A 72,089-nucleotide genomic window follows, 5' to 3' on the forward strand; every position below is an offset into this window, starting at 1 on the left:
GGAGCAGTGAGAAAGGGACTCATGTGTCAGTATACCCTGCCACACCTATAGTGGCCAAAATCGATTTACAAAAGGGGGTGGTGATGAACAGAGTGTCTGAATTGAGCAGACCACTCTTACCCAGTCCAAAGATCAGGGCTTGATCCATCACCGTTATTTATCTCACTGCCCCATCCCAGCTCAGAACCTGGCTATATGCAAATCAGTCTGTCCCTGGCCCAGTGCATCATGGGAACAGGGCAGACTAAACTACCAAGCCAATTCTTTACCAGAAAGGAGACAAGCTACCGGGGACCGGTTTCTGGCATTTCAGCCTCTTCGGCCCGGCTTGCTTGAATCCTGATGGAGCAGTGAGAAAGGGACTCATGTCTGAGTATACCCTGCCACACCTATAGTGGCCAAAATCGATTTACAAAAGGGGGTGGTGATGAACAGAGTGTCTGAATTGAGCAGACCACTCTTACCCAGTCCAAAGATCAGGGCTTGATCCATCACCGTTATTTATCTCACTGCCCCATCCCAGCTCAGAACCTGGCTATATGCAAATCAGTCTGTCCCTGGCCCAGTGCATCATGGGAACAGGGCAGACTAAACTACCAAGCCAATTCTTTACCAGAAAGGAGACAAGCTACCGGGGACCGGTTTCTGGCATTTCAGCCTCTTCGGCCCGGCTTGCTTGAATCCTGATGGAGCAGTGAGAAAGGGACTCATGTCTGAGTATACCCTGCCACACCTATAGTGGCCAAAATCGATTTACAAAAGGGGGTGGTGATGAACAGAGTGTCTGAATTGAGCAGACCACTCTTACCCAGTCCAAAGATCAGGGCTTGATCCATCACCGTTATTTATCTCACTGCCCCATCCCAGCTCAGAACCTGGCTATATGCAAATCAGTCTGTCCCTGGCCCAGTGCATCATGGGAACAGGGCAGACTAAACTACCAAGCCAATTCTTTACCAGAAAGGAGACAAGCTACCGGGGACCGGTTTCTGGCATTTCAGCCTCTTCGGCCCGGCTTGCTTGAATCCTGATGGAGCAGTGAGAAAGGGACTCATGTCTGAGTATACCCTGCCACACCTATAGTGGCCAAAATCGATTTACAAAAGGGGGTGGTGATGAACAGAGTGTCTGAATTGAGCAGACCACTCTTACCCAGTCCAAAGATCAGGGCTTGATCCATCACCGTTATTTATCTCACTGCCCCATCCCAGCTCAGAACCTGGCTATATGCAAATCAGTCTGTCCCTGGCCCAGTGCATCATGGGAACAGGGCAGACTAAACTACCAAGCCAATTCTTTACCAGAAAGGAGACAAGCTACCGGGGACCGGTTTCTGGCATTTCAGCCTCTTCGGCCCGGCTTGCTTGAATCCTGATGGAGCAGTGAGAAAGGGACTCATGTCTGAGTATACCCTGCCACACCTATAGTGGCCAAAATCGATTTACAAAAGGGGGTGGTGATGAACAGAGTGTCTGAATTGAGCAGACCACTCTTACCCAGTCCAAAGATCAGGGCTTGATCCATCACCGTTATTTATCTCACTGCCCCATCCCAGCTCAGAACCTGGCTATATGCAAATCAGTCTGTCCCTGGCCCAGTGCATCATGGGAACAGGGCAGACTAAACTACCAAGCCAATTCTTTACCAGAAAGGAGACAAGCTATCGGGGACCGGTTTCTGGCATTTCAGCCTCTTCGGCCCGGCTTGCTTGAATCCTGATGGAGCAGTGAGAAAGGGACTCATGTCTGAGTATACCCTGCCACACCTATAGTGGCCAAAATCGATTTACAAAAGGGGGTGGTGATGAACAGAGTGTCTGAATTGAGCAGACCACTCTTACCCAGTCCAAAGATCAGGGCTTGATCCATCACCGTTATTTATCTCACTGCCCCATCCCAGCTCAGAACCTGGCTATATGCAAATCAGTCTGTCCCTGGCCCAGTGCATCATGGGAACAGGGCAGACTAAACTACCAAGCCAATTCTTTACCAGAAAGGAGACAAGCTACCGGGGACCGGTTTCTGGCATTTCAGCCTCTTCGGCCCGGCTTGCTTGAATCCTGATGGAGCAGTGAGAAAGGGACTCATGTCTGAGTATACCCTGCCACACCTATAGTGGCCAAAATCGATTTACAAAAGGGGGTGGTGATGAACAGAGTGTCTGAATTGAGCAGACCACTCATACCCAGTCCAAAGATCAGGGCTTGATCCATCACCGTTATGGGACAGGAACAGACTAATTTGCATACAGTCAGGTTCTGAAACTGGGATGGTGCAGTGAGCTAAAAAACGGTGTTGGATCTAGCCCTGATCTCTTGACTGGGTGAGAGTATTCTGTTTAATTCAGAGACTCTGTCCCTCACCACCCCTTGTTGTAAATATTTTTGTCCACCCTAAGCGTGGAAGGGTATACTCAGATGTGAGTCCCTTGCTCATTGCACCATCAGGATTCAAGCAAGCCGGGCCGAAGAGGCTGAAATGCCAGAAACCGGTCCCCGGTAGCTTGTTTCCTTCCCAGTGTAAGAATTGGCTTTTGTAGTTTGGTTTGCCCTGTTCCCATCATGCACTGGGACAGGAACAGACTAATTTGCATACAGTCAGGTTCTGAAACTGGGATGGTGCAGTGAGCTAAAAAACGGTGTTGGATCTAGCCCTGATCTCTTGACTGGGTGAGAGTATTCTGTTTAATTCAGAGACTCTGTCCCTCACCACCCCTTGTTGTAAATATTTTTGTCCACCCTAAGCGTGGAAGGGTATACTCAGATGTGAGTCCCTTGCTCATTGCACCATCAGGATTCAAGCAAGCCGGGCCGAAGAGGCTGAAATGCCAGAAACCGGTCCCCGGTAGCTTGTTTCCTTCCCAGTGTAAGAATTGGCTTTTGTAGTTTGGTTTGCCCTGTTCCCATCATGCACTGGGACAGGAACAGACTAATTTGCATACAGTCAGGTTCTGAAACTGGGATGGTGCAGTGAGCTAAAAAACGGTGTTGGATCTAGCCCTGATCTCTTGACTGGGTGAGAGTATTCTGTTTAATTCAGAGACTCTGTCCCTCACCACCCCTTGTTGTAAATATTTTTGTCCACCCTAAGCGTGGAAGGGTATACTCAGATGTGAGTCCCTTGCTCATTGCACCATCAGGATTCAAGCAAGCCGGGCCGAAGAGTCTGAAATGCCAGAAACCGGTCCCCGGTAGCTTGTTTCCTTCCCAGTGTAAGAATTGGCTTTTGTAGTTTGGTTTGCCCTGTTCCCATCATGCACTGGGACAGGAACAGACTAATTTGCATACAGTCAGGTTCTGAAACTGGGATGGTGCAGTGAGCTAAAAAACGGTGTTGGATCTAGCCCTGATCTCTTGACTGGGTGAGAGTATTCTGTTTAATTCAGAGACTCTGTCCCTCACCACCCCTTGTTGTAAATATTTTTGTCCACCCTAAGCGTGGAAGGGTATACTCAGATGTGAGTCCCTTGCTCATTGCACCATCAGGATTCAAGCAAGCCGGGCCGAAGAGGCTGAAATGCCAGAAACCGGTCCCCGGTAGCTTGTTTCCTTCCCAGTGTAAGAATTGGCTTTTGTAGTTTGGTTTGCCCTGTTCCCATCATGCACTGGGACAGGAACAGACTAATTTGCATACAGTCAGGTTCTGAAACTGGGATGGTGCAGTGAGCTAAAAAACGGTGTTGGATCTAGCCCTGATCTCTTGACTGGGTGAGAGTATTCTGTTTAATTCAGAGACTCTGTCCCTCACCACCCCTTGTTGTAAATATTTTTGTCCACCCTAAGCGTGGAAGGGTATACTCAGATGTGAGTCCCTTGCTCATTGCACCATCAGGATTCAAGCAAGCCGGGCCGAAGAGGCTGAAATGCCAGAAACCGGTCCCCGGTAGCTTGTTTCCTTCCCAGTGTAAGAATTGGCTTTTGTAGTTTGGTTTGCCCTGTTCCCATCATGCACTGGGACAGGAACAGACTAATTTGCATACAGTCAGGTTCTGAAACTGGGATGGTGCAGTGAGCTAAAAAACGGTGTTGGATCTAGCCCTGATCTCTTGACTGGGTGAGAGTATTCTGTTTAATTCAGAGACTCTGTCCCTCACCACCCCTTGTTGTAAATATCAGCCTTCATCAGCCTGGATAGCTTGACTCCAGTGACAGTGCTGAGGAATCTCTTCATATGCATGTCCTTTTGGTTTGTACCTGCATGTTTCCACAAGAATGAAACATAATAACATTTAGTAGGTAATTACAAAATCAATAATAAACCCTCTCCAAGCATGTGTATGCCAACTGCAAACATCCAAAACTGACATTAAGTCTGGCATCAAATGTCAAGCAACTCATGACCACTCTCAGAACTAGAAATACATGTAAAAGGGCAGTGGGTGTCCAACAAGTGTGCTGAGAGGTTCCAGTAGCCATCTCCTTTGTCATTGCTGTATTGTCTGCCATATCCCTCAGTTGCCTCACAGCTGCCATGTGTAATTGTATGCAGCTGCAGTGTTCTTGATTTAATCATGATCATGTGCCAGGGTAGTAACCCCACATTATTCCAACACTCTAGTTTTAGGGCTGTTTGTATTGTGACTGGGTCTGAAGAAAGTAAACATATCTGTCCTGCTGTCTTTGGTATATGTTCTGAGCCGGATCACAGTCAGAATGTTTATCTTCCATTTTTTCAGCTGGCTCTGTCATTGAGTCTGCTGATTCTGATGCTGTTAGCGATTTGTATTGAGACTTACTCCACCGCACTATAACTGACACCATCCTCATTTGCTATCAGCTGTTCTGCCGAGACTTTATGACTGTTCTTTAGTTTCTTCCTATTGCACATTCTTCCCCATGTTGGGTGGTAATCTATGATGTGAGGGAATTATTGCACTTGATCACCCATCTTTCCTCCCCCTTTCTGGCGGTTTCTAGATCCGTGAAATATTGGGATTGTTCATCAACCTCCCCCCCCACTGTTAATTTTTTCCTGAAATTGTAGCATGTATTTTAGACCCAGATCCCTCAGGATGCATTTGACCTCTCTGAAAATGTCCCCCTGTTGTTGAAATGAAGTGGTGAAGTTGGGGAAAAGCAGGACCTGGTAGTTTCACACAATGTGAAGGCATTGGTTCCATGTTAATTGTAATAGATAGTCTCTATCTCTGTAGTTCAGCAGGTGGGCAAGGATAGGACGAGGTGGTACAGGTGAGGCCTTATGTGCTCTTTCAACTGTGAAGAACCTGTAGAGGACCGTCTGTGACATCTGTTTAAGCAGCTAGTCTACCAGGGAACATTTCACATTGGGCCTCTCATTCGTTATTGATAGCCAACCATCTAGATGTTATTGCACTGGAAACCTCTTCTGAGTTTTTATGCCCCATGTTGCAAATATCATATTCGTTCCTTCAGTTCTGTTGCATTTTCTTGGAGTTCCTTCACTGTGGGCCTTACCGTGGCTAGTTTTATCTCAGCTTCTGTCACTCTTTCTCTCAGTTAGATTTGATCAGCTCTCAACAGACCCATATCTAGTGCAGCAATATCTATCTTTTCTTCTAGTGCTTCTCAGGTCTACCCAATTACAGCCAGAATTGTTCCATCATGTTTTGATCACCTCCTTCAGACATTTGTTGTGAGTTTAGGGTACCTGCAGCCTGCCCCCCAGACTTTGATGCCATGTGTTGTGTTACCTTGAGTGTTTCCCATCAAAGGCACCTCTTGTATTGAGACACCATGCCAGTTTAAATAATAACTAGTGGTGAGGAGCACTGAGTCTGAAGACCGGCCTCATGCAGGTTCTCATTCTTCTTCTTGTGCTCCCTGTTACTTAATGCAGAGTAAGGGCCAGAGGTTCCAGATTGTGCAGGAGAGTCTGTTGGCCCTCAGTGAGCAAATATTTGCACTGTATGTATCAGTCTCGACCCTGCAGTCTAATTGGCTTGTGTCTGTTCCTGTTGCCTGATGTCAATGCTCCGCCTTTCGCGTGTATAGATTTGATGCGTCTTTCTTTGTTATCTGCCCAGTCCCTCTGCTATCACCTCTCTGTCTTCTTTTAATGGGTCACAGGGCCTCGCTTCCTCAATGGATGTGAGTTGCAACATAGCCCTTTCCTCATTTTGGGGTCTGCTACAGTCTCCATGTGTTCTGTTCGTGGTATTAGCACACTCTTGGCTTCTTTCCAGCGTGATCTGGATTTACCCGGATAGTGGAGTTGGTGAGGGCGGTAGTTTACCAGTTAGGGCAAGTAAACACTGCCGGAATGACAGGCCACACAATAATGCTGCTCTGGGTGTACCATGCCTCACCAGGCCATGCCCCTTCAGTCTCTTAGCTGTTCTGATTTTGAGTATCTCATTGGCCAGAGCAGGCTGATGTCCTTGTCTGCCTTGCCGAAGCCCTCATGGAGGCATCAGAAGGGTCTTGAAGTTGTTCCTCTACTGTAGGACATTTAAGGATCACATCTAGGCAGCATTAGTCCTGGTTTGACACATGCAATATGCCATTCTGTACAGCTGCCCCACCGAAGCATCTTTAAACTGAAAAAGTCCATTCATGACTTCCATTAAAATGAAGCACTGCACTGAGTGGCACTGGGCTGTGGGGATGCTTTCCAAAGAAGGGCAAGCAGTTCTCGTTTCCTCTGAGTTTCAAGTGCGTGGACCTCAATTCACTGGTAATCATTTATAACTGTGTTCATGGTGTCACTATGCTATCTGCTTCAACATATTGAACTTGATTATGCTAGATTGGACAGATATTTGTTAGGTCTGTGTCCTTTGCTGTTGGCTTAGGATACCGGCCAGGCGTGCCAGGATCCACTCTTTTCAGCCTGAGCATTGACCAACACCATATCTTACTCCATCCTGCCCTTCAAGCTTCTCCTGCAGTCTGGTGCTTCTCGCCATGTAACCCACTTTTGATCACGCAACCACTTCCACTACTTAACTCCTCCTTGCCACTTAGGTAATAAGTAAGTAGGTTAAGGGGACCTTCCTGTGGAATTATCCCTGTTAGGATGTGGAAGGGCTGTTAGCTTGAGTGCCTGTCTCTTCACTCATCCTCCATGGAAGCCGATCTCCCAGGGTTCATACCCCTAACCCCTCACTGCAGTAAACTTCATAGAATATTAATAAACTGATTCTAGTTAAACATGTCTTCCAGTAAATTGCCTCCTGCACCAATGAGGCCCGTTGACCTTGCACTAACTTGGCCTCTGGGCAGGAACAAGTTCAGTAACTTGCACCTCGCTTTTCCTGGGTGGATTCCATATAGTCTTAACTGGTTACTTTGAGAAGTTCTGTCTTTTAGTGGGCTGCACTTTGGCTGCTCCTCAGTAGACACCATAGACTCCTAAATTCATAGTGGTTTTGAGAAGAGGCATCTTTCTAGGAGCTGCCCACATATACAACTGGGTGGAACCTACTGACTATTTACTAAATAGTGGTTTATCAAGCGGTGTCTTTCAGGGAGCCACACCTAGGGACAACTCTATAAACTAACACATCTAGATATTAGCCTTGGAAGACAGGAGTTAGGGATGCAAAATCATTTTCACTCAAGGAATCAATTTTATCCCACCTTTCTTGCTCTACGGAAAAGGTATACAAAGAGCATGTAAAAGTACTAATCAGGCTATTGAGGAATATGTGCCTGTCAACAGCAGGCTTCCTTGTGCTGTCACATATCAAATAAAATGATGTGGTTGTATTTTATTTTATTTTATCAAGAGCTATCCTCACTCCTAACACACAATGCCATTACATTAAAAATCAAATCACGCTGCAAATTTTATTTAATCAACAATGCCTTTACTTTGGGCCCAAATAGCCAGGGAAGGAGTGGGTTTCAACTCTAACATTTTGGATATGCATAGCATAGGAATCCTGGGACCACATTATTAATACACCCAACAAGATGCCTATGTACTCTCCCATAGCACTTGACTCTCACAGAATAGCAAAGTTGAGTGGCTTAGGGCCTGATTTAGATTTTGGCGGAATCGGTCCTGCATCGCTTTCTTTGCGGTCTTCCCGCCCACTGACTGGGCCCTTCATAAATTAGATGTTGGCGATTGCATAGATGAAAGACCGCCGCAGTCATGCCATCACCGCCAGAAAATCTAGATGACGTTGACAGTTGGATAGGCAAAAGCAGCTGTTGGAGGGAGGACCGCCAGTTTCTCCGCCGGACCAATTACAATGTACCTTGGCGCCGACGCAACTGTGGCAGGGAAACCTCCAGACCTGAGCTAATGGAATGGAAGGCATTTAAAGCTCAAACGCACCTTGACTCACCTTCCCACTTCCTGTTCTGCCATGGACCCGTTCCTATATGTCCTGCCTCTGCTGCTGGCTCATCACAATGAAATCAACACTGTTGTTGCCGGAACCTAAGGTAACGTTCTCCATTACCTGTTTTTACTTGGCTGTTCACATAGGCTCAGGACTAGTGCATTATGAAATTACTCACACAAGCTATAGCATACTGATGTGGAATGCATATGTCTCTAATGTTAACAGTTAAGAATGTTAAAGTTACACCCCTATATAACCACATTGTGTTCATAAATCAGGTGGCAGCTGCCTTACAAAGAAAGGACACTTGCAAAAAAAAAGGATAGCACATAAAAAATCCGAAAATCACCATACAGGTGTGTGGAACTAAAGTACTGAAATTGTCCCAAGAAAAACATATGCATCACACATCATTGTGATAAATGTAATGTTTCCTCATTTAGAAATTGTACTAAACAAGCTGTAACCCTCACCTCATGGATTACCTGGAAAATCAATGGCAGATACAAATCCGAAGCACTTTTCATTTTGCACACCATATGACATGGTGAAATGTAAATGTGTACAAACTTATCAGTAATCAAGGTGAAACTAACACACCTGTAGTAAAAATATCCTTAAATAATGCCCCAGCAACTATTTGTAGGTGCAAGTGTCCACTACTATGTTGAATAGCTGCACCTAATTTCAAATCACCATCACATTCCATGTGAACCAGTGTATTCACTTTACAAAGCAGACATTAAAAACGTGCAGTAATAGTTGCTGCTATCATGCTAAAGAAAAATGGGTTCTACACATTTTACACTGAAACATTACTAGGAATCTAACATTTGAAAAAATAATGAAAGGGCACATTTGGTGATAAGAAAAATTGTGATTTAATCACAATGAGATTGGACTCTCAAGTAGTTTGAAACAAGGCAAATACCAGTCCAAATGTGTCCTGTGCACAGGTGTGCCTCAACTTGCCTCCAATTGAACTGCAAGAGAAACTTCCCTGGGAAGGGGCATCTAGTGGGCAGAACAAGCACCTCAAAAATGTTACTTGGGAGGGGGGTTGGTTTAGGGAGGGGAGGTCTTGGGTTTGGGAGGGGGTTAATTTTGGCAGGGGTCCATTTGCTTTTGGGATTGGGACCTTTCCCTTTTTTAGGGGTACTTTGGGGAGTAGTAGGGGTGGGTACGGTCTTTTGAGGCGTGGTTTGGGATGTAGAAGGGATGGGTTTGGGAGGTGGAAGAGGTGGGTGTGGATTTAGGAGGAGTGGGTGTAGCAGGGCTCAGGGCAATGGCAAACAGACAATGGATAGGATGGTCGGGAGGGAGCTGGATTGGGAGGCAGAGGGAGTGGAAATGTTTTTTTGAGCATGTGTCTGTTGAGGATGCAGATTTCTGTGGGTCTGGTGTATGTCGTGAAATTTTAGGTGTGTCTTGCTTTGATGGAGTGTGTTGTATTGGTGAGTGTGGGTGTTTCTGCTTTTATGGGTGAGTGCGCTGTGGAGTTGCTAGGTGTTGAGGATTATTAAGCCATTTTTACTGTTTTAATGAATTTTTATAATGTATTGTGAATCATGTATGACATTTGCTAATTTTCTTATGTATTATGTTTGATTATTTTGTCATTCACCTTGTGTACATATAATTTTATGCTAATTTTTGACTATATGTATAAATAAATACCAGAACTTGCATTTATTAGTAGCTTCTTTTTTCCTACAATTCCCCTTTTTCTAAATCCTATGTTATTGTGAACTTTAATTATGATTGCCTAGGTTGTTGATTATTGAGGAGTTGCTAGGTGTGGTCATGGTGAATACAGCCGTGGTGGTGGGTGTGGTGTATGTGAGTGTGATGGTGGTGGTGGATGTGGATGTGTCTGTGGTGGTGGGTGTGGTGGTGGGTTCAGTGTATGTGAGTTTGCTGGGGTGGTGGATGTGAATGCTTTCCAGGGAGGCTACCATTTGTCATATTTGGCTGCCAAACCCCTGGATGGCATTCAGAAGTGCAGTCTGGCCTACAGAGATATTCCTGAGAAAGGCAATAGCCTCCTTACTCAACACAGCCTGTGGGGACTAAGGGAGGGGTGAGGTGGCTGGAGCGAAGGAGATCTCATGCCTTTTAGCGTGCCTAGTTAGGCCAACTGGGGGGGAGCAAAAGGGATGGTGAAAATGGTACTCTGGGTGGCAGACAAGGATGCAGGTGGAACTGAAGTAGTAGGGCCCACCACCACTAAGGTGTGCTCGCTAAAGGAGGGCTCTGGAGAAGATGAAGAGTCACTGGCAGTGGCTGCACTCCTCTCAACCTCCTGGCCCTGTTTCCCTCATTGTCAGTAACTGAACCACTGTGGCCAGGTGCTTCCCCGCCTACATTGGCAGCTTCTCCTTCGCCTTCCCCTAATGATGTTGAAATGAGATATATAATAGTTTTATTGTATCTGTGTAAACATAAGAGATCATGAACTTTGACCTCAAAACTTTTACCAAGTTGTCAGTTTTCACCTGCTTCACACCTCTCAAACTTACATTCTACATTAGCATAAGCGCACACATGTAGTCAACATTTTCAGAAGACACAGAAGTCACAGTTATGTAATTCCCCACAATAGCTGCTATAAATTATATAATGGTTTTCCTTATCCATTATGATGCCTCTTCTGGAACTGATACACACCTCAGAATGGTTGGCCTTGGTTGTGCATGCAGAATAGTGAACTGATGTCAGCAAAAAGGATATACACCAACAATACCTTTGTACTGTCTGTTTACTAGGCCCTAAAATCTGCATACTCAATAAATGAATCAATCAATGAATCAATCACAACCTTTGTATAGCGCACTACTCACCCGGAGGGTCTCAAGGCGCTTGGGGGAAGGGGTCCGCTATTGCTCGAACAGCCAGGTCTTGAGTTGTCTCCTGAAGGCGTGATGGTCCTGGGTCAGCCGAAGGTGGGTGGGGAGGGAGTTCCATGTCTTGGCCGCCAGGTAGGAGAAGGATCTTCCTCCGGCGGTGGCTCTTCGGATGCGTGGAACGGCGGCGAGGGCGAGGCTTGTGGAACGTAGCTGGTAGGTGGTCGTGTAGAAGGTCAGGCGGTCGTTGAGGTACTTGGGGCCCAGGTCGTGGAGAGATTTGTGTGCGTGGGTGAGGAGTCTGAACGTGATTCTCTTGCTGACGGGGAGCCAGTGCAGGTCCCTCAGGTGGCCGGAGACGTGGCTGCATTGGGGGATGTCCAGGATGAGTCGGGCGGAGGCGTTCTGGATGCGTTGGAGTCTTTTCTGTAGCTTGGCTGTGGTTCCGGCGTAGAGGGTGTTCCCGTAGTCCAGTCGGCTTGTGACGAGTGCCTGGGTGACCATCTTCCTGGTTTCGGTCGGGATCCATCGGAAGATCTTGCGGAACATGCGTAGGGTGTTGAAGCATGATGAGGAGACGGCGTTGACTTGTCTGGTCATTGAGAGGGAGCAGTCCAGGATGAAGCCCAGGTTGCGTGCGTGGTTTGTTGGTTTGGGAGTGGTGCCCAGGGCGGGGGGCCACCAGGAGTCATCCCAGGCGGAGGGCGATGGTCCCAGGATGAGGACTTCCGTCTTGTCTGAGTTCAGTTTCAGGCGGCTGTTCTTCATCCACTCGGCGACGTCTTTCATCCCTTCGTGTAGGCTAGTTCTGGCGGTGGCGGGGTCTCTGGTGAGGGAGAGGATCAGTTGGGTGTCGTCGGCGTCGGAGATGATGTTGAGGTTGTGTTGGCGTGCGATGGCTGCAAGAGGTCTCATGTAGACGTTGAAGAGGGAAGTAAAATTGGAATCAAAGTCTGTCAACAGATACTGTAATGTTGTACCAATATTAGCATACACTGAAAGCAGGATATCTTTGTTTGGACATTTCACGATGGTAACACTTACTTCAAGTCACTAAAGTGTATGTCAAGTGTCAAAAATGATACATGAATTCTGTACAGAAGTAGCTTAGCGATGTCTGACATACTATCTACATAAAATTTAAATGCAGTGGCTCGAAAAAACATAATGTTCATGCGTCTCCTAGGGCTGCGTTCAATCGCCTTTAACCGATGGGCTACAACACGTGAGGAGGGGGCATGCATGTGTAATTATCAGACTGAATCATGGCTGCATCTCCTATGCTGCTGTCCTGTCCAGGACGCTCCCAGAAGGCTTCTCTTAAAACCTTTATATTTGAAACGGGGCATCAGGTCCTGTTGGGAAGCATCGGCCCTGTGCTTTACTTCCTCAGACACCCAAGTGCTTGCAAGGATTGGAAAATTTTTGAGACTTTTGGGCAACCTATTTTTACCCTCCATGGTCCCTGTGCTTCCAGCTCTCCCCCCCCAAAAAAAACTCATCACAGACTTTTTCTGTCCCCTTATTTAGTACTCCCGCATCAATCTATTTTACTTTAGGTCCTGCACTGTTTTGTGATTATACTGGCACCTATAAGATTGTTTTTAACATGTACAGGATTTTAAATTTGGACTGTCTTTTTCAGCTTTTGCTTTCTAAACATGATAACTGTGCTAATGTTGATATTTTATAGCTATGGTTTTAATTAACTGCGCTAATTCAATAAAACCTTCAAACCTATCTACATACCAATGCTGATGAAGACAGTCTAAAACCAATATTTGTGGGAATTGACAAAAGACGGCTACAATAGAATGAAATACAAAGCCCTTGAAACATTTCTAACACATGTGCAGATCAAATGCATCTTCTCATTTGACTCCTAAATGTCTATAGTTATTTGAACTTTGTTGTATCCTATCATATTCTGGCTTTCACTGTACTCCAAACGTTGTAGAACATTACAATAAACATTACATAAAAGGATTTATAAGTTGGATGTACTGCAATGTTTGAAATGTGAATCACAATATGCAAAATATTATACCTTTATGCATTTTAATATTTGTCTAAGGAGGCATGAGTTTGGACTGGATCTGAGTTTTCCTGATGGGTTACTCATACATATATGTGATGGAACATTCAATCTTCCAAAATACATTCAAGTTTCCCATTTTACTCCATCATTTGGACATGACAAAGGACATTGAGGAATGGTTTGGTGTATTTGGTGTTCTGTCATCATTGTGTATAATTGTGGGTCATCAAAAATGTATTCCTAGATCAATTATTTGGCCAAAGCAGACAGCCTTATACATACATTTGTGAAGCAGTAAAACATCATGGAAATCTGTCACTGTATGTATGAACAGTATTTCTGATGCTGAACTCACTTTGGATGTGTCTTGATGCCAATATCTAGCCATCTTTCTGCATTCACTAGTCACTTTGGATCACATGCTCATTCTGGTCTGTGTAGAAATCCAACTTACCAATTTGACGGTTGCCACACCCACTGCATTATACGTGCCTAGTATGCTATGTCACCTGTAATAGAGCTAACATGATATCATCCCCATCAGTGAAGGAGACACACTAAAGACCAGTTGCCTGGTTGTTACAACTGTCCCTCATTACATCCATACAACATGATGTGATTGTGGAGTTTAGGCAGTCATGTCTTTGCTCAGAACAGTCCATTGGTAATGGACAGGAATCAGGTGGGATCATTATCCAAAAACAATGGACAAAGAACATCATGATACACTTTGTACAAAACTTACACTTTCTAGAACTCTTCTTGAGGGTTGGACACAGGTAACCCTGAATGTTGTTGACAAAAATACTGGCTGTAACAAAAAATGTAACTGATGATAACTTACCCCTTTGTTGTTGCTGTTGGGACCTCAACTGCAATCAAGCTCTGGATAGGCCACTGCAAAAATGCAGGCCATTAGGGGGGTCAGGGTAAGGCATTCTCCCCTTACATGTTGGGAGGACTTCCTGAGTTGGACTTCTTCGATCTTACAGGTCAAGTGTTTTAGGTCCTACCACCTCTTGCGGCAATGGATGCTGCGTCACGTGAAGACCCCCGGGTCCACACCTTCCTGGCAATGGCCTTCCATATGTTGTGCTTCTGATGGGTGCTGACCTGTAAAGATACATGAAAGGAAAGAACAAAAAATGGTATTGTTACTTTTTGTTTGACTGTATTGCTGTCACACAAATTGTCTACATCTGTCAGTAGCATAACTTATAAGTTTCCATACAACATGTGTATTGTCACATGCTGACCTAAACCAATATCATCATACACACTTTCATAGTGATCTGTTGCCAATCCTCATCCCATGCATGGTCTAGAACACAAATCCAGCCTTGTGACATCATCTAGCCCAGGTGCCTCTACATAATCTGTGGTGTGACCTACTTCTGATCAGTGCTAAAGATTGTGAACCACTGTGAATGAGGGGGCATAAGTTTGGACATGACATTCTTTGAAATGTGAGTCAGTTGAACTCTCCCTTTCAACTGTTGTCCATTTAAAAGCATTCAAGGGCATATTTTAAGCACACCTCAAATTTTGACCTGCAAAAGATATAAGTTCTTTACAGCTGTACCTCAATGCTTCAGTTGTTTGACTCCATGACTCAGTCCCAGCCAGGCCCATGATTGTGAATGAGTACTGCTCAATAACAGGGCTCGCTAACTTCAGCCTGATGATCATTATATCACATGAACAGCGCCTTTCCTCAACTTTTACATTACAATGGCCAACTTGTGCCCATCCAGTAAGTGACCTCAAGGCTGTGTGCTACTCTGAAGAAGTCTGGGAGATACTGTTAGCTCCAAACTACATTTTGGAGAGCCTCTGTCTATACATATAGCTAACATCATTTTCAATAATTGTTTTACACAGTACAGGCATATCTCCAGGTGTAAAGAGTATGTGATGTGTTATCCATTTACTATGCTGTTATTTGGCAACATCAAAGATATACATATAACTCTCTACATAAACAACAATTTGTGTCTAGAGCTTTAAACACGCAACAAATATTGATGGGGGAACATCCATTACGACGCGGTGTTTACACCGCACTACCATTACAACGCTGGTTTTACAACGAAAGTCATTACCACGACTTGCGCTGGAGGGCGGTCTAGGCTAAGGAATAGTAGATTTACTATTCCAACACCTTCCCTGTGTTGGAATAGTACATTTTACTATTCCTAAATCCAGCACCATACAGCGCAAGTCGTGGTAACGACTTGCGTTGTAAAACCAGCGTTGTAATGGTAGTGCGGTGTAAACACTGCATTGTATTGACATACAATCTATTGATGGTATTATATATTTGACATTGGAGAGTGCATACAACTCCCTAACATCATTGTCCTTTGCAAGGACCACATTATGTGACACATAACATTAAACACTACTCTTCACTCTGGAACTGAAAGGGACATTGTAGCATGTGTAAACGAAAAAGAGCCACTTAGACATATTTACATATGGATGCCAGACATGTACCAGTTTCTCTGGTGAGCTATAGAGCTTCTATGGGACGCCCCAACCAAATCCACTGCAAAATACGCCGCATTGGCGATCATATGTACTTAATTCATCCAATTTTATCATAATTATCTCTCTTCTCGTCTCATTTTACTACCAATGCTTCTCTGTTCTTCTGAAAATGTAAGTCCCCACATGGAATCTTGCGCGATTTTCCATACTTCTTAATGTTCTGACTGTGCCACTCCGGACCTCATGTAAGAACATGACAAGTGCGACGTTCATCACAGGCAGTGTTTATTCAGTTAAACCCAATGCATTTTGGGCAACACAGTTCTTCCCATCCTTTTATCTCCTAAACCACTCCGTAATCTCTGCAGTTAGAACCCCTCGATATTACTTTGAGTGCCACTATCTAAAATCACCCGTTCCCCGAGTATTTACTTCTCCTTCTTCCCTCCTTGCGAGTTGTTTACTACTCTCTCATTGCAGATACCCTACTCAACCATCTTTTCCACCACCAAAGTACCTCCATATTACCTCACTCTCCGTAGTCCTCATACCATTCCCAACGTTCCAATATGCAACAGTTAGATCAATTTGAATGTGACTTCCATTCGCTCGCTCTACAATTTCATTTCAATGTCTGTTTGCAAATTCGTTGTTTACCAGCTTTTTTATTCTTAAATTATCACCTCTATATTCCCTTCGCTACTGTTATACCCTTTGTTACTGTTCACGTACGTGCCACAACATTTTCCAACCACCCGTCCTCATCGCCATAACAGGAAGTCATTACTCGCAACATTACCCCTCCCACTTTTAAATAGCTTCCAAATTGGTACGCGTATTCACATTTTCCGTCATAAAAAATGGCATGCGAAAACTTGCTTTGTGGATTGAACACACTACGTTTCCCATGATGCAATTTGAATGTAACAACAAAATGGTTATCATAATAAAAAGTTTGTTTCCACCACTGATTCACACCAACTTTCGTGTTAAACCAAGATGTTACATTCGCCTTGTGGGTATGATCATTATCTTCCTTTTTATCTTTTAGACTTTAGTATTCATTCTTCTTTATGCGGGTGCTTTACTGTTGGCTGGGCAAGCATTGTAGAACATACATATCAATTGTCGGGATCCACTCCTGATTCGATGCTATTTTGTCCGCTGGTTTTTCATTCTGTGCATGCAACTTGGTTAAGTACCTTGCTCAAAAGACACTGAAAATGACATATTTCTATGGGATTAGGCGTCATTACGCCCCAACCAAATGCACTGCAAAATACGCCGTTTTAGCGATTGTGTGTACTTAATTCATCCAATGTTATCCATATTTATCTCTCTTTTTGTTCTTGTTTTACTCCCAATGCTTCTCTCTACTTATGAAAATGTAAGTCCCCACAAGGAATCTTGTGCGATTTTCCATACTTCTTAATGTTCAGACTGTGCCACTCTGGACCTCATGTAAGAACATGACAAGTGCGAGGTTCTTCACAGGCAGTGTTCATTCGATTAAACCCAATGCATTTCGGGCAACACAGTGCCCTTCATCAGGGGTCACTGTAAACAATAAAAAATATGATAACCAATTCATACTTGTATTTTAACATTTTGCTAAATTGATTCTCATGGTTTGATACTCAATGTACCACAATGCACTTCGCTGATCAATCTTCCCATGCTCTTATCTCCTAAACCACTCCGTAATCTCTACGGTTAGAACCCCTCTATATTTGCTCGCCACTATCTAAAATCACCCGTTCCCCGAGTATTTATTTCTCCTTCTTCCCTCCTTGCAAGTTGTTTACTACTCTCTTATTGCAGATACCCTACTCAACTATCTATTCCACTACCACAGCACCTCCATATTACCTCTCTCTATGTAGTCCTCATATCATTCCCAACGTTCCAATATGCAACAGTTAGTTACATTTGGATGTGACTTCCATTCGCTCTCTCTACAATTTCATTTCAATATCTGTTTGCAAATTCGTTGTTTCCCTGCTTTTCTATACTTAAATTATCACCTCTATATTCACTTTGCTTCTGTTATACCCTTCATTACTGTCCACGTACCTGCCACAATATTTTCCAACCACCCGCCCTCATCACCATAACAGAAAGTCATTATTCGTAACATTATCCCTCCCACCTTTAAATAGCTTCCAATTGGTACCCTAATTCACTTTTTCCATCTGTGATGGGGTGGAGCAGGACATAACTAAAGATGCGACCTGTAACGTCTACCCTCTTTCCCTGCAGCAAACCGAGAACTGGAGGCGTTCCAACCCGGCGATATTTTCACCCAGCTTGGAAAGGGAACATTGTTTCCTTAATTTGGGCGGAGTTGGAGCAAAGACCCGCCCCCGGTCATGACGAGGAGGAGGAGGTAGGCATAAAGTGCGGAAGTGAAGACTCCATGGCGTGTTGGACACCAGGAGAGAAGACGGACACGAGCGTGGGAGGAAGAACCGAGAACAGCGTTGAGAGAAGGTGCGGCAAACTACTTGCAGCAGAGGTGACCCAGCGAGCAGAGAAGCCAGGAGGCCAACGACAAGGCGCTTCACCCAGCCATGCTTAAAGGGAAGCGTGGCTTTCCCAGGTACATGCCCGTATCTCAGAGTGGGCGGGTAGAAAAAGCATAAAACTACCCTGAAACAAAACGGGACAGTTTCTGTCACTCCCTTCCCCTCACACCTTCGTCACAACGCTATTGCATTCTTTTTGGATTAATCGGTTGTGCACATGTGAATCCCTCACTCCCTTTTCCCTGACATTTTTAAGACCTTGGGCATAAGACTGAAGCAAGTCTATTTCTTTTTTTATAGTTGAGACGGAGTCCGGACCGGCACTTGAATTCCCACCAGCAACCTGGAGTGGAGAAGAAGCGGACCGGACCTCAGGCAAGAGCGTCTCTCCCCAGCAAAGGAGGAGCCAGAAATCCCACTCCCTTACTACAGGAACATTGTGCACAGAAGGCACTTACTTAAATCAATAAAACCCTCTTTACCTTCCTTACGTGTTCCCTCAAGTTATTCCAGCCCGCCACACCGTCATAAAAAATGGCATGCAAAAACTTGCTTTGTGGATTGACCGCACTATGTTTCCCATGATCCAAATTAAATGTAACGACATTCAACCAAACCCTTACAATCTCCTTGTAATGGATTAAAAATGGTTATCATAATGAAAAGTTTGTTTCCACCACTGATTCACACCGACTTTCGTGATCAACAGAGATGTTGCATTTGACTTGTGGGTATAATCATTATCTTCCGTTTTATCTTTTTTGACTTTGGTATTCATTCTTCTTTACGCGGGTGCTTTCCCGTTGGCTGGGCAAGCATTGTAGAACATACATATAAATTGTCGGGATGCACTCCTGATTCGATGCTATTTTGTCTACTGGTTTTTAATTGTATGCGTGCAAATTGGTTAAGTGCCTTGCCTAAAAGACACTGAAAACGACATACTTCTATGGGATGAGGCGTCATTATGCCCCAACCAAATGCACTGCAAAATACACAGCTTTGGCGATCGTGTGCATTTATTTCATCCAATTTTATCCATATTTATCTCTCTTTTTGTTCTCAGTTTACCCCCAATATTTCTCTGTTCTGCTGAAAATGTAAGTCCCCATAAGGAATCTTGCACGATTTTCCATACTTCTTAATGTTCAGACTATGTCACTCCAGACCTCATGTAAGAACATGACAAGTGCGAGGTTCATCACTGGCAGTGTGTATTCAATTAAATCAAATGCATTTCAGGCAACCAGTTCCCTTCATCAGGGGTCATTTTGAACAATAAAAAATATAATAACCAATTACTTGTATGTTAACATTTTCCTAAATTCATTATCATGGTTTGATACTCAATGTACCACAATGCACTTCGCTGATCAATCTTCCCTTGCTCTTATCTCCTAAACCACTCCGTAATCTCTACGGTTAGAACCCCTCTATATTTGCTCGCCACTATCTAAAATCACCCGTTCCCCGAGTATTTATTTCTCCTTCTTCCCTCCTTGCAAGTTGTTTACTACTCTCTTATTGCAGATACCCTACTCAACTATCTATTCCACTACCACAGTACCTCCATATTACCTCTCTCTATGATGTCCTCATATCATTCCCAACGTTCCAATATGCAACAGTTAGTTACATTTGGATGTGACTTCCATTCGCTCTCTCTACAATTTCATTTCAATATCTGTTTGCAAATTCGTTGTTTCCCTGCTTTTCTATACTTAAATTATCACCTCTATATTCACTTTGCTTCTGTTATACCCTTCATTACTGTCCACGTACCTGCCACGATATTTTCCAACCACCCGCCCTCATCACCATAACAGAAAGTCATTACTCGTAACATTATCCCTCCCACTTTTAAATACCTTCCAATTGGTACTAGGCATGAGCGGATTTTGCGGATTGGCAATCCGCGAATTTGCGGATTTGCGAACTCGCAATCCGCAAAATCCGCGAATTCCCGCGAATTTGCGGATTTTTTTTTTTTTTGTGTTCGCCCGTGTTTCTGCCAGTTCGCGAGGGTTTTTACAATTTCGCAATTTGCGAACTTACCTGTCGGGTCGCAAGTTTTGCGAACTTGTTGTTTCTACGTGTCCAACCTGTTTGGGACACTCTTCTTCATCACTGCCACTCTCTGTCACCACTGCCAGTCTCTGACTACTCATGCCACCCTCTGGCCCACCCATGCCACCCTCTGTTTCATCACCACACCCTCTGGTTGTCCAGTGTACATTATTTTCGGCAAAGCAAAGCACACCTTCCCTGCCTCAAGTGACCTGAATTAATTTGGGGCTGATTAATGTGTCACAGAATATTTTTTTAGCTGGCACCTGCTTCCTTAGTGCGCCCTGATTAGTGATCTTTTGCACTTGCTAAGTGCTTTCATTGTTGCAAAATTAGTTACAACACCTGCCCTGCCCCAACTGACAATAATGAATTAGGGGCTGATTAATGGATTTTAACTTCCAGCCTGGCTCCTGCTTGTCTCCCTTAGCTGTAATTCATGACCTTTGTGGCATATGTGTAATTATTCTGAGGTTCAGAGCAGGGTCACATAATAGTTTCAACTGGCAACTGAACTCTGGAGGGGCCCCTCAGGAAGCACTACAGGAAATGGCTACTAATGATGTGCCTGAACTTTTGAACCTGGTAAGTAGTTACTTTCAGTTTTGCTTAGATCATATTTCTGCAATTTCGCACTTATTCGCGGGGCGCGAACTCACGCGAACAGTGCGAGCAGTGCGAGCAAAATCCGCTGCTCGCGGATTTGCGGATTTTGCAGGAAATTCGCAAATCTCGCGGATTGCGGATTTCCCGAAAATCCGCAAAATCCGCGAGCGGAACGGATTTTCCGCCCATGCCTAATTGGTACCCTAATTCACTTTTTCCATCTGTGATGGGGTGGAGCAGGACATAACTAAAGATGCAACCTGTAACGTCTACCCTCTTTCTCTGCAGCAAACCGAGAACTGGAGGCGTTCCAACCCGGCGATATTTTCACCCAGCTTGGAAAGGGAACATTGTTTCCTTAATTTGGGCGGAGTTGGAGCAAAGACCCGCCCCCGGTCATGACGAGGAGGAGGAGGTAGGCATAAAGTGCGGAAGTGAAGACTCCACGGCGTGTTGGACACCAGGAGAGAAGACGGACGCGAGCGTGGGAGGAAGAACCGAGAACAGCGTTGAGAGAAGGTGCGGCAAACTACTGGCAGCAGAGGCGACCCAGCGAGCAGAGAAGCCAGGAGGCCAACGACAAGGCGCTTCGCCCAGCCACGCTTAAAGGGAAGCGTGGCTTTCCCAGGTACATGCCCGTATCTCAGAGTGGGCGGGTAGAAAAAGCATAAAACTACCCTGAAACAAAACGCGACAGTTTCTGTCACTCCCTTCCCCTCACACCTTCGTCACAACGCTATTGCATTCTTTTTGGATTAATCGGTTGTGCACATGTGAATCCCTCACTCCCTTTTCCCTGACATTTTTAAGACCTTGGGCATAAGACTGAAGCAAGTCTATTTCTTTTTTTATAGTTGAGACGGAGTCCGGACCGGCACTTGAATTCCCACCAGCAACCTGGAGTGGAGAAGAAGCGGACCGGACCTCAGGCAAGAGCGTCTCTCCCCAGCAAAGGAGGAGCCAGAAATCCCACTCCCTTACTACAGGAACATTGTGCGCAGAAGGCGCTTACTTAAATCAATAAAACCCTCTTTACCTTCCTTACGTGTTCCCTCAAGTTATTCCAGCCCGCCACACCGTCATAAAAAATGGCATGCAAAAACTTGCTTTGTGGATTGACCGCACTATGTTTCCCATGATCCAATTTAAATGTAACAACATTCAACCAAACCCTTACAATCTCCTTGTAATGGATTAAAAATGGTTATCATAATGAAAAGTTTGTTTCCACCACTGATTCACACCGACTTTCGTGATCAACAGAGATGTTGCATTTGACTTGTGGGTATAATCATTATCTTCCGTTTTATCTTTTTTGACTTTGGTATTCATTCTTCTTTACGCGGGTGCTTTCCCGTTGGCTGGGCAAGCATTGTAGAACATACATATAAATTGTCGGGATGCACTCCTGATTCGATGCTATTTTGTCTACTGGTTTTTAATTGTATGAGTGCAAATTGGTTAAGTGCCTTGCCTAAAAGACACTGAAAACGACATACTTCTATGGGATGAGGCGTCATTATGCCCCAACCAAATGCACTGCAAAATACACAGCTTTGGCGATCGTGTGCATTTATTTCATCCAATTTTATCCATATTTATCTCTCTTTTTGTTCTCAGTTTACCCCCAATATTTCTCTGTTCTGCTGAAAATGTAAGTCCCCATAAGGAATCTTGCGCGATTTTCCATACCTCTTAATGTTCAGACTATGTCACTCCAGACCTCATGTAAGAACATGACAAGTGCGAGGTTCATCACTGGCAGTGTGTATTCAATTAAATCAAATGCATTTCAGGCAACCAGTTCCCTTCATCAGGGGTCATTTTGAACAATAAAAAATATAATAACCAATTACTTGTATGTTAACATTTTCCTAAATTCATTATCATGGTTTGATACTCAATGTACCACAATGCACTTCGCTGATCAATCTTCCCATGCTCTTCTCTCCTAAACCACTCCACAATCTCTACGGATAGAACCCCGTATTACTATTGATTGATCAGCGAAGTGTATTGTGATAGATTGAGTATCAAACTATTTGCAAAAGTTAACCTGCACACCTACCTAAGTGTAAATTCTTTGATGCGCGTGTATTCTCTTAATAAATCGTTCGTTATAGGTGCAACCCCATGTGCCTGACTAGCCCCTGTCAGTCATATAATGAAACACTGAAAAACAAACACGAGTATGTCTGAGTGCTGGTGTGCACTGTTCTAATAGCCCTGTAAGGTGCTCCTTCGTTTCAACAACTAGTTCTCAAAAACAATTATCAAAAATACTTCTTTGAATTTATCAACATAAACTCTTCAGTTTTGCTTTCTTGAAGGTCATCAATCAGTATCAATTACTGTTTTTTATCTTCTTATAGCACAAGTTATGAAAAAAAAAATTTTTCATAATAATTTTTTCATAACTTGTTTGTTCAAACCTGGTTTGGTTTATTGTTTATTTTCAAATTTGGGCGAAATATGTATAAAAGTAGATTGTTGCTATGAGAAGATAAAAACAGTAATTGATACTGATTGATGACCTTCAAGAAAGCAAAACTGAAGAGTTTATGTTGATAAATTCAAAGAAGTGTTTTTGATAATTGTTTTTGAGAACTAGTTGTTGAAACGAAGGAGCACCTTACAGGGCTATTAGAACAGTGCACCCCAGCACTCAGCTTGAGTATCAAACCATGATAAGGAATTTAGCAAAACGTTAAAATACAAGTATTAATTGGTTATTATATTTTTTATTGTTTACAGTGACCCCTGATGAAGGGCACTGGGTTGCCCGAAATGCATTTGGTTCAATTGAATAAAGACTGCCTGTGATGAACCTTGCGCTTGTCATGGTCTTACATGAGGTCCGGAGTGGTACAGTCTGAACATTAGGAAGTATGGAAAATCACGCAAGATTCCTTGTGTGGACTTACATTTTCAGAAGAACAGAGAAACACTGGGAGTAAAACGAGAACAAAAACAGAGATAAATATGGATAAAATTGGATGAATTAAGTACACACGATCGCCAAAGCTGTGTATTTTGCAGTGCATTTGGTTGGGGCGTAATGATGCTTCATCCCATAGAAGCATTTTGTTTTCAGCATCTTTTGGGGAAGGCACTTAACGTGTGATAGTGATCACGCTGGCCGCGAAGAATAGGGCGTAAGTGTATTCCCAGTTCTCAATGTCTGAGCTGTTACCAAGTGCAGAGACCCGGTTATTATCTGCTATAATCACCTCTTCCAGAAGCTTGTCCAGGGAAGAAGATGCTATGCAGAGGTGGTTCAGTAAGAAGCGCTGGTGGGCCTCTCAGACTGTCTGACACAGGGTGCCCTAGTGCCGTGCCTCAATGCCCATGAAGACCAGGGCACCCAGGACCAGGAACAGTAGGTAAATGGCCAACAGCAGCTAGTAATTCCAGACGCGGGGAAGCTTCGGACGGTCCAGGGAGACTGTGGCAGTGGCTAGCACCCACTTGCGGGCTTCTGGGAGGGGCAGGAGCTAGTCTGGGTCTAGGGTTGCTCGAAACGACCAGCCCCTGGCGGAAGGCATGAAAACCACAGTGCTTCGGTGTCAATTTTGCGATGGGTGCTGAGGAAACACACCCTGTGCAGGCAAGCGAGGCGCATTCAGGGACCGAGGGCAGAGAGAGACACGGGAGATCAGAGCAGAGAGCTTTCTGGTGCTCGAACTCAGAGCAGTGAGAGCCGGTGGAGAGAGAGAGAGTACTGGGCAGAGAGCCCTACCTGGGACAGAGCCTTCGGAAGAGTAGAAAGGGCAGAGACCTGACCAGAGGAACACGCAGCACCAAGGACACATGGAGTGGAGACCCACGACTGGCGACGGCTGAATTTTAATATAATGATGAGGGCTCGGAGCCTGCACGCAAGAAAGTTGAGCTACTGAAGTGCTGGCAAAAGCCAAATTTTAATATAATGATGAGGGCTCTGAGCCTGCGCGCAAGAGAGTTAAACTGCACCACGGGCTCTGTTAGCTTTGCAGCTTGGTTGCCATGACAATACAAAGCTATTGGCACAAGCAAAACAAGATGTCGTCGGACTGTCCACTGTCCGTACGTATGCGTGCACGTACGCGTGCATGTTTACCTTTGGCTGAATGGGGAGAGCAGCCATCTTTGTACATGCGTACAAGCTTTGGCTGAATTGATTGTAAAAGGCACCTGCATGGCGAAATCAGCCCATGTGCGCTGCTACCGCCAGGCGAGACCTAAAACAGTTTTTGTGTGCATAGGTCAGTGGGTTAGTGCTTTTGTCACAGAGATTCTTTTGTTATTCTGCAGCTCTTAAGAGACAATCATAATCTAGCACAGTGACCTATAAACGGCCATCAACGAGCTGCTTACACACTGCATGATACAAGTTAGTAACTGATGTTTTTCCCAGTCTTTCATTATCTTGATGCTGTTAAAGGAGTTTATTTGGGTGGAAATACATTTTTATTGTTAGTCAATGCTAACCACTGTGTTATGTTGTGAATACTGAGTTTGTGCTTTTCCAGACCAAGCACTCTTTAAAAATGCCTACCAGTATGGATGACATGTGAATCCTACACCTTGCAGTCCCCTTTACCTTATGTAACCTTTTCTCTACACTGATTTACAAGTATGATTCATTGTCTCTATATGTGTGTGATTTAAAGTGCTCTGACATCCTACAATGGTATGAGAGATGCTATAAAACAAATGAAATAGATTTGACGGGGGGCTATGGAGAGGTGAGAGGCACTGTTTCAGGGGATAATAAGGGAATCATTGAGGAACCCCAGCAATTGTTGTATGCTGGTGCATAGTAAGATCATCATTTACTATTCTTTGAAAGCTAATACAATTCAATAAATAATAATAAATGTGTTGTAGAATGCAATCCTAATTTTTCTTGGGGGAAAGCTTCCCAAAGCCCTCTTTGTAGTGGTCAGGCTCACTCACTGCAATTGGTGTGCACTGTATGGGGACTGGTCTGAAAACATTTGCCAGGGCTGCTTTGGGTTTCCACTCTGGGCCTGGCAGGAGCAGGAGCCTTGTACTGCAAAATAAAACTAACCATTTAAAATGTAATCACAGAGATGCAGTACCAACCTTCCCATTAAAATGTTTTGTTTTTTGCAAACTCTTTCAATATAAAATACTCAAATCCTTAGTAATTTGAGTATTTGTTTTTTGTGCACGTGTGTTTATATTTTTCTAATTACTCTTTTAATGTTTCAAAATTAAATCATACAAAATGCTGGGGGTCCCCGGCTTCAAGTAGTAAGTCAATAGGGGGCCTCAGGAGTCAAAAGTTTGGGAACCACTGTATTAACCCATATACATTTTGTCCAAATGCATGACTTTTGTGTTACTCATCAAATATGTTGTTGTGGATAATGTTAAAAATGTTCACATGTTTCTCCATTGCAGACATATGAACCCTGGGAGAGTGAGGTGATGACAGCCTTCGGTGTACTGCCCATTTCCAGACCTTGCCACCATGGAAGAAAGGGATATTATCGAGACGTTCAAGTTAAATAGGCAAACTATACTGCCTTTTTGTCATATACTAGAGACACATTTTTAGCCTCACAACAGAAATCCCACATCTATTACAACAATTGTCACAATCATGTCTGTACTTCATTTTGTGGCCACAGGATCCTTCCAATACACTGTGGCAGTATCTGGTGTTATGTCACAAACAACTTTCAGTGATGTGCTACAAGAAGTTCTTTCTTCAATGATGAGACACATCAACAGCTTCATCCATTTTCCACTGCAGCAGGATTTAGGCATTGTAAAGGGTGACATCTATGGCTTGGGTCGCAAACCACATGTGATTTGAGTTATTGATGGAACACATATTGCCTTAGTGCCACCACACCCCAGAGAACATGTCTACCAGAATTTAAAGAACTTCCATTTAATCAACGTGCAAGATGTCTGCTTACCGGATTTGTACATCACAAGGTTCTGTGCCCATTGCCCCAGCTCATTTGTACTGTGGACCAGCCCCATGCCCCTGTAAATGTCTCATTTGGACCTGAGAGTGCCTAGCTTGTTGGTTAGTTTAATCTTTTATTATATTGTTTGGAGTATTGCTAGCTGCATAATCTGGAACTGTGTCACATTATTTTTAAGGCTTTTTTGTCTTCCATCTAGGAGACTCAGTTTATCCCAATTTACCATGGTTGGTTGCACTGTTGAGAAATCCAACAATGCCTGGGGAAGTCTGCTTCAATGAGGCCCATGGACGAACACAGCAGACAGTGGAATTGGCTTTTGGGCTCCTAAAGGACAGGTTCCATTGTCTAGACAAAACTGGTGGAGCCCTCCTCTACTAACCTGCTAAGGTATGCCAAATCACAGTGCCCTGCTGTGTGCTCCACAACATCGCTCTGTGATCGTACATCCCTTACATTGCTGAGGATGGAGACCAGGAAGACTTTCTGGGTGAGGATCCTGAAATGCCAAATGAAGATGATAGTGATGATGAGGAGGGAGTTGACTTATGTCTAGATGTTATTGACAACTTCTTCCCATGAGTGTAAGTATATCTTTACATGTCATGTCTTTCACAGTTACACCAACTATTGATGTGGTGATGTGAGAAGTATGTGGTGGTACTTTTTTGGGAAGGGCAAGTTCAGGGAAAATCAGGTCAAAGGTGTTCGCAGATCTAAGTGTGGACAAATTGACTACTGCGTTCAGTTATATTAGTTATTCCTGATTGCTTTGTGACCCTGTGCCCTCCAAAAGTTGACTTTGTAATATGGCCATTGTGTTCTGTTTGATTGGTAATGTTTTATTTTTTATCTGTTTTAGCTTCCTTTACCAAGTCATCTTCATGTGGATATTTCAGAGTTGTGACATTTGCAGGTATATGCTATATTTTCCAAGAACAAAGGAAACCTGGGTTGATCCTGGAAAAGACAGGCACAGACTTTGAAGGTACAATTATTGTACTAAGGCAATTTGCACTTTGATTGAATGGATGTTCTCTGTTGTGTGTTGTGTGTGTCACTAAAGCAATATGTGGGCCAATATCTGCTTAAAGCACATGTGGCAGTGAAGCCAAATTATGATACTTTCTCTTAACATTGGTAAAACCTTTATTGTGTGTAAAGTGTATGTGGGTGTTGATGTGTCACATCACTGTGGGACCTACTTCTTGTGGCACACAACTGACACTTGGTTGTGACATTTCACTATATAATGGAAATGTGGTTTGTAAGAATCCTGTATCTACAAAATATAGTGTTTGCATTGTTTTATCCGTTGATAATATTGATGTGGGATTTCTTATGTGAGCCAGAAGTTCTGGCTGCAGCTGATAAGATGAATCAATAATAAATTGCTTATGTTATCTTATTGGTTTGGACATATCCCCTTCTTCCATATTGGCAAGGTCTTGAACTTGAAATGTGCAAACTGGCACTGTGTATTAGTATAATGTATGGATTGTTATGTTAGTGCAAATGTTGACAGACAAGTATTGGTCAAATTATATAAATATGATTGAATTGTATGACATATTTTGGGAGTCATGTTTGGGAACTCGAAATAAACAATACCTACTTGTAAATCATCTATGTTGATACAATGTTTTGACGTTTTGTCATTTTCAAGTTATGATGGAATAAAACAAATGCATTGATAGAGGTGAGATATACAACACCAATATATGACTTTTTGACTTGTAAATTTATTGTACTAAGCATGATGAAATTAAAGAGGGTGAACATAACAAAAACAAAGCAAAAAGTGAAGAAATCAGTCATTGTGATTGAAACAATAGTTCGAGGGCCAAAATTGTTTGAAATCCAATGTCCAAAATACTACTTGCTTCAAAAAGGCAAATGCGTCCCAATATAGTCCAGAGAGTGAATGGTAGGCACACACTGGAGGAAATTAGCATTGAGGTTTCTTGTTGGCAGTGGAAGAGGTCCTGCCATCCTCACCTCCTAGTTATCTGGATGGATATTCCCTGCCTTAGGGGGGGGGGTACCCACTGCTGTAGGGGCTAGGAGGACTGCAGGTGGTTCTTTTGGTGGCAGGGCCTTCCTTCCTGTGGCTATGGTCGAAGTACATGTCTCAGATGTTGTTGGAAAACAGGAACGGGCATATGGTGCTGGGACGGCTCTGAACATGTGGTGTAAATGCAGCACCCCAATCAGGGAGTCCATATTTTGAGTATGGATCTCCATCTGGTGGTTGTGCCTCTGCAGCTGCTTCATCTCCCAGAGCTCCGTGAGAACCTGTCCCTTCATGTCTTGGGACTGATGGTAGGCACCCAAGACTTGGCTGATGGTGGTCTAGGTGTCAGTGACCCTAGTGAACTCTGTATTCTGGCCCACAAACACCCTCCCATGACCCCTAACCTCACTACCCTGTGCCCTTGTCCCAGTGTGCCCCATCCAACTGGGTCCTGGGTGAGCTGGACGTGGTGTGGTCTCAACATCACCCGGGACTTGGGGGCACATGATCAGCGTCACAGTGATAGAAACACAGGAAGTGGAATCTTCAGGTTGCTGAGGTGTCACAGCTGGGGTGAGAGGTGTCGGTGTGGGCGCAGGAAGTGTCACTGGAGCAGTTTTCCCAGACTGACCAGATGTACCAGGGTCCTCAAGCTCCTCCATATCACTAGGAGTGCTGTCCTCAGTCAAGGCTTGATTCTGGGTGGATTGGAGGCTCCTTCAATGGATGGAAACTGCCCACGTCCTCGGCCAGTTTGACCATTTGAGAAATAAAGAACATTCTTATTAGTAAAAGTGCGCATTGTACAGTCAAATCTTTAGAGACAACCAATGTAGATACCTAGAAGACAAAATAGGTAGAGATTAGTGTGATGATAGATTCTAGTGGCATTGAACATACTATCCTCAATTTAAAATAGTACAACTTCAAATCAGCAGGTAATATGATATCCTGATATGTGCATCAGCCCAAACACAGCGGCGAGGTGAAATGTGTAATTGACAATTCCAAGGCCTGAGTTACTGAAAAACAGACATTTGCACTATTTGGATGGATGTTTGCCATTAGTCACTATGTAATCTGTGCTGTATCAATTTTTGCAAGTACCACTTATATTCAACATAGTATTTGCATATCTGCCAAATTTTGTGTTAACACAGTTTTATTAGTGAAAGTCATTACATCAGTACAATTGGTTGAGTGGAACAAGACACCATTCAAAAAACAATACAAACCATTTTCAGAAGAGAGCATTGAATAGGAATTGATCACTATATGACCTTTTATCAGATGTTGAAATCTGTCAGGAAAGATAGAATGAGCAACACGACAAAGCAATATTCTTTTGAGAAACAGGGCATCATGGTAGTTGTAGTCATTTCAAAAACAACTTCCCAACACTTGCAAAATGGTTAGAGGAGCATAAAAGTGGAAAATATGCAGTGGAAATGGGCCAGACACCTACATTTCTAAACACATGTGGATAATGTTTTTCTTAGTGTTGTAACACTTACAGACACCATCCCATAATTCAACATGTAATGGAGATTTACAGCTGTAATCTTGGATGCAACACAATATATTTATGTGAACAATTATCTGATAATTTGAGGTTTTTATGAAAGGAAAATATGTGTAGGACACTTTGGCAACAGCTGAGTTGAGATCAAACAGGACATTGAGATTTATTGTGACTTTGCAAAATGTAATTTACCAGACTCCACTCCACCAGGTATTCCTGTCAAGCGTTCAGTATTTTGGATCTGCAAGACCTTCTTCCAGGGCATGAATGGTATTGAGGGCCTGGGAGAACCAACACCACTCTTGGTATCCATGTCACATTTGGAGGCCAGGGATCCCACACAGGTTGTTTCACCTCTATCTAATTTTCTCCTGGGTACACAAGTTGTTTGCTACAGCATCCACTCTGTTGACTATTCTGACCCACCTTTGCCTTTTCTGATATAGGGGTGTATTTTGGACTTTGGCTCCAAACAATTTTGGCTCTACTCTTATTATTTCATCCACCATGACTAACAATTCTCCCTCAGCAAAATGTGGCTTTTGGAGACTGGCATTGTGCAAAAAATAAGATTAAATTAAAGGATTGCCCACAAAGAGATAAAAGAAAGGGTATAAAGAGACAGGAGACAGGGAGAATGAAAAACAAAAAACCTCACTTGTCTGGCAAAGCCTCTCGTAGCAAAAGTCGTGGTGGAGCTGGAATGCCAAAGTATCATAGTCTGAAATGGGGAGGTGTTTTATAGTGTGGTATGCAGATGTTACCATTTTGCCAATGGACATCAGGTGTGTTCTGCTAGCACCCATCCAACGGCCACAGTGATGGTGGATTGTTGAATACGTACTGCGACGGACTCCCTCCAACTGGGAACCAATGCTAGGAGACCACCAGCACAACTGTGAAATCTGAATCGTCTTGGCGAGCACCCGCGACGGCGATGTAGTAATATTCCCCAGCAATGGAGTGCACAGCGGCGGCAGTGGTGTGCCGCAGTCGTGGTGGGAAACACTCTGTTAACGTGAATGGCGAGGCATCTAAATACGGCGGGAGAAATACTTTCGACTTGGCGGGACAGTAGGGACTGCCGCCACAACGGGACAGCAGTAGGAATGCCAAGATCTAATTCAGGCCCTAAGATTGACTTAAGGAAAAGGTTTGACTTTAGAAACTATGACTGTTGTTTAGACAATAGGAACAATATATAAGGTCAATGTCCAGTCAGCTGTTAACTTTGAAAAAGGCACAAGCTTTACTACACACAAGCATAAAATACAAATACCCAATACAAAATTAGGATGTAATACGAAAGACTGATAGAGTTATGCCCTAAACAGTAATGTAGCTGCTATCTGTTAAATGCTATAGTTGCAGTTACAAACCATATCAGTCTATTGAAAACATGTCATGTATAGATCCTACTTTAGAGCTTTCAAAACCTCAACAATACAACCCTTTCCACTCTTTCCACCTCCACCAAAACACACCCCATTCCTCACAGCTTACCTAAGAATTAACATACCCTACTCTGTTTTTCATCTCCCTCCCTCCTATCTGTGTCTATCTCACTCTATCCCATTTTTGTCCTCTCTGCCCTACCTCTCTACCTCACACCTTGAGCACTGTAATCCTCCCCCCCTTGTCTTTCCCTAATGTTTTACATTAATAAACATGCCCCCTCCACACTGTCACCGCCACATTTATGAGGTTGCTACTCTAACTCTAGGGGTCCAAGTATCTATCTACCCCTTCTTTCTCCTCTTCTTCATTCACCAAATCCTCCACCTCTTCTACTATCTGCCCCCACTCTCATACCCACCCTCCTATTCCCCCAGTTGACGCCTAATAAACAAGCGTTATCTATGAAAAAAAGAATCATTTAAACATAACATGCTCTTGACTCTAACCAGATCACCTCTTCATCAGTGACCTCTTGTAAAGAGGCAATACAGCAACCACTGTTCACATGGCCATCTCAATAGAAGATTAGAGGATTAACAGTGAATTTTAAGAACTATAGGCCTGATTATGAGTCTGGCGGTCTTCCGACAGCCAGACTCGCAGTGGCGCAGCAGCTGGGGTTCACCGTCTGCTGTATTACAACTTCTAAAGTCATTGAGGTTGTGAACTGTCGACTGCACCAGGTAACAGTTGTTCCCTGGCGGTGACACAGGAGCACCACGGCGCAATATGCTAAGCGGAGACTGGTGCAGTCCCACTTAGCATATTACGAGTTGCTGGACTGCCAGCCTTTTCATGGTGGAGCCAGTCATGAAAAGGCCTGTGGTTCAGGAAGAAAGGAGGCCCTACAGCCATTGGGATGCATTCAGGAGGGCACAACACGTACCCCCTATCTGTACCCCCTCAAAGTTTCAGGTCGGCATGGATGTCCACGTCATACTGGAACTTTTTTTTTTGCTGTTCCCATGGCTTTGCCTGCTTTCCGGGCACCGCCATGGAAATAGCAAAGAACCGACGACCGTTTTACGAGTTGTGCATTTCCAACTCGAATACGGGCGGTGGTCCTTGGGCGGTTTTGCACTGGTTTGGCACATGGAGGCAATGTTGCGCAGGCTCTGTTGTGCCAAACTCGTAATCAGGCCCTATGACTTTACAATTGAAGTGTCTTTCGAAATACATTTTAGGGGGGGCAAAAATTGGGCAACAGATAAAACTGGTGAGGCCATTTATAAAGGCTATCGTTCTGCTCGACTACCTCAACCTGTGAGAATTGCTGTTGCATCTGCTCTCTCTTTGTTTAGGCAGAATTTCAAACTTTCTAACATTGAGAAATACTAATTGAAGCTTGGCTGTTGACATGTTCACCTGAAAACAAACCAAGTTTAGGGCTGCATGCTTTCCTGAGACTGGATACACGCCTGAAGAGGATCTATCTTGTGGCCCTTCCATACTGCCTGTCTGCAGGACTGTCTAGATGCAATCCACACATTCAATAAAACAATTGAATAAGCCAGACATGCCTGTCTGCATCTTCCATTTCACCAGGAACGATGGAGAGCTCCTAGCAGCTACAGAAGTGCAGGTCAGCTGATGCTTGAGCAGTGACTCAGCCTTGTGAACATGGTCTCCTGCCTCTCCACAAGCTTACTTTTGCTGCTCCTTGTTTTCCAATAGCCTCCAATTGTCTTGATATGAATAACTGGATGCCATACTAGTGTTAATTCCTTGTTCTGGACAATGTCCCAGCAAGAGTTAGGGTACCCTTAACCCTGATAGGTTGTGCTGTGATTCACCATCTAATTAGGCCTTGGCCTATGTACTCCCAGATCCAGAGCTGTTCTATGAGATCTGACCTATCCAGGTCTCTAGCTAGTTGCCAGATTTTATGTCAAGACAGGAGACTAGCATCGTGCCTAAACTTGTATTCACTCCTCTGAGCAGCACCTCTAAAAGCTTTCCATATAGCACTTTAAAAGATCACAATAAACTTCAAACTTTTAGTCCCATAAATACTCCTTGTCCTCCATCTTCTTCCTCTTTTGTTTGCAGCTTCTGAACAGAGGAGTAGTCTACGTAAATTTGTGTCTGTATAGTGCGATTTAAAGTTATTAATAGATTGATAAGGAATAGGTTGAAATTACCCAATGTAGGGGTATACATTTTTAGTTTTGATTAATATGTAATGTATATATGTTAAGAGAATAATTTCACAAAATAATAATTAGTAATACATGATTTGCTTTATAACAATATGAATAGAATGCTTTAATAACTACATGGCGTTAAATTCATAGAGGATTTGTAGGCGTAATATATTTTTTCAATAATGGTAATGTTCAATACGTTTTTTAAAAAATGAACAGACGTTTACCTTTTGAGAGCAGAGGGTGAGGGGAGGTGTGAAAAGTTGGCCTGGTATATGATGATCACTAATTCTAGTGAGCACCTTGCACCAGTCCAAACGACCCTTATGATGATTGGTTGTAAGTCAACCTTATAGACCAGCTATCCTAGGGGTAGCATGGACAAAAGCAGTCTTAGGCTAAACTCAAGAGGGCATGTGAAGCCAGCTGTTTTACCATATGCAATCCTTTAAATACCAAATGAAAGGACACCACACAAGTTATATATTACAAAATATATCTATTTATTTCTAGAATAATCCCCTATACTCTTTATGAGCACAGAAGCACAAGCGTTGAACAAAGAACTCAATATAACATACAATAAGCTGCACAATTATGGATAGGCCGGGTGGCCACTCAAACCATATATTAAAAAAGTGGTATAAGTACCATGTCACAAACAATGGTAAGGCCTAGGGCCTTGGGAATCGCTGGGCCTACACTGGACTAATGAAGGTTAGGACATAGGAGGCCCACAGGATGCAGGTGCAGTGTCTATAGGCAACCGCGTTTACCATACAAGCAACGGTGCGTAAAAATCAGAAAGTTATAGGTTTAGGAGACTTCCGACTGGACTAGAACTTAGCCACTTGAAACTGGGACACTAGGGATGTAAATCACTACAGGGGCACCAGAGTACCCTCGTTACCTCACCCACAGGAAGCAGGTGCATAGGTGCCAAAGTGTGTCAGGTTTCTTCGTGGAGTTCTATGGAGCCTGGAGGAAAAGATGCTGCAGGTGGCCAGGAGAGAAGAGTACGGTTGGATCCAAGGGTGGATTGAAGATGTAGAGTACCTGAAAGCAGAGGGGACAGAGTCTAGGTCACTAGCCAGTGACTAGGATGGAACCAGGATGGAACCAGGCAATGTCGGGTTGCAATCAGGTGCTGTTGAGTAGTTTGTCTCCCCTGCCACGTGGACCAGGAAGGATCGAGGATGACCAGCTGGTGGACACGAGCTGTCCCATAAAGGCTCTTGCTGTCGGCGGTGTCGATTCTGAAATCAGAGTCACCAAACCTTGGCAAATACAACCCACGCAGGACTCAAAGATGGCTTCTGGATCAGACCGGGAAGGTCAGATCAGTGGCTCCTTTTCAGGGGAGCTAGGGCCAAGCTGGAGCAACCAGACCAGCAGTTCAAAATCGAAGGTTCATCGTCTCAGAGGCCACTAGCCAACGGGCAAGTGACCGGACAACGCATCAAGCAGGAAAAGTACAAAAGGGCCCTACGCAGCACTTGGTAAATGTGGAGAAGTGATCTTCAGTGCACAGGCTGCTCGGGGCTGGGGCTTCTCAAACCCGAAAGCACAGTTCGAGGGGGCCTCGGGAGCTGCACAGGAAGCACTTCGCTGGCTATCCAAGATGGCCGGTCCCACATCTCACATCGCCTCCACGGGTCTCAGCTTTGCTAGGACTGTGGATCGGGCTGTTGGAAGTCTGGGAGTCCAGGTCTTGTCGGTCTCTGTCGTTCGAGCTAAGGCGGGAGCAATGGCAAAGAAAACCTTAGAGCGATGATGGTGCCTGCTTGCACAGGGTGGCCACTCCTTGACCACAAGGGAGATTCTTCAGTCTTCAACGTCGAGTAGGATGTCGAAGGGTCCAGAGTTTCATTTCAAAGTTTCAGTCAGGATGATCTGATGTGCTATGGCACAGCTCCTACCTTTATTCCAAATCAAGGGGCTGGATCACCTGCTAGGTCCCTCCTATGGGTGGGACCCAGGAAGGGGGTGGTTACACCCCTTTCTCTTTGTCCAGTTTCGCGCCAGAGCTGGGGCTGGAGTGCCCCAGCACCGGTTTGAACTGGACTTTGCATGGGACACCTTGTGTGCCCCAGGCAGGGTCTAGTTTCATGCAGCCCTCCCTGCCCCAATCCACTATCTCCTGTCTGGGGTGGTGTAACACCTCCCTGTGACAGGAAACCTTTTGTCCAAGCCTCCCCTGCCGGAGTTTCGGTCAGCAGCAGGAGGCCAGACTTGTGTCTGTGGCAGCAGCATCCATTTTGTGATGCTGAGGCTCTGGTTAGATTTAATAGGGGTGAAGCATGACACTATGGGATTCATAGTGTGTGAGGGGTATTTTAAAAACACATAGTGCTTCTCCCTAACTTCTCTAGGGAAAAGCTGTTTAACGCATCACACAAAGAATTCACATCAAACAATTTCCTTTTGATAAAAATAAGACATACATGACAGAATCCCATTGTTTATATATAGTCAGACCGGAGGTAGATTCTATTCATTAGAAACCTCTATCCTTCCTCCTTTGTTGTTTTGATACTGGTGGGTATAGCCTGAAAGACAAAACATATTTCAATGTGACATGCATTTACCTCACTAGATAAATCATAGCACTCAAACCAGCAATTTCTAGATCACAAGAAACTCCTGGAGCCCATAACAATTAGCAATTCTTGTGGGGAACCAATACATACGTACGCTGTCAACTACCGAGATGTATTAGCTTACCTGCTGATGTCAAGTAACATACCCCAACTTTACCTTGGCTCAAAAACTCAAGGTGGCATCTGGTCGAACAAAAATAAGTGGACCAGTGCATATCAGTTATTCCAGAAACAAACTAGTTAAGTGAAACAAAAGACTCAATTGCGGACCGCAGACAGTACACCAATGGGTCAATGTATTGTAGATCTTGGTTCAGAGCATGCAATATGAGAGAACTTATATCCCGTAATGCAGTGACAAGGCAAAAATGGTGCGTGCTCAAGTCACCATATTGAGAGAAATCACCAAAGAGGTACAGAACTGCAGGAAAAGTGAAATGCCAAATCTCACATCACATAGTGATAAAATGTATGTAATCTACATCCAATTTCTCGATACTTGGGATGATGCTACGTGTTAGATGGGCATCAATACTCATATGGTAAAAACAATGTGAGATATGTACTACAGAACTCATGACACCTAGCTCTCAGAGTACATCTTGTGACCCCATGTAAGATAAAGCCGGTCAATTACAACTCCGAGTTCACCCCATCCTATGGGCAAAGCACTACGCTACGCTGGCATAGTTTGCGAAGTTTGCGCTACTTCGCACTACGTAAATTGCACGTAGCACAGTGCAAACACGCGTAGCGTAGCGTAGTGCAGCGGTCATTTTGTGCTTGCTCGCGGCCCTCAACGTCAAGTTGGCGACTGCGAGCAAGCAAAATGACATCCCGGCGAGACTTTTTCCTTGTTTACGATCAGCAACATCACCACAGCATATAGCTGTCGAAGAAAGGTATATCCAAGTATCCGCAGATAGTTAAACTTGCAGTCCGGTAACCTCAGCCAGCCAGCCTACGCCATAGATTTTCAAGCAGAACTCTCCCATGAAGTTTGAGAATGTAAACCACTACTTTATTGCTGGAAACTTTGAGCAGGATGAAGACTATGAAACTGTAAGAGTCGGAGAGGACCTCTGGTTGCATTTATATACGTTGAAATTTTGTCCATAGCATGATTATTTTGCCCTGAGGAAGTCGGTGGGATTCTATCCAAAAGACAAAACACATGTTGGCTACGTTATGGTTTCTGGACTGGCTGCAATAACGTTGACTTTGGAATAATGCAAGATTGAAAATAAAGTGAAGAGGATTTCTACAACAGCACATTTGTGAACATGCTATGAAATGGACAGTTGCTCAAAATAAAAGCTTTACTAACAAATACTTAGGTGTATGGGAATTGATTTTTTTTAACGTTATTATGTTTAATTTCTTTCAGGGGAGTTTCTGATATAAGAGCTTTGGAAGTGTCTAGTAGATTTTACCAACCAAATGGGTTGTTTTTGAAATATGGAAAAGAATTAAAACTATGTTTAGTTCCTTTTATTATCCAAGCTTTAATAACATTATAAAGTTGTCCATGGTGAGGTGTATAAAGAAGTATGAGGGTAGAATGTTAGAGAAGAGATGTGATGGAGAAAATTAAATTTAAATTTCTTATGCTATACCATATTAAGGTGTAACAGATGCTGCAATACCAAGATGAGTGAAATCAGTAATGGAAGCTGGGGTAAGTTTATCTAGATTCATGGCTCATTCAGTCGGGGGAGTGTAATGGCTGCCCTTTTCTGGCTCTTTTAAGGGGGAAAATGATGGAGAGTGACTCCAGCCTATCACCCCCATAGCATAGGGATTAGGACTATAGACAGGACCCCTGCCTTCCATATATTAGAGCATTTTCGTGTCACTTTCCTTAATGTAGGGCTTATGAATTTAAGTTAGGGGATAGATACATAAGTATTAATCATGATTTGCCCATTTGCTAACGTGTTAGGATATTTTCCATGGAGTTACGCATATTGCGGGCCCTGTAGGCCTTAAACGAGACAGACTCCATTTTGCTTTCTGCCTGGTAGCTCGAGAAGGCCTTCTAGGTCAAGTGTAGTGTTTTAGTTTCAAGCTGTTGTTCGCTTGGAGAGAACCGGCTCAGGCTGGCCCTTATCGAAGGAATGTATTTTTCTCCACTCCGAAGACACAACTTCAGGCTGGCCGGCTGGGAACGTGTCCTTGGTACGGGGAGGTACAAGAATTTGGTGGGCGGCAGGTTACTGGCCGTAGCTTTCCATGAAGGAACGGGCTTTGATATTAGCGAAGGTGTTAGTCAGTTTGTCAGTTAGTCCGTAGGCGGCATCTAGCCGTTAGCATCTCTGCCATTAATTATTTCATGGCGGACAGTCGCCATCTTTGAAGTCCGAGAAAGATTTAAGACCAAAACTCTCTGAGAAAGACTGAAGGAGAATTAGCGCGGAGCGCACTGACACAGAGAGAGAGAGAGACGGTAGCTAATAACCAGCAAGGTTCCGGTGCCCTGGAGGGAAGCAGACGAGGTTGAGCCTAGCGGTGCAGACGTGTACTTGTGACGGCTGGGGTGTGACTGCAAGGCGAGCCAGGATACAGAGACGAGAAGGGAACCTAGATGACTGCCGAGTCCAGACTTCATATTAACCAGGTGACCTCCGTCCTTTTCCCAATTAGCGCGCATTCTAATCTTTACCTTTTCTTTACAGAAATTATGTTGCATAGTAATGTAATATGTGTTTATTGTTAATAAATACCCTAGTTCTTATAGAACTAACGTGTGCCTTGTGTTCCTGTTCAATCTTGGTAAATGGATCTCCTAGTCGAAAGTTGTTTATATGAACGGATGTGAAATCCCGATCAGGTAAATAGTGATCGAACAAAGAGGGAGTGAGTGGACCTTTGATGCCAAGAATAGGAGGTACATCATATAATTTGGGAACCGTACTAAAAGTCATTATTATAGTTTTTATCCCAAGTAGATAACTAAGACATTGTCCCGATAACTGTTCATAGGAATGTGGTCGTCGTTGATATGCGGCGTTAGTGAGAGCGTTGGGTAGGATACCAGCGTGGATACCCACAGGATTGTGGCTTGCATAAGTGAGAGCGTCAGGGGGGATACTGGCATGTAGATCTACCGGATTGTGGATCGTTTGGAAAAGGGAGCATTGGGTTCTGCAGGCCCATGTGTAGACGCACCGGATTGTGTGTCATATCTGCCCTAGGGTAGATCGGTCTGGGTCGGGGTGACCGCGAGACCAACTGATGTGAATAAGATATTGTAGAAAATCTATGCATGTGTATTGCTATTCCCCATCCTTAGGTGCGACCTGTATATATCTGTATATCTATCCATTGTGAATACGTTCTAAGGAGGGAAGGTGAGTACGTTTTGGCTGGGTCATAGGGGCCCCTGGGGGCTGATTCCATCTAAGCGGAAAATCCGGCCATTACATCTGGCGTCACGAACTGTTTAGGAAGCCTGTGTGCATTGTGTTGTTTTAATCTTGTTGGTTTGCGCTCGGCTCGTACGTATAAAATTTTGTTTATAATTGTGTATATAACTTTTTTGTGTCAATATGTTTGCGAAAAAATCTCCGTCGGTTTTCAAGTTACCGATTCAGATTCCCGGCTGGGAGTGTACGCCTTACGAGGCTTTGGCCCGCGAGTGGGCTGATTCTACTGGTTTGAGTGAAAATTGGTCTTCATGCTTGGAGCAGGCGGAGCCTGCCGATGTGGTATCGTGCTTACAGAAAGCGCCAGTAGTGAAGGGTGATGAGCTTCCTATTTTAGGACGCAGAGGTTGGATTGTTCTTAATGCATACAGAATACTGCATGAGAGGTTTGTTCAGCTACAGAAGCAGTTTAAGGACATGGAAGGACAGTGTGTTGAGTTGCAAAATGCGCATACTCTTTTGCGTTGTCAAAATAAATTGCTTGCCGACAAACTTGAAACATATTAGACTGTTGCCGAAAGAGCTGCGGTCCGCATTGCACGATATAAGTATAAACATCGTCATGGTCGTGTATCTACACGCAAAGTGCGTATGGTTGTAGCAAAAGCCGGAATGGATTGGAATCCCGATGAGTGGGATGGTAATATCTGGGATTCACATACTTCTGACTCCTCGGCGGAGGAGGGTGACAAGCGCGAGTCTTCTCGCTCCGGACGTGATTGTAAATCTGCTTCATGTACTGATACAGGTCCCCACAGCGACCGTGCTCGTTCTTCCCGTTCGGATGACGTATCTTGCCCCGATTGTTCTGTTAAATCTAAGATGCGGGCTTCCTCGGAAGCTCTTCCTGAGGTTTCTGCTCACCCTGTGTTTCGACGTAAATTACAACAAGCCCCTGGTAATCCGGCTGGTATAGCGTCAGACTGTATTGAAGATTTTACTCAGCAGGAGGTTAGTGACATTTTACAACGATTTCGACAACGGCCTGGTGAGGCCTTGCTTACCTGGATGGTGCGCCTTTATGAACTTGGCGCTGCCGGTATTATGCTCGATGCTGTTGATTGCTTACGGTTTTGCTCTTTGAGTTCGGATTCTACGATTCAGGATCATTTTCGAAACTATAATGGTGCTGGTCAAATCACTTTGCTCCAGCTTGCGTCTGACGGCTGTAATCATAAATATCCAACTGAATCTGATTGGCCCACTGATGAGAAACCATGGTACACTTTGCGCGATGCGTCGCAACGTTTAAAGGAGGAAGTCATGAAAACGGCTATCTTTCTTAGTACTGCTGATAGGTTGTTGGATGGTCTTTTAACATCTTCTGTGCGCAATCGCATTATCCGTTCTTCTCCTGTTGCTTACAAGCAGGTCATGATGACGTTATTGATTAACCAAACTGGCAATCCTTTGTCTGCTGTGCTTGAGTCTGTTCGTCAGCTTGGTGAGCTGGGTGAGTGGTTTAAACCTGAAAGACAATCTCGACCTGAGGGTCGTACTGGTGGGGACTATAAGTTCTCTAGACGTGACATGTTTCTTGCTCTCATTGCTGATGGTGTCAAAAGGGAGGACATTGACGGTGAGCCTAATAATCGCTTATGGGATATGTTTCGTAAGCGTGGTTTGGATCGGAAGGAGGGTGCACGTCGTGTGCGAAAGAATGAGTATGACCGTGGTTCGGATGACAGTGGTGATGAGAGGCGACGTGTGAATTCTGATCGCCGTGATGATCGGCGTTATGAACATGATGGATCCCCTCATCGTAATGACGGGAGGGGGAGAGAGGATGACCGTGAGAGGGGGAGAGATGATCGTGTTTCCAACAGACGAAAAGATGAAAGGAGTTATTCCCCTGATATGAGAAAAAGAGAGGATCGTAACAGACTTTCTGACCGTAATTCACAACTTTTTGAACATGACACTAATCCGTTTCGTACTGGAGACGGATATGAACAAGATATTTTGATACCAAAGAAAACTGAGAACATTTACCCTGATTTGTCTTGGTTGACGGAACGCAGGAAAAATGACTAGGAAATAGGTCAAGCTCCGGTACACAAGTGGGCTCACAGAGACAACAGACCCTATGTAGATATTGAGATTTTTTGGAAACATCGTAAAATCCAAAGGGCCCGAGCATTAGTTGATACTGGGGCGGAGGCCACTTTAATTCATGGTAAATCAAAGAAGTTTAATGGACAGTCTTTCACGATTACTGGTTTGGGTGGTAAAGAAACACCCGCAGTTCAGACTGCACTTGAAATTAAAATTGGTAGGATTCCTCGTAGAGAATACTCTGTGTTAGTTGTACCACTTTTGGAATATATAATTGGAATTGACATTTTAAAAGGAATGACTTTGCATTTGGATGATGGTTGTTATCAATTTGGAACTAGACAGTACATTTCGACCAGACCCGTACGGGTTGGCCGTTTGCGAATGCCACCTATTACAATTCCTTTGGCTACGAAGGTGATTTCTCAAAAGCAATATCGTATCCCAGGTGGTCATGAAGAGATTACTGCTACAATTCAGGATTTGGTTGACGCGGGAGTCATAACTCCGGTCACGTCTGCTTGGAATAATCCCGTTTGGCCCGTGCGCAAAAGTGACAATTCTTGGCGCATGACTGTTGATTATCGAGAATTGAATAAAAACACACCTAAATTGACTGTTGCAGTGCCTGACATTGTCACGCTAATTCAGAGAATTCAAAAGCATCCAGGTACGTGGCATGCTTCTATTGATATTGCTAATGCTTTCTTTTCAATTTCGATTGCCCCCGAATGTCAGGAACAGTTTAGTTTTACATGGAATGGACGTCAAATAACGTTCCGGAGTCTTCCTCAAGGCTATGTACACAGTCCTACGATCTGTCACCGGCTGGTGGCAGAGCATTTGTCTGAAGTGCCCACGAATCCACGAGTTCAAGTCTGTCATTATATTGACGACATTTTGATTCAAGGTGAAACGCAAGACCAGGTACAGTCCCATTTAGATCAGATCCTTGACTGTTTGCGAGCGAAAGGTTGGGAAATTAATCCTGACAAATTACAAACTCCATCCCAGAATGTGAAATTTTTAGGTATTAATTGGCATGAAGGTCACAGAGAAGTGATCCCACAGGTAAAGCGAAAAATACTTGATTTTGCAGTTCCTAGGAACAGGAAAGAGGCTCAATGTTTCATTGGCTTGTTTGGCTTTTGGCGTCAGCATATTCCCCATCTGAGTCAGATTCTGGTTCCATTATATCGAGTCACTCGTAAAAAGAATGCGTTTGAATGGGGTGAGTCTCAACAGACTGCTTTTAATTTGGCTAAAGAAGCTATTCAATATGCCTTGGATTTGTGGCCCGTGAGTGAAGGTGATGTGGATTTGAATGTGTCCGTGGAAGGTCTGTATGCCAATTGGAGTCTGTGGCAAAAGCAGGGCAGACAAAAAGTGCCATTAGGTTTTTGGACCAAAAAGTTACCCGAGGCTGGTGAGCGTTACTCACCCTTTGAGAAACAGTTACTTGCTTGTTATTGGGCTCTAGTGGATACCAAGCAACTGACCCTAGGCCATGCTGTGATTTTGAGGCCCGAAATTCCCATTATGCAGTGGGTTTTGAGTTCACCGAAGTCCCATCGAATTGGACATGCTCAGGAGGCTAGTGTGATTAAATGGAAATGGTACATTCAGGACAGAGCACGTGTGGGTCCGAAAGGTGTGGCGGTTTTACATGAGCGAGTGGCGCAGGCGCCCTCCAATGAGACTGACAGTGAGTGTTCGGTTCCCGTGGTGCAAGAGTCTCCCGTTAAGTGGGGTAAATCATTTGATGATCTGTCCGTGGAGGATAGAAAACATGTGTGGTTTACGGATGGTTCAGCGAAGTTCATTGGTGACAAAAGGCATTGGAAAGCTGTTTCGTATAACCCGATCACGAAGAAATTATTGAGTACAACTGGAGATGGTAAGAGTAGTCAGTATGCTGAACTCTATGCAGTTGACCAAGTTTTGAAACAGGAACTACCTGGCACATGTCATATTTTCACTGATTCCTGGTCCACTGCGAATGGACTGGCGGTATGGTTACCAACATGGCATTCTCATAATTGGGAATTGCATTCAAAAGAATTGTGGGGAAAGGAATTGTGGCAAGAAATTTGGGAGCTGCTCCCGCAGAGTACTGTAACAATCTTTCACGTGGATGCTCACACTCCAATTGACTCCCTTGATAAATTTTTCCATAACATTGCAGATGAAAAATCTAAAATTGCTGAGGCAGTGGTGGACATGCAAGATTCTGATTTGGCGGGATTGGCGAAGTGGGCCCACCAGAAAGCAGGACATTTTGGAGAGAAAGCCACTAGCAGGTGGGCTGCCAATAGAGGAATTCATATTCCTTTTTCTTTGATAAAAGATGTCATTTTACATTGTCCCATTTGCCAGCATTCTAGAAAAAAGGAGGTGCCTCAAATTGTTCGAGGCCACTTGCATCGAGGTAAATTGCCCGCTCAAATTTGGCAGATTGACTATATCGGTCCGCTCCCTATGAGCAGAAATTGTCAATATATTTGTACAGTTGTTGACACTTACAGTGGCCTTTTGGTCGCTTTCCCTTGCAAGAACGCTACCCAAGTGAATACCATTAAAACCCTGGAGCTGCTTATTTTGTACTATGGTGTCCCATTCCAAATTCAATCAGACAACGCATCCCACTTTCGTGGAAGGTTGGTGCAGGAATTCTGTGCGGAAAATAATATTGATTGGGTGTTCCACATTCCGTATTACCCACAAGCTTCAGGACTGATTGAGAGAATGAATGGTTTGTTGAAAGAACAGTTGCGCAAATTGACTGATGACCGATACAGCAGCTGGAGGGATGTATTGTTTCAAGCTTTATTAATTCTGAATAATCGCCCTTTGTTACATGCTGAATCCCCTTTGATGCGTTTGTTTCCTCCAAATGTTGATGTAAAGCCTAATTCTTTATCAAACACTATCATGTATTGGGAAATTACCCCCGGTGCTTTGGCTCCATGTAGAGCGACCCCAGGTTCCGCAGGCCTCGACCTGCATGCTTTAAATGATGCAAAATTTCCAGGAAAAGATCGAATCATTGTTGAAACTGGCATTGGTGTCTGTATACCTGCCGGTAGTTTTGGATTAATTGCCCCTAGATCTGGCCTGGCCCTGAAAGGTGTACAAGTGCTCGGAGGAGTAATTGACAGTGATTATCAGGGAGAGATTAAGGTTCTCCTGCTTAATAGCAGTGAGACTGATTTGTTCATTAAAAAGTCTGACCGTGTTGCTCAATTACTGATTATGCCTGTCTTCAGTGGTGAGGTCAAAAAAGGCTCTGCCCCAACGTTGCTAACTGTGCGAGGACAAAAAGGCTTCGGATCATCTGATCTTCCTGGAGCTAAGATATGGGTGCAATCGCCTAAAAATCCTCCTGAACAGGCTGATATTATTGCGACCGGTCATGACAACACCGTTTTGGTGATGAAGCCAGGGAAAGATGGCTGGGAAGCTGTCCCAGCTGATAAATGTTACTTACGAGAATGATTAAGGCCTGTGTTTGTATTCTTTTAGATCATTCTCTGGACTGCTGCTGCAGGATATGTCGGCGCTGGACTCCTTTTGGCCTGCTACGCCGGGAGAGGAGAGGATCCACCGACGCCGGTTGATGGGATAATACGAGTTCCACGGTCCGCGTGGATCTCCTCCTCCAACTTCTGGATTACACTCGCAAAGCGGGTGACGAACTCTCCGCATTTCTGTCTTACCCCAATGAAATCTGTCACTGACATTTTAGCGACCTGTTTGGTTGCCGTCCCTGCATCTACCGAGACTTTGCGACATATTTTTAATATCTCGAATGCCCGACCAAATGTTATTCTGGGCGACTTCGCGGCCCACAAGTTCTGTCCATCATGTACTGCTCTTCCAGACCTTGATATCCCTATTCATTCCCGAATTACTACTTTTAATATTACCCCTGGAGATCTATGTTTTATAATGACATGTGACCCTAAGGCTATCACCGAATGCTTAAAACTAAAGATACAGGCTGCTACTTCTTTTTCAGCTCATCAACGATTGCTGTGTTTAAAGAGACTTCCGAGTTCGTGTCTTTCTGTAAAAAACAATATGACATGTCAACGTTTATTAGTTGCCCCTAGTTATTATCGTTCAGTGTTACTGCCAGCTGGATGGCTGTTCTCCTGTGGGAATTCATCTTGGCCCTATATTCCTGCAAATATTTCTGGTGGCCCATGTGCCATCACTAGATTGAGTTTATTAATGTTTTCCTCACATCCTAATTCACATTCCCGTATTGTACGTGATTCAATGTCATTGCATGAGGATTGCGATTCCTCTGTTCACCTCTATTCTAAATCAGAATACCTTGGTTTAGCTTTTTCTATTATTGGAGTGCCTGCATTGGCCGTTTATAATGCCAAGACAATCGGCAAAATGGCCTGTTGGATGGTTAAGTCCATCAACCAAACCTCTACTGTCTTATCTGACCTTTTATTAGACGCCCAAGGCGAACGTGGAGCTATTTTACAGAATCGCGCTGCTATTGATTATCTTTTGTTAAAACATGGACATGAATGTTCTGATTTTGAGGGCCTATGTTGTTTTAATTTGTCTGACCATTCTAAATCAATCCAATCCCATATTGACAAACTCCACGACTTGACTGTAGAAATTAGACAACACATAGATCAGGGTTTCTTTGACTGGCTCTTTAATTGGTTACCTGACTTGCATTCTTTACGACAGATTTTAGGGGGAGTTATCGTTGCTATTTGTATTCTGATAGCTATTTGTTGCTTTATTCAGTGCATCCCTTCCCTGCTCCAATTTTTTAGACTTAGTAAGAGACATAGATCAGTTAATTTTGTTTCCTATTATTCCTCTACTGATGTTAGTTCTATTTAGTTTGTGGTTAATAGACTGGAGTCAAGGGGTGTAAAGTAATGGCTGCCCTTTTCTGGCTCTTTTAAGGGGGAGAATGATGGAGAGTGACTCCAGCCTATCACCCCCATAGCATAGGGATTAGGACTATAGACAGGACCCCTGCCTTCCATATATTAGAGCATTTTCGTGTCACTTTCCTTAATGTAGGGCTTATGAATTTAAGTTAGGGGATAGATACATAAGTATTAATCATGATTTGCCCATTTGCTAACGTGTTAGGATATTTTCCATGGAGTTACGCATATTGCGGGCCCTGTAGGCCTTAAACGAGACAGACTCCATTTTGCTTTCTGCCTGGTAGCTCAAGAAGGCCTTCTAGGTCAAGTGTAGTGTTTTAGTTTCAAGCTGTTGTTCGCTTGGAGAGAACCGGCTCAGGCTGGCCCTTATCGAAGGAATGTATTTTTCTCCACTCCGAAGACACAACTTCAGGCCGGCCGGCTGGGAACGTGTCCTTGGTACGGGGAGGTACAAGAATTTGGTGGGCGGCAGGTTACTGGCCGTAGCTTTCCATGAAGGAACGGGCTTTGATATTAGCGAAGGTGTTAGTCAGTTTGTCAGTTAGTCCGTAGGCGGCATCTAGCCGTTAGCATCTCTGCCATTAATTATTTCATGGCGGACAGTCGCCATCTTTGAAGTCCGAGAAAGATTTAAGACCGAAACTCTCTGAGAAAGACTGAAGGAGAATTAGCGCGGAGCGCACTGACACAGAGAGAGAGAGAGACGGTAGCTAATAACCAGCAAGGTTCCGGTGCCCTGGAGGGAAGCAGACGAGGTTGAGCCTAGCGGTGCAGACGTGTACTTGTGACGGCTGGGGTGTGACTGCAAGGCGAGCCAGGATACAGAGACGAGAAGGGAACCTAGATGACTGCCGAGTTCAGACTTCATATTAACCAGGTGACCTCCGTCCTTTTCCCAATTAGCGCGCATTCTAATCTTTACCTTTTCTTTACAGAAATTATGTTGCATAGTAATGTAATATGTGTTTATTGTTAATAAATACCCTAGTTCTTATAGAACTAACGTGTGCCTTGTGTTCCTGTTCAATCTTGGTAAATGGATCTCTTAGTCGAAAGTTGTTTATATGAACGGATGTGAAATCCCGATCAGGTAAATAGTGATCGAACAAAGAGGGAGTGAGTGGACCTTTGATGCCAAGAATAGGAGGTACATCATATAATTTGGGAACCGTACTAAAAGTCATTATTATAGTTTTTATCCCAAGTAGATAACTAAGACATTGTCCCGATAACTGTTCATAGGAATGTGGTCGTCGTTGATATGCGGCGTTAGTGAGAGCGTTGGGTAGGATACCAGCGTGGATACCCACAGGATTGTGGCTTGCATAAGTGAGAGCGTCAGGGGGGATACTGGCGTGTAGATCTACCGGATTGTGGATCGTTTGGAAAAGGGAGCATTGGGTTCTGCAGGCCCATGTGTAGACGCACCGGATTGTGTGTCATATCTGCCCTAGGGTAGATCGGTCTGGGTCGGGGTGACCGCGAGACCAACTGATGTGAATAAGATATTGTAGAAAATCTATGCATGTGTATTGCTATTCCCCATCCTTAGGTGCGACCTGTATATATCTGTATATCTATCCATTGTGAATACGTTCTAAGGAGGGAAGGTGAGTACGTTTTGGCTGGGTCATAGGGGCCCCTGGGGGCTGATTCCATCTAAGCGGAAAATCCGGCCATTACAGGGAGCAATGGCGAGTGAAGTGTTTATGTTAAGGGAACGATTAGAGGACGTATTAAAAGCAGTAGATTTGTCTAATGCAGACACCTTTTGCAGATTCTATTTTAAAGCTGTAGAACATGTTTGAAGTTATGCCTTGAGAAACTTTGACCATGCATTATGCTAGCCTCCTGTCTTGACATAAAATGATGATTTTTAAAGGCTAACTGAATAAAGAATTGCAATTTTATTAAAGACAAGGAGGCTAGCATTAAACAATCCACCCATCCCATATGAAAGGAAGTTTCTTGTGGGAGGAGAAACTGGTTGGACTTAAGTATTTTCTGGCTATAATGAATAATTTTAAAATGCATGATTGTTTAGAGTGAGTTTACATTGGTGAATGATGGACTAAGAAGGCATGGATGTATGTTTTAATTTATTTTGCAGATAACTAGGATCCTATTATGATCTCAGGCGGACTGCCAATGACAAGCTGTCGGTGGCGGTCTGCCCGACATCTAGGCCATCGGTCCGACTGCCGGATTACAATACTGGCGGTCAGATGATAATGTTGGGGGGAAGACCGATGCCACCAACAGGCTCAAGGAGCCCGTCGGGGCTGCGGTCGGACTCTAGTCCCTACAATGGAGGCAGTGCCTGCGCAGGCCCGTGATAGGGATTACTATGTCCCTTTTCATGGCAGTCATACTGCCATGAAAACGCAGACAAACAGACTTTGTGGGCCCCATGGGCCACTGCTAAGTGGCCTGGAGGACACATGTGGTGCTCCCCCCCACTCATCCATGCACCTTGTGCCAGGCACCACATGGTGCCTGGCACGCGATGTTTGGTTGTTTGAAAAGTGCCTTTATTACTGTGTCTTGTGCTGCGGCCTTTTTCCGGACTGTAGCAGAAGCCACAGTGGAAAAAGGCCTAAAAAGGCATTTTACGACTGCCTGCATGGCAGTCGTATCCTAATAGGGCAAGCGCAACTGCTGACTCATTGTCAGACTATTATCACAAAACAAGGGTCCAGAGCAAATTGACAAATAGAGATAAATGTAGTATAGAACACAATGGTAACCATACAAAAAATCCTGTCCAGCTGGACCAGGAATTTATTTTGATAAAAAGATAAAATTCAATACAAGTAGGTAATTTGAAAGTGAGGCACACTCCTGTGCCGTACTTGTAAGAGGGAAAGTAATAGGAAAAAAGAAAGGGGGGAAAAAACAGGATGGAGCGGCCGGTTACGCAATCAATGGCACTTGACGATGCCCCAAGAAGTTAAAATTTCCAGATACGATTTTGTCCATGCAGGCGGTCTTGCGATAAAGAGATCCGCTTGACCCCCGCCCTTACAGAACAGCGCGAGCACCCGGACTATCTCCAGCCACCTCGCTGCCCCTGCTGACTAATTGCTGCTAAGCGCGGATCTCTTTATCGCAAGACCGCCTGCACGGACAAAATCGTATCTGGAAATGTTAACTTCTTGGGGCGTCTTCAAGCGCCATTGATTGCGTAACCGGCCGCTCCATCCTGTTTTCAGGAGCACTCCAAGCGCCGCATATCAATTATATAACCAGTACCCTCGTGACCGAGGCGTATTGCATTTAACCAGGCAAAATTTAAACTATTTTAGTCCTGATGATGATCCGTTAAATTGAGCAATGGATTGAAACGCCGTCGACTTGTATAAATAGACATACATGTAACTAATATGTATCGCTATGTATAGTCTATGCTGGAGAACACTACCATTAGTATGTTATCAATGCAATGTAAATTTTAATGTCACGAGCACCCCTCACTTCACGCTTGTGTGAGCACTGGAACTATTACCTTATGCTGTTAATAAATATGATGTCAGACCTAAACCTTGTGTCCCTCTATAAATTGTATAACTAGTCCCGCCTGGACATTCCTTAAACAACTCCTCTGATTAATACTGTTCTAAATACATTCAGTAGCCTAGGCTACACGAGAACCTTTTTTCACCTCTTACTGACCATTGTTCTTTCCAAATATATGTCATGCTTAGGTCTGGCATTAGACCAGAACATTTGATTTTCTCTAAAACTATGGGCCTCATTACGAGTTTCCGCCCGACCCCGTCTTTGAATCTGAACCGACCAACTTGCTGTTCGCGGTTCTGCCGGACCGATTACAATGCAACCGAACACTGTTCGGTCGGATTCCCATTACCTTCTATGAAAGCCTGTGTTCTGCCCTATAACACAGGCTCCTATGGGTAAATGGGGTGTGTGCGAAAAACCCTACACCCTGTCTCAGGCACCCCATTGTGCCTGCCACGCTGTGCAGGGTTTTATAGGGGGGTCCCTTAGGTACCCCCTCGGGCACAAACTGGAGGCCGCAGAATGAAAGGGGCCCTGCTAGGGCCCCTGAAAGTCAGTTTCAAACAGCCTTTTTTTATAGGGCAGGCCGACTTGGAAAGACTGTTGGAAACGGACATCGTAATCGCTCGGTCGGGAAAGCAGTCCGTAGAGCTGTATGAAAAACTTCTGACAACGCAAATTCTCTGAGAGCTAGTCAGAACTGATTCGGAAAGACCATGTAGTTTACAGTCCGACCGCAAACATTGTAATCGGTCAGGAGGATTGTAACTCGACCGAGTCGGTCGGAAGGGTTCTGACATGGTCTAGGGGAATCCGACTGTCGGTAGGAGGCTTTCTGCCCTACATCGGAATCAGGCCCTATATGTATATTATACTTACTTACTGGGGCTTTCAGCCAACCATCTTCATTCATTGTTCTGTCAATGGGAGCCAGTTCGGAAGCGAAAAGAGAAACGTTAGGAAGACGAGAGCTATACCGGTCTCACCTCTCTCCCCACAGCATACCCGAAAATTTGATTCGGGCAGAAACAACGCTCTTCCGCCCGGACGACGAAGCCGGACCCTGTTTCTTTAACTGGGCCGAATTTGCGGAAGGCCCCGCCCCCGGGGACGTCACAGAGTCGGACCCGTCAAAACCCGGAAGCGAGGACAGGGAGGTGTGTCCTACAGCCCAAGGAGGAAGCAAGCGGGGAGAAGTTGCCGAGCTGGACAAGAGGAGAACCCGGGAGGAGGAAGCGAGCGGAGAAGTTCCCTATCTACCTGCGACAGAGCCAGGAGGCCAACGGTATAGCGCCTCGCCCAGCCACACGTCAGGAGACGCGTGGCTCACTCAGGTACGGGCCTGCATCTTGGGTTGGACTGGGAGGAAGGGTTTCAAACTCCCGTAACTACACCGGCGATAAACCCAGTCACTCCCCTTTCCCGAGCACTACCGGCATGGAGCACCGACCTGCTTGTGTACATATTGCTTTGTATTGGGCACCGTGTGACTCCTCACTACCCTTCCCTACCCATATATATAGTGGCAACCCTGACTGAAGCCAAGTATTTAGTCTTTTGTTTTTTTTACTCCGGACCGGCGACTAGCCCCAGGAGCACCCTGGAGTGGAAGAGAAGAGGAAAACCAATTCTGAGAGGGCGCCTATCCCCCGACTAGGAACAAGAAGCGACCCTACCTTATTACAGATAGAGCCCTAGGCGAAAGAGACTGTTAAAACCAATAAAAACTGGGTTAAAACCACTTAAAGTCTCCAAGAGTTCCACAGTCATTCACATTTTTTCTTTCCCTGTCTATAGCAAACAGAATGGGGCAAAGAGTCAGCCCGCTTCAGTCATTGGATAACTTCACTGTTAATGACAGTGTTCTGCCGTTTCACACGGAGAAGATCCACATAGAAAGTAGTTCCTTAAATTGCAAGTAACTACTATGGCAATTTGTGCTTTTTGAGACCAAGAAAATATATTTACTGTTAGCCAATGATTTTTTAAGATTCATGAGAGGCCTGGCAGCTTTTCCAACATTAAGGTTTTGCATACACCAGGACAAAACAAGCAATTACAAAGCCGAAAAGCAAGTGGCCAAAACCAGACCTACTGACTTTGCCTGTTTTTGTTTATTTTGGAGCCACATAACCTCCGTGAAAGTTAGCTCAGAATGCAGGGATGCAACTAATGGCCAAAAAGATATCAGTCTCAGTAGCCTATCGTAACCCTTGCCCACAACACAGAGACACCAGAAGACCTTATATTTAGGAATTACTAAAATACTTTAACCACTACAAGAAATTGGCTTAAAATTACTTTCTTTGAATTACATGCCAGTTTGACTAAGAATAATTTTCAAAAAGACACTTTAAGTTCCAGACAGGCCTACAGGGCAGCGATACCCTAGGAGTCCACTGGCCTGTGAGTTTGAATTATTCTTCCTCCTGGAGCACCTCCAAGGAGTCTCATGTCAAACATTTTCAGAATTCTGGAAAGATATTGGCACATTCAATTGCAGGACAGGAATATCAGCAACATGTCTGGCTGAACAAACAATGGAACAGTCCATGAAAAGCAAAAAAGCAACAAAAAAAACGCTTAGCAAGACTTTTTCTTCTTAATATCCTTGGAACGAGATACTGTGTGAACTTGCGCCTGCACTGAGAAAAGGGTGTCAATGAAAGGTGGACTAGCTCTTTGAAAAGGCCAGCCTGCCTTTCACTACAGGCAGTGGATCCTACCTGAGCTTCTAGACTAGGGAGAGGAGTTGGCCTGACGGCTAGGGCGGTCAACCTCGAATCTTGAGAACCGGGTTCGAATCTCGGCAATGAAGCTGAATGAACATCCTGTGATTCTGGGCAAATTACTTATTCTCCGCGTGCCTAACAAAGATGAATGTGTGTCATGTAACGCGACTGGTAATATGTTAAGCGCTCTGATACCCGATAGAGGGTCAAGTTAGCGCTATATGAAACTTCGTAAAAAAAATTCAAAATAAATAGAGTGGGGCATTGATACTTCCACAAGCAGTTTAAGTGTGTGACTGCACCCGTCTGTGGAGAGATGCTTGTGGGTGCCTATGAAGCCAACTGCCCCTTCAACGATACATCCTTGGAGGGATGGATGACACTGACCGTGCTCCATGTGATTTGTGGCATATCATCATCACAATACTTTATCCGTTTTTAGGACCATAAAACTACATTAAACATGCAACGATGGAGTACAAACATAAATACATAAAAATGTCCAATCACAGTTTAAAAGGACAGTCAAGTGTCTTGGTTGCCCGGACCATAATATAGCAGTTATATAAGATGCATATGAACTTTTAACATATTACAAAATAGTATATAAAAAACACAATGATTAAAAAATCATAGCACCACTCGTAAACAGTATACTAGGATCTGAGTAAAACATATAATATCAGGAAAACCTGTGCCGGCTGTCATATAGGTATCAATATGGGACTAGACATCAGGAAGTGAGTAGCATATCCTGGGTATGAGGAACAACTTGAAGTAACTAGTGGCATATGCAAATATAGACAACAGAACAAGTTCATGTAGTATGGAGCGCTGAGCTATAGTAGTCGTATCTGGTTCGACGTAAAGAGATAGCACAGAGGTGAACCCCAAAGTGCCAGCGGGTTTATCTCAAAACTTTACTTCCAATTCCAATGGAGATATTTGCAACTGCATAAACAACCAGCTCTAATGTCTCAATGCACATTGGCATACGATCAATGCACCCTCTGACAGCTTGTTTGCTCACTTTCCCACATTTTTAATACAAAAGCTGGCATAAGGGCAGGACTGAGATGTACTGTCATTTACCTGAGACCATGTTTCGCACCAATTGCAATCCATGTTACAGAACAGGCTGCAGGACTACCCCCTTCTGAAATACTAGAAGGTCCTGCAAGTGCAAAAAATGCCAAAAACCATTATGCCCCAGAGAAGCTATGGGTCAGATTATGAGTTTGGCGCAGCGGCGCAGGAGCAATGCCGCCTCGACTGCGCCAAACCAGTGCAAGGCCACCCAGGGACCGCCAACCATATTATGAGTTGAAAATGCACAACTTGTAATCCAGTCTGCGGTCCTATGGCCTTTCCCATGGCGGTGACTTGAAAACAGGCACCGCAATGGGAAAGGTCATAAAGTTCCAGAGCAGCATGGACAGTGACATCTATGCTGTGCTCAAAATTGTGGGGGTGCACCCCCGCAATTTTGAGCACAGCATAGAGGTCTCTGTGCCGCCCTGAATGTATCCCCCTTTGTTCCTCCACCACCAGCCTTTTCATGGTGGGGCTCCCAAAATGCTGGCGGTGGACAAACTCATCATTTGCTGAGCGGTACTGCAACAGTCCCCGCTCAGCAAATTGCATTATGGGGCAGCAGCGCCACCGCCAAGGAATGGTGGTTCCCTGACTCAGCGCCCAGTCCACCGCCGGCACGGCTTTGTAAGTCCTGATACGGCGGACTGCCACTGCTTCGCCACCACGAGTCTGGCGGTCTTGCAACCGCTGGACTCGTAATCACGCCCTTTGACAGTGAAGACTAAGAAAGCATCCGCTCCTGTGTGAACATGTAAAATGTGGGGAACTTCAAACACACAAAAGGTGATTGGAGCAATGCTTGCAATATTGTAACCATTTGCAATTGCTCAGGGTAGCATTCTAACCCATAATGCTTCACCCACTGTGCCACTATGGACAAAGGCCAACCACATTCAAATCAGTACACACCCTGCTCATCATGGCAAAAGCCTATGCCAAACTGTCAGGTAAGGCCCCCCGTGAAGTGAACACAGGCAATTATAGACAGGCTCTGGCTTTGTTGGTACTCGTCAGTTAGGTACAGCTTGGATCCCATGGCACAGTCAGCAAGGGAAGCGCATCTTGTCCTACTCTTGGCCACTTAGGGAGTTACAGAAATCACACAAAAAGAGAAATGCATGCAAATAGTCTAAACACAGGTAACTGTAGTTTATCAGCAGGACTGTTCCCTCTGGTGCAGGCCCATGGCTGATTTGCACATGGTTGGGTCTAATCTGAGTGTGAGATCGTGAAGCATTCTAGTGGTTGGGCATGGGTGGAGCTAAGGGGTGAGGGAAAGAGGAGGAGCGAGGAGAAGAAAAGGGGCAGATAGAGTAGGGACAGGGACTGGAGCAGAGGTATGAATAAAGCTCAGCAATATAAAACATAGACTAAGCGTCTGTCTTTATTTGAATGTCACGACATGACAACTGGCGACGAGGGAGGGATGAGGTGACCTGCCATCCCCTGCAGAACAAGAAAGAAGCCCTGTCCCGGGCACCAGCAAGGACGTGGTCGCCGTCGCGACCCATGTGCCCCACGCAGCCGCCGCCCATAGACTGAGGCCAGCGGTAAATGAGCAGCCCCACGATCAGGTGATCGTGTAGAGCCCCCGCATGACCAGCGTGGATGAGCGCAGCAGCTACAGCCCCGAGAGCGCTGGTTTGCGCCAAAACAGCGCGAGTGCACCATGAGTACCCCTGGAGGGTTTGATGTCAAAGAGGAAACTGGGAGCCCACCCCAGCTCTCCTGAAGCGCCCTGAGGAGTGAGGGGTGTCCAGAGAAGCGAGGGACCCCTGTGGAGGCGCCGGAAAAGAAGCGCCGATTTTGCCGGCACGTGGGCAAAAGGAAGAAGTCAGGAGTTTATCCCTGGCCTACCTGAAGGGTGGAAAGTGGCCAAAGATCGTGGGCTGCGCTGGAAAAGACCTGCCGGCCGTGGAAGAAGCTCCCGGTGAATGTCTGGTGTGACTCGGTGAGCTGGAGACTGAATGTATCCCAAATCTCGTGGAGTGAGATTTCCGGGCGGCCATCTTGAAGTCAGGCAACCCAGAGGGACATCCCTGTGTGATTCAGACAACAAGTACTGGCAAAGACAATAAGAAAAATAACAAGCCCAAGTAAATGCAAAAGTAAAAATAAGAAAACAAGCACTGGCAAAGATAATAAGAAAATACAACGAGCATTGAGCAATGCAAGTGGACAAAGGAAACAAGTATAAGCAAATGTAAATCTGCTACAATAAACAAGCGCGAGCAAAGCAAATGTGAAGCCATCAACAAGCACAAGTAAATGCAAGTCAGAAATAATAAACAAGCACAAGTTAATGCAAACACGAAATAATAAACAAGCACGAGCCAACGCAAATGTGAACTAAGAGGGAGGAAAATTATTCACCAAACTGAGAGAGAGTCCTACCTGACAGCGCGTGCATAGATACAGCGCACGGAGACCAGCTTAACAGCGGACCAGTTGAACAAGGAGACCGTAATCCCGCCACCAGTCGCGCCGCCGCCTCGGGACTGCAAATCCCGTCAGGCACTGCGGCGGCGCGTTCCCCGACGCGCCTGAAGCGCCGGGAGGGGCTCAATAAAAGCGAAAGCCCTCGGTGGAGCGGGGGGAGGAAAATTAATCACCAAACTGAGAGAGAGTCCTACCTGACAGCGCGTGGATAGATACAGCGCACGGAGACCAGCTTAACAGCGGACCAGTTGAACAAGGAGACCGTAATCCCGCCACCAGTCGCGCCGCCGCCTCGGGACTGCAAATCCCGTCAGGCACTGCGGCGGCGCGTTCCCCGATGCGCCTGAAGCGCCGGGAGGGGCTCAATAAAAGCGAAAGCCCTCGGTGGAGCGGGGGGAGGAAAATTAATCACCAAACTGAGAGAGAGTCCTACCTGACAGCGCGTGGATAGATACAGCGCACGGAGACCAGCTTAACAGCGGACCAGTTGAACAAGGAGACCGTAATCCCGCCACCAGTCGCGCCGCCGCCTCGGGACTGCAAATCCCGTCAGGCACTGCGGCGGCGCGTTCCCCGACGCGCCTGAAGCGCCGGGAGGGGCTCAATAAAAGCGAAAGCCCTCGGTGGAGCGGGGGGAGGAAAATTAATCACCAAACTGAGAGAGAGTCCTACCTGACAGCGCGTGGATAGATACAGCGCACGGAGACCAGCTTAACAGCGGACCAGTTGAACAAGGAGACCGTAATCCCGCCACCAGTCGCGCCGCCGCCTCGGGACTGCAAATCCCGTCAGGCACTGCGGCGGCGCGTTCCCCGACGCGCCTGAAGCGCCGGGAGGGGCTCAATAAAAGCGAAAGCCCTCGGTGGAGCGGGGGGAGGAAAATTAATCACCAAACTGAGAGAGAGTCCTACCTGACAGCGCGTGGATAGATACAGCGCACGGAGACCAGCTTAACAGCGGACCAGTTGAACAAGGAGACCGTAATCCCGCCACCAGTCGCGCCGCCGCCTCGGGACTGCAAATCCCGTCAGGCACTGCGGCGGCGCGTTCCCCGACGCGCCTGAAGCGCCGGGAGGGGCTCAATAAAAGCGAAAGCCCTCGGTGGAGCAGGGGGAGGAAAATTAATCACCAAACTGAGAGAGAGTCCTACCTGACAGCGCGTGGATAGATACAGCGCACGGAGACCAGCTTAACAGCGGACCAGTTGAACAAGGAGACCGTAATCCCGCCACCAGTCGCGCCGCCGCCTCGGGACTGCAAATCCCGTCAGGCACTGCGGCGGCGCGTTCCCCGACACGCCTGAAGCGCCGGGAGGGGCTCAATAAAAGCGAAAGCCCTCGGTGGAGCGGGGGAGGAAAATTAATCACCAAACTGAGAGAGAGTCCTACCTGACAGCGCGTGGATAGATACAGCGCACGGAGACCAGCTTAACAGCGGACCAGTTGAACAAGGAGACCGTAATCCCGCCACCAGTCGCGCCGCCGCCTCGGGACTGCAAATCCCGTCAGGCACTGCGGCGGCGCGTTCCCCGACGCGCCTGAAGCGCCGGGAGGGGCTCAATAAAAGCGAAAGCCCTCAGCGTCGCGGGACGCGAGCGGGACGCCCGGGGCGAAGCCCGGGCAAAGGGCGGGCCCTCTGTGGCCCTCAGGGGCCTGAGGCGGCCGGGACGGGCTACCACCCTAAGTTCTCTTCCAAACCAGTACCTTTGAAGAGCAAAGGGGCTGAAAACCACTGTTCAACGATGACCAAAACAACAAACAACAAAACACCGATGGCGACAAGATCTACCAGTAGACTAAAAACAGTGAGTACACCTTTGCCCACTATAACCGCCATAGATAAAATGCTTCAAAAAACCATCAATGTTGTGGCGGATGCTATTCAGGACACTGAGAGGAGACTCTCCTTGACACCTAACCTATGCTTCCCTGATCTGTCCTCTCATACTACCTATGACGATCAAAATATGGATGACACTATCTCATCCCAGGAGTCTCTACTCACACAATCTTTTTCGGAGTTACCTGGATCACACATTAAAGAAAAACTCTCTAACTCTTTTTCCTTGGAGTCATTAGCTAACAATCAGGATAACAGTATTATGGTCATATCTAACAGCGCAAAAAATGACCAGCAGACAACGGATATCCCCTTGTTATCGGAAGCTGGGACCGAGGAAAATGCCCTACCGGTCATTGTCTTAACAGAATCACAACCACCAACACTACATAAATCGCCAAAGATTAAACGGAAGAAGCCTAGAACCAAACTCCCTACGAGGAAAATCCACCTACCCTCTGGTAAACCCAAACGATCACTTAAAGACATGTGGCAGAAGAAAGGCTTAGTGGAACCCACTGGACCAAAACGCGGGGGAACCCTTCCAACCTCCCCAGATCTATACGACTCAGATGGAAAAGCTAAGTCCAATTTGGGAAATCCTGTAGTTAATGAGGAAACAGGACATATTGATAAGAAGAGTACCTTGAGTTTCCCCTTTATGAGAGAGATTGAAACTCTAATTAAAACTCTTCTTCAACCTATTAGTCATCAAATAGATACCATAGAAAAGGCTTTGAGTAAATTTGAGAGGACCCAAAATGATATATCTTCCAGTATTCTTAGATTGCTCAACTCAACTAACACGCCCTCTCTTTTTGTTCCTTCATCAACTACACTTAATGTAAAAAATTCCAAAAAAACTGGCAACTCAGTAAAGAACATAGGAAAACAAAATAAACCACAATCAAAGGGCCTACCCACAACAGACCAAACAATAAAGTCTCAAACAGTCCCCAAACTCACTGTGAACATAACGACTCCTACAACCAATAAACCAGATAATCAAATAGATGAGGATGACGAGGGCAGTGAGTGGGCTACAGAAGGTCATCCACCTAACACAAACATAGGTGCACCGAAGAACAAGAATTGCACGGCGTCTCCTAAAATTAATACTCAAGAAATAGGAGCTCATCCTACCAAACCTACCACCACAAGTTCACTATTACATATCAACCTTCCTCCACAGGCCAACCCCTACACGATAGTCATGATTGGGGTGCCCAAAGTCGATGATAACAGGGAGGAAACGCGGGAGGAATTGAGGAATAAAGTCATGCAATGGCTTTCCATACATAGGCCCCTCCCTCAAAATATAATAGGTACTATACACCAAGTCAAAAGGGTAGAGTGGGTGGGCACTCGTTTCAAATCCACAGATGGTGACTGCATCGTGGTCACCTTTAAACATTTAGGACCGGCAAAATTCATCGCAGATTGGAGGAGCCCGGGGACAAGCAGCCTGATTAGGACTATGGGATTGAGTTACTTCTATCCAGCCCGCTCAGATTCACGTAGGAACAAAACCAAATATAACTACACTCAAGAAGGACGGCATAAGACACAGCCTAATTTCCAACCCTGGCCGGCCCCTGTCCTACCCAGACTTGATAGCCCAATGGGTTTAGATCTCCACCCATACACTCACCCATGGGGAATCAAAGTATACAACCAGCAACCAATTGAAACAGCTGTACGGCAAAGGCACGGTTTTTACCGCGCCTATAACCCTGCTACTGTTCAATTTGAGGAATACGGGTTTCCTACTGCTAATAGATATGATGCTCTTTACAATTACGACCATTTGGACGAGGTTGACTGACTGTCATCTGACCCTTTCCCTGAAACTCTTTCTGTTAAAGCAAGGAACCCCTCAGAAAATGATATTATCGCAGTGAAAACAGCCACCTCCCATCTAGTCTGCTTAGTAACTTCCACCCCCACAACGACATCGAGCTACACAGTCAGCCCCCGAGCACACCAAGCTCATGCTCTGTCAGTGAACGAAGTAGGTAGTCCATCTAAGACCATAGCTTTACAACCTTACTCATTACCTGAGAATCCAAGGTCTAAGTATATGACAGGGACCACCCCAGAACCGCACTCCCTCTCCAACATAAACTCTGAACTCAAATCAGAGCAGATTATTTCAAACCCCATCAAAATTCTGTCTTGGAATATTGCTGGACTGGCCTCTAAAATCGATGACCCATCATGGGTGGCCTTTGTCAGGAAGTACACTATCTTGTGTTTTCAAGAAACCTGGTTGATAAATGGCAACACCTTCATTGAGGGATTCCAAAGTTTCTTTGTCCACGCATCCCCTTCACCTAGTGGCAGGGCAAAGGGGGACCTGGCAATATTTATCAGTCTGTCCCTTAAAATGCTGATTAATCATGTGCAGTTGGATAGCAGGAGTATCCAGATCGTTACACTCAAAAGGGGGAAAAAAGTCATAACGTTGATTAATTTCTATAACTCTGTTGCAAACCCAAGTGATTGCAACATTGACAACCTTGCAAATTGTCTAGCCGAAAATTGGACTAAATTATCACAGGACAAAATACTCCTCGGCGACTTCAATACGCACATCTGCGGTAACCCTCTCCTGACAACCTTGGGATCGTTGGGCTGTGATCTTAAAACAGGTCTCCATTTCACACACTGCCACCGTGGATCAAAATTGAACACCTTAATGGATTCCACGAATATGACCTTGGCACTATCTCTGAAAGAGGACTCCTTCACCTATGAAAATCCCTCCTATAAAGGATCTGAGTCAGGGTCCATCATAGATCATATCCTTCTTTCTGCAGGTGTGGCCCAACTGGTTCTTAAGTTCGATATCCTTATGAGCACTTACAGTGATCATAACCCCCTACATCTTGAGCTACAATGCGACTCTTCCGTACTCCAAAATAATATCAAGGATCCAGGGATACTTAAGCCAGTAAACAACAACCGTCGCTTGAAATGGAACCTGGTAAATAGTGACAAGCTGTATGAGATAGTCACCAAAGACTGTGAACCTGAACTTAAGCTCTGTGCCACAGACTCTGCTTCACCCGAATGCGTTCTATCTGCCTTTGCAGTGGTGTCCAGAAGGATAGAAAAATTTCTGACTGTAACTGCCAAGGGATCAACTGCTCACCACCCGCGATGGTTTGATCATGCCTGTTCTTCTGCCAACCGCAAATTAAAGGCTGCTCTCAAAAGTAAACCAAGAGATCTAGCATTGGTAAAGGCCCTCCGAGCAGACTACAAAAATGCAATTGCCTCATGCAAAAAATCTATAAAAATTAAAACATGGGAATCTTTGCTCGACCCCTCTATTTTGGGCAATAGCTCAAAGTTCTGGAAAATAATTAATAAACCTCTTTTTGACGACCCGACCGCTGAGAGTCTCGGCACAGTCATACCAGAGAATGACTGGATCACCCATTTTGGATCTATCTTTAAGAGTGAAGCTCCACAGACAAAAAAATTACCTCATCTCCCCGAAAGCAGCCCTCTACATTTCTCTATTAAAGAAATTGAACTAGGGATTCTTGGTCTTTCTAGCAACAAAGCACCGGGCCCTGACGGTCTTCCACCAGACCTATTTAAATCCAACATCGCCTTATGGGCTCCAATTCTTACGTCTGTCATTAACGCCGGGGTTGAAGTGGGAGCCCCTAAATCTTGGGGAGCATCCACTATCGTCCCGGTTTACAAAAATGGCGACAGAACAAAAGCCGTTTGCTATAGACCAATCTCCCTGATAAACTCAGTTGCGAAGGTAGTGGGAGGGGTTCTTTTAAATCGGCTGAATGCTTGGGCCAAACAAAATAATATAATGACCCCAGCGCAGTATGGATTCAGACCGGGACATGCAACAACTACACAATGTCTGAATCTATACCTAATAAGTGGTAAATACACCCAAGCCAGAGATGGAACATTGTATATGGCCTTTATGGACCTTTCCTCGGCCTTCGACTGCGTCGAGAGAAGCAAACTATGGGAAATCTTGCAAAACATGGGTGTGGAAAATAACCTAATCAATTTCCTGGCCGACCTACATAATGACACACGTGCCAATGTACGGTACACAAAAGACCTGAAAGTTACGAGAGAGTTTAATATTAACCGGGGCGTCAGACAGGGCTGTATTCTAGCACCTTTTCTTTTTAACTTGTACATCAATGGACTCGAGGATCATTTGGTAAAAACTGACACAGATTACCCTCGTATTGGGAAAACAGGGGTGCCGGTCCTACTATATGCGGACGACGCCGTTTTGATATCCAGAACCGCATTAGGACTTCAAAAGTTGTTGAGTTCTTTCTTCCAATTCATGACCTCACGCGATCTGAATATTAATAACTCCAAATCTTTTATTATGACGGTCGGAAAAACCCCCAAAAAACGATACCCCTTTTCAGTCAACGGAGAAAGCATACCGTTAACAAAAACATTTTCATATCTAGGAGTACTATTCGATCACAAACTTTCTTGGGGCCCTGCTATAAATAAAAAACAAGGCGAGTTATTAAGAACCAACTTCGGAATATTGGACTTTGCACGCAAATTAGGTAACACCCCAGTGTCCGCTATAATGAAATTATATCAGGCAAAAAGCGTAGCGGTGGCATGTTACGGGAGTGAGCTGTGGGGTTTCGCATCAGTAGAAGCTCTGGTAACACTAGAAAATAACTTTTTAAAACAGGTTCTGAGCTTACCCAAAAGCACCGCTAATTTCTCTGTACATGAGGAACTGGGCATACCATACCTAGGAGACAGAATTGCTGCAAACCCTTTACTCTGTTGGCTAAACTGTTGGCGCAATGCTCTTATACCCTTGACGCATAGCATCCTCGCTGAAGCCCTTGTTAAAAGGGGTTCCAAAGACAACCGGTAACCAAAGACCCCTTTATGTTGCCCGGCGGTATCGCCTCTATGACCCACCAATATTAATCAATGAAGAAGCAGGCGCTGGAGACTGGAAGGCGGGAAACGAGGATTTTATTCTCTCCGGAGGAGAACACATCAATTCAGACAGCAAGTATCGTCACGAGGTGCTCTAACCACATCTCTGAGGCCTGGCCTCTTATACTAGGGTTTACAACCTTTATTGCACATAACACATTCTCGCAATACTTTAGTACATGAAAGAACATCCTCGGAATCTCCCCTTCAGACCCGTTCCCACGTACATTTACAGTTGGATTCCCCACCCCGGTCACAACAGGTGATGGTTGTCGCACAGCAGGGCATTCCGCCGATTCACGGAAAGCATGGGGTTTGGTCGGATCTCATGGGGTGGGGGCTTTGATCGGTTCGGGGGTCTTTTGATGGGGAGGGGAAACTTCCTACTGTACGAGGTAATAAACAGTATCCGCAGAGCCAGGTGGCGGCCTGGGAACAGGGAAGACAAACGGGGACACAGGAAAAGGGTTTTGCATCAAAAGGGTTTGAGGCCATGAAAGGAATGAGGGGAGGTGTCGCGCTGGGAACAGGATGGGATTCAGTGGTGGAGCTGCGCTGAAGAGGGGTTTATGACCCAAGGCATGAGAGAGCGGGGGGTTTGTCAGTGTGCGGGGGATGCTTGCGAGGTTAAAGGGAGAGAGAGACGCGCTGGCTATCAGCAAGGGGCAGGGAGGCCATGGCATTCAAAATGGCTGCCGCTTACGCGCATGAATGGGCTCGAAAAGGGGCAAGATGGCGCAGATAATGTTCACCAAGATCGTATTTATTTTTCACAGTCCTCCCTTTAACATTTCCAAGACATCTTGCTGGCCTATTTCCTATCTATACCTATATGCAGTGATCATAAGTAAGGGAGAAGGGGACTTAGGCAAAAGAACTGTACATAAACATCACACTATAAACATCATATTGAAAAATCTCATCATCTAGTAGGCGGGTTCATCGTTAAGTTGGTTGCAAAAAAAGTCATTGTAATGCAATATCAGACTAGAATTACGTAGCGAGGGCGTTGGGTACAGATCATAGATGCTTATAGTCATTTGGAATAAGAACTGGTAAGTTATCATACAGGTAAGTCCTCTTTGCATTCGGCGGGTGCATAGTTAGTCCGATGGTGCTTGGGAGAGAAAGGAGAGATAGCAAAAATATCAGAGTTCTCGTTGTCTTTTGTCGTCTTCTGTTGGCACTGTTAAGCACCTGGATTACAATTCGGTCTGTCAACAGGAATGTTCATGTGGATTGAGTCGTTGGAGGTCTGCGGGCAGGGGTACATTTTGTTTGGTTTCGCCAGACCTCATAGGAGAAATGCGTTACGGTTTTGGAACAGGTGCACTTTCTTTTGTAACGCAGAGCATAGATTTGCAATAAAAAAATGCGATTGTTCCTGAATTGTGAGATCTGTTTGTTTCTTGAGTCTCTGTGGTGGGCATTTCCTGTTGCTTCCATCATCTTCGAGGCGTTCAGCAGCGGGTAGAACCACATACTTCGTTCATCTTTTCTTTGGAGGCGACCCTTGGTGGAGTTCTAGGTCACCGTTCTAAGATTAACATAGTTCGTGGTCTACTTAGTCGGAGCTCCCTCCCTTCTGACGCAGGGAGTACTCTTCTCTGGGTAGCTCAGTAGGATTTGGAGGAACTTGGGAGTTCGGATGGAAAGGTGCGGGTGTGAACAGTCCTTATGGTAGGTCGGAGGAGGAGGGGATGGAGCAAGGCCAAGTCGGGAACAGATCAGGGGGAGGCGGAGAGTTTGCGACAGGCGAGTCCGCAGCCATGTTCAGAGAGCGGGGGCTTTTGGCACACGTTGATCACACAGCAGGGGCTTCAGGACAGCCCTTTCCTTTTAGTTTTGTCTGAAACAATGCCCCGTCCGGCGTCTCCTTACTGCTGTGGTCTCGCCTCGGCCTCCGTCGCTGATGTTCCACAATCCGCAGTCAGGCCGCGTGCTCCCACATCCGGTCTCTTTCTCCTCCGACAGTGGTACCCTTAAACGAGTTTGAAAAGACAGTCTTTAGAGATTTTGCAGAAGAAGGTAATTACATAAATCTATTTCTCTCCCAACACCAAGCAGCAGGGGTAAGCACTCGCTACATTTGAGGTTCTTGCGACTAACGTATAAGCAATTGATGATGGGTTTGCTGGAGTCCTTACAACTTCCTTCCGCTGGCTAATTCTTTGGCGCTTTGATGGTTATTATGTTCATTTGTAATAGGTACGAGGTCTGGTACCCATTTATTGCATACGTCTATTATAGTAGATGTCAGTTCTTCTGGTAGAGACCTATTTCCCTAGTACGAGTCTTGCAAGGCTAGGCTGGTCTTCAGGGCCTTGTATTTTACGAAAAAGTGTAACGTGCTATTCACCATAGTCTGATAGGCGTCCTTCTGAGGGATGAACATAGGCTAAACAAGTCTTCATTACATCAAAACATCTTATTTTCAGCAAGGCTTACAGAAACAAGGTCTTTCGATTTTCGATCTAATTTTTAACTTTGCATACATCTTTCTAATTTTCTATATAAATCCTCGCAACCTGGTTACTACAAAAACTCGGGGGATGGTTTGCGATAATCATTAAACTTATCCTCGGGGAAGGTGGGATCTTATGAAAAACGATTAGGAACGTAGTGAATCGGAGCAAGGGGCGTTTTTTTTTTCAAGTTCTCGTTCAGGGCAGCTGATACCAAACTGGGGGCATTTTGGGTAGATGGGGGTGTCTCGATCATTTCTTACAGCTTGGGGTACGGAGACAATTTGCAATGGGGATGGTCGCATTACTACAGACATATTTTATCATAGAAGCCACTGACAAATAGTTCCCTCAGAGTGGGTCAAATTTAGGGAACCTTAGTCGTCTTACCTGTCCCTTTCCTATTGGCCAATTTAAATTTCATCCATATTTTAGTAGAAAAGGAGAGGTAGTAACGTGGTATCGATACAATTTTATTTAGGACAAATTTGTGCAAATACTTGTGGTATTTGGGGCCAATCAGGAGGTGCACCAGGTTCGCCAATTAGGTGCCAGTTGTTTAGGAAGAGGGAAAGCGTGGAGGGGTGGAAGAGTGAGTGAGAGAGAGAGGGAGAGAGAGTAAGAGAGAGAGAGAGAGAGAGAGAGAGAGAGAATAGGCCAAGCAGTACACATGTGACATGGGGAATGACCGTGTATTGTTTGGGCTATTCAGTGCGTTACCTAACGTTTAGACGTTTTGGGTCTGTGTTAGGAGGTAGAAGGCATGCAGTTTTGGGACAGAAGAGCATTAGATCAGGTAAAAAGGCCGTGAGAGCATCCTTGTTGCGCCATTTTGCAGCGCTAGTCCGTCTTCATGCATCGGGCGTGACGTGGTTCCAGGTCCCTTATGATACTCTAATCGGGATTCTAACGTAACCTGCAGAGGGAAAAAGGGGGAAAAAAGGGGAGGTAGGGGGACAACATTCGAACACATCAAATGTATGGGCACGAAAGTCCTTTACTTACCACATACTCGTACTTATCTCTTCGGGATATAATCCCTTAGGGTTCTGGCTTCCTAAAGTCATGGGGGCAGGCAATGTGATAGGTTGTTCATGGGGAGGTTCGAGGATGGCATTAAGGATCGTGTGTAGTGGAAACGCTAAAAAGAGGAATCCGAGGTGCCTAGCGTGAGGTACCCGGTTTTGTAGATGTATCCGGCCATCGGGATCCCTAAATCATTCCCAAAGCTGTGATGTTCTAAGGCATATCAGTTCTTCGTTCAACCCTGTACCTTAGTACCTTCGATCACCATATCTTTATAACATTTTATCAATCACACCGTTTTACTTTACCCATTCTCAGAAGTCGAGGTCCTTCTTCATACGTCAGTTCCGGAGTTTAGTCGCATATCTGGGAGGCAGCGTATCATACCTCCGATTCGACCATCAACCCAGGGCCGAACAACCATTTCTCGGATAACCTTAAAAAAAGAGCAGAACAGTTGCGCACAGAAAAACCCTCCCACCGATACCCGCATTTACAAAAGTACGCGATGCCTATCCATAGCTTTTTAAGACCTTTTATTTGTAGAATTATTCAGTACGTAAAATGTGAGAGCGCAATTCATATTTTGGCCTGACACGTCGTCGATGGAAGCACATACAGTAGGGGGTTATTTTGTAGCACAAGAACATGTAAAAATGGTCTAATTAATTATTTGCAAGTAACCAAAAACATTTCATTGCGTGACAAAAGGAATCAGGGGCATTTCAGTTCATAAATGGAAACACAGTCAAGCTCATCGTAATCACATTTCCTAGATGTAAACCGCGGGTGTGCATCATAAGCGACGTTATGTATCAGTTACAACAAATATCGAAAATAAATTGTTCATTGAAATCAACATTTTATGGAACCCTTCTTAAATGTTCGCCAAGTGAACCCTCCTCCCTTTAACATCGAGTGCGCAATGGTTCGTATATATATATATATGTATATCTTAGTACATCAAGTTTCATTAGTTAAGGAACACCACGAGGCATTCGTTAGTTTCCATTGATACCAGCGCCATTTTGGGCGAGGTCGGTTTAGTCCGGAAGTAGCATCAGGGGCAAAAATATCCCCGGCAATTGGCGGTTGGACCAGAGTCCCTTTCGGCAGTTCAAAAGAAAACTGTGCTAACAGAGGGGCTGGTGGTGCGGACCGTCAATCAAGAGAGGGAGGGGGTAGAGTCTCTCTTACCGGGTCATGTTGATGTTCAGCCGGAACTTGTTCAAGTTCGTTAGCCCATAATGTTCCTGGGTGGTTCAGACGGAAGTTGATGCAGACACGAGAGCACCGCCATCTTGTTGCTGTGCCGTGGTTATTTCATTTGAGATCAATGCAACTGTTTCTCACCGGAAGCCTGAAGGGGCCGAGGGCTCTTGGGACTTTGGTAGAATCTTCAAAGTCGAGGGGATGTTTGTCGATGGTGGGGGCTTGCGCCCAGGTGGACAAGTGCCCGAGTTGCAATTTCGGACAAAGTTACTCCAGCGGCCTAGACCCGCCTTTTCGAGGGCCCAGACGCCATTTCGAGACCCTGCAGCAACCGCCCTTCGTTGTATCTATCAGGAGAGGAGAAAACTTCTTGTGATGGTGAAAGACGGAGCATCATGTTGCTGGAGCAGGACATTTTGGTTCGGGGCGCCAGGGTGCAGCAGTGGAGCCTTCATCTGGGGAGGTGAGGGAGGCTCACCCGTGCCGTCTTCATCTCCCGGCGCATCCTACACCGTCCCTTGGAATCAGGGGCGCACATGATGACCACCCTACACCCCTGATTCCGACTCTTGGGGGGACCATTGTACGTCCGGTGCTCCGTAAGTATGCCCGTCGGACATTGTGTGTCCTGTACTACGAAGTATACCAGCCGGGTCTTGTATGTCCTGTACTGAGAAAATATACGAGTCGGGCATTGTGTGTCCTGTGTTGCGGAAATATGGCCGTCGCCCGGCTGGAGGACATCGGCGTCGGCCCAGGGCAGGGAAGCCTCCTACCTGTGGAGGTGGAAGAGGCTCGTCCGCGTCGCCTCTTCCTCCCTGCCCACCCTGCATCCGTTCGATGGAGGAATTCGTGATGGCCGGACCAGGAGATACGAGGGAGGGGGTCATTTGCAGCCGCCCCCTCCCTACTCGCGGCCCGGGGGACGCCATCCCTGGAAGGGTAGTATGGAAAGACCATTTCATTGCCTGCTTGGTGGAGCCTCCAGGACCTTCTCGCCAGCGTTCTCTTTTTGGCCCATGGTTGCTGGCAGGCCCCGCCCCACACGCGCTATGTGTTTCGGATGGGCGGGACCATCGAACTGTTACATTGGAGGACTTCCGGAGTGAGCATAATATGTTTTGTATTTTTCCTATTAGTCAAGTTTGCTTTTTAGAGAGTTCTACTAGTTATTCTGTTTACTGTTGGTTGTGTGTTTTACCGTAATTAAATCCTAAGTTATATAATAGACGTTTGGCTTTCTTGAGTCCTTTCTCTAACGGGGGGTTGTTTACACTGACCTGCAGTTGTGTTTGTTTTTCAGAGTGGGGGAGCAACAGAGAGCAATCAGTCCCAGAACTCTAACATGTCGTTAAAATTGGTCTGACGAAATCTGTGCCACCGAGCATAATCAAACGGGGTGGTCCTGTCTGTTCTGTCTGCACTAGTCTGATCGGTTTTTATCTCACGTCTTTTTCCTTTCTGTCGGTCCGTCCTTTCTGTCAACCCTCCATTCTTACCTATGCTTTGCAGAGTCGGGCATTGGGCTTTCCAGTGTCCAAGACTTTTACAGAAGGCACATTGGTTTTGTTTTAAATCTGTCCGTCCTGTGCGTAATGTCGGGGGGTTACCTTCGGGTCGTTGTGTTCCGGGGTTGGCTTGTCGGCACATCCCTTTACACCATTCGCTTTTCATGTCTACTCCTCGGGACTGTGCCATCGCTGGCCCTTCCCTTTGCCTACTAGACGTTTGGGGGGTTGTCCGTCGTGTCCCTTCACCTTCTCCGAATTCGTCGCCTTCCCTTCGTCGTGCGGCTTCTTTGCGCCACATGCCGAGACTATCGAGCATAATAGGTGTTGTTTCATTTCTACGAAGGGCTATTTCCACCGTTTCTATTTTGTCAAGATCAAAGGATCCTCTCAGTGGCCACTGTCTTTCTCGATCCTCTTTCGTATATTTATGCCACAGCTCACTGTAGGCTATAGCGATTAATCCATGCTTCATGAACATGTCCTTATTAGGGGTGCCTTCCAGCGGAGCCGGATGGTTCATCTCTAATAAGCGGTCCGGGTAAAACAGGCTACTGACCAGTGGGGAGAAGACAGGCATGACGGATCACAATGGGATAATAGTCAGCACTACCTATCTTATCACTGCGCGCAAAGACTAGACAGAATATTTCTATTCTACGTTGTTTGCACGTAGTGAATACCTCATGAACCAATTCTGAGCAATCGATCAACGTTAGGTCAAAAATAAAAAATCAATATGGTCAATGGGGAGAATAAGTAGGCTCGCAAAGGTTCGCGTCACCTACCCTTTCACTATCTGCAAAGAGGGGACCTAATCTTCCCTGTTTTCAGACAGAGAATCTCCAGAAAACAATCTATAACAGTTAATCAATGTTAGGTCAAAAATAAAAAATCAATATGGTCAATGGGGAGAATAAGTAGGCTCGCAAAGGTTCGCGTCACCTACCCTTTCACTATCTGCAAAGAGGGGACCTAATCTTCCCTGTTTGTAGACAGAGAATCTCCAGAAAACGATCTATAACAATTAATCAATGGGGGGGGGGGGCAATTGTTCAATGGGGAGGGGGAAAATAGGTCCGACGGGTGCGTACCTATCCTTCGCTGTTTATAAAGGGAGAGCCTGTTGTTTCTCCGTTTGCAGACAGCGAATCTCCAATAAATTAACAAAGAGTAATACTAGTATTTTCACAACAATTATCAATTACTTCCAATTATCTATCACTATCGCAATTTCGTCGTGTTTACACGACCTTACCCGGACCGCATGGACAGTTTCTCGTCTTCCGAATCCAGCGCCCGATCGTCCTCTTCTCCTCGTACTTCTCGTGGCACTCCTGATGGTTCCCAGTCAGGACCGCAGATCACTCGAGAGAGGTCTGTTCGGAACCAGTGAAGTTCGGATGATCGGCTGTCAGACGAGGGTCTATCGGACAGGGTACCTTCCGATCGTTGCAGTCGTTCACTCTGTCGTCGGGACCTCTCCCACTGGATCCACGAGTCGCTGATGGGCCCCACGTTGGGCGCCAATTGTTAAAAGGGGTTCCAAAGACAACCGGTAACCAAAGACCCCTTTATGTTGCCCGGCGGTATCGCCTCTATGACCCACCAATATTAATCAATGAAGAAGCAGGCGCTGGAGACTGGAAGGCGGGAAACGAGGATTTTATTCTCTCCGGAGGAGAACACATCAATTCAGACAGCAAGTATCGTCACGAGGTGCTCTAACCACATCTCTGAGGCCTGGCCTCTTATACTAGGGTTTACAACCTTTATTGCACATAACACATTCTCGCAATACTTTAGTACATGAAAGAACATCCTCGGAATCTCCCCTTCAGACCCGTTCCCACATACATTTACAGTTGGATTCCCCACCCCGGTCACAACAGGTGATGGTTGTCGCACAGCAGGGCATTCCGCCGATTCACGGAAAGCATGGGGTTTGGTCGGATCTCATGGGGTGGGGTCTTTGATCGGTTCGGGGGTCTTTTGATGGGGAGGGGAAACTTCCTACTGTACGAGGTAATAATCAGTATCCGCAGAGCCAGGTGGCGGCCTGGGAACAGGGAAGACAAACGGGGACACAGGAAAAGGGTTTTGCATCAAAAGGGTTTGAGGCCATGAAAGGAATGAGGGGAGGTGTCGCGCTGGGAACAGGATGGGATTCAGTGGTGGAGCTGCGCTGAAGAGGGGTTTATGACCCAAGGCATGAGAGAGCGGGGGGTTTGTCAGTGTGCGGGGGATGCTTGCGAGGTTAAAGGGAGAGAGAGACGCGCTGGCTATCAGCAAGGGGCAGGGAGGCCATGGCATTCAAAATGGCTGCCGCTTACGCGCATGAAT

The 72,089-nt window shown here is 45.3% G+C and overlaps 1 pseudogene; it reads right to left on the bottom strand.

Annotated features, from left to right (window-relative positions):
• Positions 1 to 14,194: 14,194 nt before the first annotated feature.
• Positions 14,195 to 54,293, bottom strand: LOC147685371 (uncharacterized; annotated as a pseudogene).
• Positions 54,294 to 72,089: the final 17,796 nt, after the last annotated feature.

The sequence above is a fragment of the Lissotriton vulgaris genome, chromosome 10, assembly GCF_964263255.1.
Source record: "Lissotriton vulgaris chromosome 10, aLisVul1.2, whole genome shotgun sequence".
In the NCBI taxonomy this organism is placed as follows: Eukaryota; Metazoa; Chordata; class Amphibia; order Caudata; family Salamandridae; genus Lissotriton; species Lissotriton vulgaris.